General features: G+C 46.2%; 3 protein-coding genes and 2 long non-coding RNA genes across 8 annotated transcripts; 4 read left to right on the top strand and 1 right to left on the bottom strand.

Moving 5' to 3' along the window:
• Nucleotides 1-3,758: 3,758 nt before the first annotated feature.
• On the top strand, nucleotides 3,759-5,542 carry LOC135261904 (uncharacterized). The gene is made up of 3 exons (XR_010332061.1): nucleotides 3,759-3,868; nucleotides 4,573-4,759; nucleotides 5,203-5,542. It is a non-coding gene; the product is annotated as an uncharacterized LOC135261904 (long non-coding RNA).
• Nucleotides 5,543-16,302: 10,760 nt separating this feature from the next.
• Nucleotides 16,303-17,697, top strand: LOC135261903 (uncharacterized). The gene is made up of 3 exons (XR_010332060.1): nucleotides 16,303-16,405; nucleotides 17,110-17,278; nucleotides 17,414-17,697. It is a non-coding gene; the product is annotated as an uncharacterized LOC135261903 (long non-coding RNA).
• Nucleotides 17,698-20,465: 2,768 nt separating this feature from the next.
• On the top strand, nucleotides 20,466-40,738 carry LOC135261901 (tripartite motif-containing protein 46-like). 2 transcript variants are annotated; one of them, XM_064348586.1, is made up of 12 exons: nucleotides 20,469-20,945; nucleotides 25,176-25,431; nucleotides 27,195-27,345; nucleotides 28,814-29,012; nucleotides 30,071-30,217; nucleotides 30,700-30,795; nucleotides 31,545-31,798; nucleotides 33,303-33,424; nucleotides 34,146-34,496; nucleotides 36,760-36,989; nucleotides 37,381-37,448; nucleotides 37,944-40,738. In XM_064348586.1, the coding sequence occupies exons 1-12, from the start codon at nucleotides 20,886-20,888 to the stop codon at nucleotides 38,386-38,388; spliced, it is 2,379 nt and encodes a 792-aa protein (XP_064204656.1). In that variant the 5' UTR covers nucleotides 20,469-20,885; the 3' UTR covers nucleotides 38,389-40,738. The 2 variants fall into 2 exon arrangements, with proteins under 2 accessions (XP_064204655.1, XP_064204656.1); XM_064348585.1 differs by lacking the exons at nucleotides 36,760-36,989; nucleotides 37,381-37,448; nucleotides 37,944-40,738 and adding an exon at nucleotides 35,176-36,286 and having other exon boundaries at nucleotides 20,466-20,945.
• A 4,876-nt stretch (nucleotides 40,739-45,614) lies between these two features.
• LOC135261902 (dolichol-phosphate mannosyltransferase subunit 3-like) lies at nucleotides 45,615-47,992 on the top strand. Of its 3 annotated transcripts, none has more exons than XM_064348587.1 (2): nucleotides 45,615-45,734; nucleotides 46,224-47,992. In XM_064348587.1, exon 2 carries the CDS (start codon nucleotides 46,281-46,283, stop codon nucleotides 46,557-46,559), a length of 279 nt encoding a protein of 92 aa, XP_064204657.1. In that variant the 5' UTR covers nucleotides 45,615-45,734; nucleotides 46,224-46,280; the 3' UTR covers nucleotides 46,560-47,992. The 3 variants fall into 3 exon arrangements, with proteins under 3 accessions (XP_064204657.1, XP_064204660.1, XP_064204659.1); XM_064348590.1 differs by lacking the exon at nucleotides 45,615-45,734 and adding an exon at nucleotides 45,748-45,906; XM_064348589.1 differs by lacking the exon at nucleotides 45,615-45,734 and adding an exon at nucleotides 45,752-45,960.
• A 4,622-nt stretch (nucleotides 47,993-52,614) lies between these two features.
• On the bottom strand, nucleotides 52,615-68,085 carry LOC135261900 (ephrin-A1-like). Its single transcript, XM_064348584.1, has 5 exons — nucleotides 67,808-68,085; nucleotides 56,876-57,171; nucleotides 55,962-56,027; nucleotides 55,784-55,855; nucleotides 52,615-54,210 (listed from the first exon to the last, which is right to left on the bottom strand). The coding sequence occupies exons 1-5, from the start codon at nucleotides 67,903-67,905 to the stop codon at nucleotides 54,089-54,091; spliced, it is 654 nt and encodes a 217-aa protein (XP_064204654.1). The 5' UTR covers nucleotides 67,906-68,085; the 3' UTR covers nucleotides 52,615-54,088.
• Between the last annotated feature and the right edge of the window lie 2,614 nt (nucleotides 68,086-70,699).

Raw genomic sequence — 70,699 nt, 5'->3', positions numbered from 1 at the left:
CAGCATTTTCTGCAAATGTTTGGTGCAAAACATCAGCAGTAAAAAGACCTGTCCTAAATAAATAAATTAAACAGGCAACCATTAAATGTTGCAATTGCTGTTTCATACAGAAAAAAGAACAAAAGTGAGTGGCAAGAATATTAATGGTGGAAAGCTTTTCTTCTCTTCCCCAGCCTTTGACTGTTTTATAAAAATAAAAATAAAAACTATCATTTGCTGTAATTAAGTCATTTTAAACTAAAATTAATTGAGAGTATAGCAAACACACTGCTTACTTTATACTACATTAGCGGAGGCTCTTGCATCTTAACAATGCAAGAGAAGTACAGTAAATATGAGTACAAGTTCTGTTATGCTAATACAAACAAATGGTGAGTACACACAGATCACATTCAGGACAAGGTGGCCTATTTCTTATAAAGGTATTGTGGTGATTGCGGGAAAGAGCAGACAAACCTGAACACTCCTCCAAGGCATGTGATGTTGTCAGCGCACACCACATATTTTTAAACCGCTACTGCACAGGCATGACTCAGAAGCTGTTTCTTGAAGTGCAGCTTTATAAGTGGATTTAATCTCACTTAAGCTCAGGCCCTAGATATTTGCAGTCATCAGACCTGGGGTGAACTCGTCCGTTTTTCCTCAAACCCGGTGCATGGGCGTCACGTTTGGGGAGTGTGTGCCTTCAACAGCAGGTTCAACCAAGTCGATGACTTCTTCCCCTCAGACCTCCATGCCACCATCGACTGAGCTGCGGTTTCTTGTGCAACATCAGCAAGTATGGCTGTCTTCATCACTGAATCTCCATCTGGACATGCCTCAGCTCCCCCCTCTTTCAAAGTTACTGAGATCTCTTCTTCTGTGGTGGGAAAAATAATGAGTTGCTGGGCCTTTGCCCAGTATGCCTATACACAGCCTTTACCTGCTGGGATTTCATTAGCTGAATTTGCTTAATTAACTGAGGAAGCACCTACTGTCAATATACTTAGTGTCCCTCATTTGATTCAATAATGAATAAGTATACGTTAAATTCATTCAACACTTAACACACCTAACATATTTGCCAAACCTAAGGCGTTAGCACTGATAGTTTTACCATTGAAAAGCACATTATAATAAGCTGCACCTTTATGGTTGCATCTAATTTGCCACTACATAAATTCATACAGAATGAAACCAGAAGGATTGTGTATGCTGTAATTATTAATTTTAATAATTATATGGTGAGCTCCCACACAGAAATGCTCCACCTGTAGCAGTCTGTATTCAGCTGTGCTATGGGCAAAAGTATTAGTATACCCCCATAACCTATGGATTACAGCTCTGGGAACAAATAGAGAATCCACATCAAATTTTCAGTTTCACAGTTTAGGAATATGTCTGTGTAAAAGCTTTTGACATTATTTCATGAACTACTGGCCATATTTGCCTTTAATTCAAACAAACAAATATTATCATTCCAGAACATTTATTTGCAGAAAATCACAACTTGTCAAAATACTAAAAAAGAAAAAGAAAGGCGTTGAATAATGAAAACTAAACAAGCTTATGGGCATAAATAATTTAATAAAAATAAAAGTCTATAAAAATGAATTCTTCCTTCAGGAAGGGTTCAACGATCAATAGTTGGTGGTGTAACCCTGATTCTTCAGGGTCTGTTAGTTTTTCCCGAATCTGAATTTACTTTAGTTTACAGGTGTGTTTTTGCAGCCGAACCTTCGTGCAAATGGACTGTTGAGATGGATAATTAGCTGTAGGGAATGTTTTTGGCAGTTGAGGAATTCTGGGCAGAGTGAGGTGACATAGGGAGGAGAAGCACTGACAAACCCGAAATACTGGGTGAGATTTGGTTCAAGGCGGATTATGTTCGATATGAGAACACCCTTTTCTAAATTCTCTTCTGAAATAAACAACTCAACTGAGATCATGGGGAAGTAGATTGAAATGAACCCTTTGAAGAGTAGTTTTTTTGTTCAAAATTCAAAGTCAGTGTTCTAGAACTCCATTGCTTTCATATTTATTTTTTGCTAACAAGATATTTATTTTACGACAATTGTAGCATTTTTATTCAACCACGCCTGTAGTCACTGAAGTATATCCTGTTACTGACCACAGATTTGACTTTCTAGTTTGAACATAAGACACATATGTTTCTTCTGAAGGGATTGTGCCTAACTATATAACTTTTTTACTAATCTAGAGTGCAATTAACATTTGACAATGCCATGATTTGAACACTCCAAAATCCTCTGCCTCTACTACATTACCTGTAAATGTATTACATGCATTGACATTGATGTATAATGAATGAAATAAAAATGCTGATATCAGTGCACATCTTAGTTTGAATACATTTCTACTTATATCCCCTTCTTATACTGACAGAACTCAACATTAAAAAAATGGTGGTTCATTTTGTTAACTCTTTTAACCATTTAAGGTGTAAGATCATAGATATGTAATTCGAATTTTCTTAACTGAACATTCTATGCTGATGAGACAATCACTACTGGTAACTGAAAGCAATGTTACCATGCGTTCTAGAACCCTGACTTAGAAATTTGAAGAAAAAAAAAACATTCTAAAAAACCTACTCTTCAAAGGGTTAATGTATTTAAAAAACTTAAATGGAATCCCCTTTAGTCTCCTTGTGCTGAGACTCGATAGTCTAAGGCCCCTGAGTCCTTCCTTGTAATGTCAGAAGATACAACATAGAGGCTTTAATGCACATTGCAGTTCCATTGTACTATTGTCGCTATTGTTCCTGTATTTTAAATACCTGTACAGTGCTTCCATCATTCTCTGGATTCTGTGACACTAATATACTCCCTCTGTTCGCTGATTTCTTCAGGTAGCATTACTTGGTTTTTCTTCGTATTTATTGGTGCCGTCAATTACATAGCTTTTGCTTCCTCCATTCTTTTCCTTTAGTGTGTTGGACAGTGTTTTTCCTCAAAATTTTCTGTGTTGCTAACTACTTACAAAGCATTGCATGGCTTTGGACCTTCATATTTGAAGGATTTGATTGAACCTTATGTTCCCTGTCGCACCCTGTGTTCAGCTACTGCTGAACTTTTAGTGGTTCCTCGTTGCCGATTAAAAACAGTTGGGGGAAGAGCTTTTAGCTGCGCTGCACTGTGCCTCTGGAATTCAATCCCAAGCCATGTCAGAGGTGCAGCTACAATTGGTTCTTTTAAATCGTATCTTAAAACTTACTTGTTCTCATGTGCCTATTCCTCTTAGTTTTGACTTGTTAGGTTATTTATTTGTTTATTTATTTATATTTTTATTGTAAAGCGCCCTGGGATGTATGCATGAAGAGTGCTATATAAGAGCTTATTGTATTGCATTGTATTGTATTGAATTTATTGTTTTTTTTTTTTTGGTACATATTTTTACATGTGTTTAACAAATTTCATTAAGGACTGCATTTGATCTATGAAAAATAACATCTAAATGAAGGCTATAATTACATATAATTAGGTCATTGGTACAACTACAAAACACAGGTCCGATAAGGTACAATACTTATTATGTAATAGCTTTTCATAGCCATGTAGACATTAAGTGCAGTTCACACAGTAAGCATTGGCTAATGTTAAGTCAAACCAGGAGGCAAGACAGCGAACTACAACTTTCCAGGTAAAAAAAACAAAAACAAATCAAAGATTTCCAAAGCTCAGTGGAAAATTACAGAGTATCAACCACAGGATTGAAATTCACAGGTATAAATGTGTGAGTGGAAATGTAGGAGGATATGGGGAGGTACGACTTGCAGGGAGTGTCAGGCTGAACTGTATATAATCTCAGCTTCTCCTTCTCCTCCTTACCACACAGACTCACCTAAGGAACATTCTCCTCCAAACAGGTAGGAAAGCAAAGACCAGCAGCACCAATCCCTACGGCATCGTAGAAAGAGAGGACAGGAGATCATTTGCAGCATATTCATTCTTTTGTGTGTCCTATTGACACGTGTATTCACTTGATCAACTGCCGTTGTGTGTTAAGAGAGTTCACTGTTCTGGGACTACAGGACCATGTTCATTAAATGCATAATATGTTTAAAATATGGTACAAAAAACTTTTGCAATGCACTTTGCAATTTTAATGATGACTGAAATAAATTTTTCAATGTACAAAAGCAGTTGATTTGAATGAAGCGCTGTGATATTTGTTCTCTGTGAGAGACTGAACTGCTTGCTCTTGGTGAATGAAAACGAGAGTCTTTATGATATCTAGCTGTTTGCGGTCAGCGATATAAGTGTCTGTACTCTGTGAGTGATGTATGCATGCTTTATCTGTGAGTAAGGAAATATGCCTTCTGCAAGCACTTGATCTGCGTGCAGTCTGTGAGTGACATGATGGATTTCTGCCTGTGCGTGATAACTGCAGTCTGTGAGTGATCAGATTGTTTTGTTCTCCATGTATGATGAGTGCACCTGCTCTCTGTGAGTGATTGGGGTATTTCCTATCTGAGTTTACTCTCTGTGAGCGATTAACAGGTCTACCCCTGGTGAGTGATGGTCATGCTTGTTCTCGGTCAGTAACAGACATTTCTGCTCTCTGTGCCAGTGCTCTCTTTCCAGACTGCCCAGTATCTTTCAGTATGGAAGCTCCAGAGCTCACAGCCACTGAGACCAGCTTAATATTACTCGTTGGTGTTTTCAACCAGTATGCTTCAGGAGACAGTGATAGGAAAACTCTCAGCAAAGATGAGTTCGGGAAACTTGTCAAGGAAGAGTTCCCGCTCATTTTTCAGGTAATTGTTGCCTTACTTCTCAACATCAATGTGTCACTGCCCCAATTGGGATTTATTCATTTTTTTTGTCAAAATATAGTTAATCAAAGTTATTGCGGTGAAAAATCATCTGGAAAACGTTAATTTCCGACCTGAATAAGTGTACTGCATCGATTGGAGAGGGAGGCTTCATAAAGCCCAGTGGGTGGAGCTAGCATGTAGTTGAAGTCACTCATTGGATTGGACCAATCGTAGTGTTTTGCAAGGGGCTCAGACTGGTTAAAGCACACGGTAAGCTCTACCGATTTGTGGGTTTTTGGTGTCGGCGACCACTTCACTAAGGAATTGTATGACCCCTGCTCACCTTTAACATGAGTGTGTTCATTGAGTATCTCCTCCTCTGCCATATCATATCAGTTCCATAGTGCCAACTCATATCCTCTTTTGAATTTCTCCCTTTGCAGGGAAAAGATGCAGCTGATATTATGAAAAGGTTGGACAAAAACAAGGACAATTTAATCGACATCAATGAGTTTATGCACATGATATCGGACCTTGTTGGGAAATCCTACAAGGTGATGTGTGGCATGGAACCCAAAAAATGAGCCCCATCCAGCTCACAGTACCACAGCCTAACAAGCTTTGTACATCGATGGCAGATAAAATAAAGCTTATCTCTAATTGGCTGCCAATTCAGAGCATTGATGGTGTTAGGATAGAGGTGTCTGCATTGTAACCTCCATTATAAATTTGGCTGAAACACAAACCAATGTTGTTTCCTATTAAACATTTTACTGTTTAAAATCCCTGTCCTGTGCAGTTATTTCATCCAAGTGTAAGAGCAGCGTCCTGGTCCATATAGTTTATACAGCTTCTTAATTCACAAGAAAAATGTACAGAACTGCAATAGTGAAATGCAGTCTACTGGCCAGGGTACCCATGGGGGACACACATACCTCACAATGCACTCGCACTCACACTCACTCCTTGGTTTTTTTGGTGTGGGGGGGAGGGTATGCACATCAACAAGGTGCATTAGCATGAGGAACTGCTACTCAGCTGGGAAGGGGGAAACTCCAGAGCAGGCAGGGACAGACAAATGGGTGACAGTAGGGTGCAAGTGCAGAAAACAGCAGCCTCTCCAAAGGTTGTGGGGTCGATTCCAATGTGGTAGATCTGGTTTTCACACTAACACTTCACACAGTACTGCTGGCGCCAGGCAAAGTTTTGGTAACTTTTCCCATTTTCCAGGAATTTCAAGGGGCGGAGTCATCCACTTTCTGGCATTCTTGCAATGACAGTAAGTATTCTCGAGTCCGCCTGGTCTAGAACAGACTGGCGATATACTGGGCTTGTTTCCAACGTTGGTGCGCATACGGTCTGTCTTTCATAAAAACTGAACTACGGTGCAGATCTGCCTTTCCCATGCACCACCTCGGTGAGAAGCAGCAGGTGGGCTGAAAATCTGCGTCACGGTATCTTGTATTTCAGCCTGGTTCAGGTTCTTGATTCCTTCACCTAGTTCTCTTTCCGTTGAGACAACGTTCGTGCCGTTGTCAGAATGCGTGTGTGGGTGGGGATGGCAGATTTAACCTGTGCGCACTGATTACCTCACTACGCACAGGTGCAGCCACCAATTAGCCTGGCCAATTATCTCATTCCTAACCAATCATCTAACTAGCCAGGTCTAATTAGCTTGACCCAGGGCAGGTGTGGCTGCTTAAACCAGCCATCCCCACACCACAGCGTGACTGTGGCGTCATTATAAAAAAATCTATCCACATTGAAGACATTATTAGACATTTTATTAAACTCACCGTGAACTTAATGTTGATTGGTTATTATTTCTTCAAATGTCCCTATTTAAATGTAAAAACGTTACAGCTGCCATCGTCCTGAGGGACTTATAATTTTACAGCCATTTCAGAAGCGCAATGGCACCAAAAGAAAACCACCGCTCCCTATTTTATTCAAAATAACCCCAGAGGGGATTTTGTATTGGTAGAAATGAAATGTTATTCAAATTGTAGCCAATCCCTGTCTTGACATCATCCTGATTGTTCAATTCCAATTCGTCCAAGTCATGTCAGGAAAGAGGGCCTATAAAATATTTTATGACATGTCTGGACAGCTAAACATGGATTGAATAACGATATGTTTACATGTATTTCCTCACCAAGATCTTGTCTACAGTGTGTTATAAATCATCTGAGTTTTAGAAACAGGTGGTTTTTTGTAACTACGGTGAAAAGAAGATATGCGCCACCTTCTGGATTATTATGTCACAGCCAGCTAACCTGCTGCCAGTGTACACGATTTCTGGTGGCTCAGACACTCGGAAAACTAGTTTGAACAATAAGATGTTTACATGTATTTCTTCGCCATGATCTTGTCTACAGTGTGGTATAAAGTATTTTAGTTTAATGAATGGGTGTTTTTTTTTATTACAGTGAAAGGGGACGTGAACCTGGTCCATTCGAGTCCCCAACTGCAATGGAATTTATTTTGAAAGCCACGGGGCCTGTAAAAAGGCTTAAAAACAACTGAGTAAAACAAGACTTAAAAAGATGAATAATTTATTTTAAAAACACCAGCAGTACAAATGATCACCTTCTCTGTCCCTACTGACACACTTAAATAGATTGAGCCAATCAAATGCACCTGGGTTACAATCACCATCAAATTAACAAATTTAATTAATTAAACAATTAAATACGATCAATTAAAAGCAATCAATTAAACAATTAACTAGTGAAGGGCCACTCCTTCACAGGGCCGCTAGGTTTGAAACTCAGACGTTTTGGCACGTGTAGCATTTTGAGAGTACATATTTGTCACCTAACAACAAGAAGGTCGTGGGTTTGAATCCTGGCTTGGGGCCTTTCTGTTTGGAGTTTGCATGTTCTCCCCGTGTCCATGTGGGTTTTCTCCGGGTACTCCGGTTTCCTCCCTCAGTCCAAAGACATGCAGCTAGGCTGATTGGAGACTTCAAATTTCCCATAGTTATGAGTGTGTGTGAATGGTGTGTGTGCCCTGTGTTAGATTGGCGGCCTATCCAGGGCGTATTCCTGCCTCTGACCCAATGCACGCTGGGATAGGCTCCAGCACCCCCTGCGACCCTGCATAAGCGGGTATAGATAATGGATGGATGGATGTACGCATACCACTGGTTCATGCTGTTGCTGTTGAAGAAAACAAGATAACCACACCTTAAAAGTCATACAGGCGATGATGCATTTCACTCCAGTGACAGTATTAAAACAGTAGCATTTATGACATTATGCATGCAAAAATAAACTGTTAAACTACGTTTTCTAAAAGATCATCACAAGAGGTTTGACCTCCTTAGCGACGACACATGGCGACTCACAATCGATTACCAAAAACTGAATCGCCTGTTTCCCAAAGCCACCCCAGTCATGATCCTAATCCATCCACGTTGCTGAGTGAGCTAACAACCGATGCTAGCTGGTTTACTGTTCTAGACATAGTCAGTGGTTTCTGGTCTCTGTCTGTCGGATGGAAAGACCAGTGGAAACTTGCCTTTACAGTGAACCGGATGCAGTATACGTGGGAGAGAACGGCCCAAGGCCTGCAAAACAGCACATGAATCTTTCGCTGTGCCGTCGCTGTAATGAAACCACCAACAGGCACAGGCAAAGTGCTTCAGTACGTGGATGACATCCTAATAGTGACTGGTCGCTCTCAAGAAGAGCACCTGCAGCTAGTAGATACAGTTCTACAGGCGCTTTATAATGCAGGCTTCAAGATGAATAAGGCCCAAGCGTACATTACATGCCTCGAGGTGCAGTACCTGGGGTATAGGCTCACTAGGACTCCAAAAGCTCTGACACAGGACAGGGCGCAAGCGTGTAGCTGCGCTGCTGTGTCCGCACACACGTAACGCACAGCAGAAGGTACTAGGCGTGGCTAATTACCCGCGCGATTTCATACCTGACTGCGCTGGCGCTACGGCGCCGCTTCACGCGCTGCTTTAAGGCGAAGGCGAGCTAACAGCCGTCGAATGGGATGACGGCGATGAACGGCCGTACACCGAGCCCGCTCTAAGTCTGCCCAATCAAACGGAGCCTTTCCACATCCAGGTTAACGCGCACGACCGCACACTTAGTGGTGCACCGGCGCAGGGCAAAGTGCGGCCCACAGCATAGCACAGGCATAGGAAAGCACCAGTTGCGCAAGGCTCTGAGTCCACTGTGCTCAGCACCTACGGGCGGTACACTGGATGTTGACAACAACGGAACCCATTGTGGGGTTTAAACCAGTTGTTGTGCACACAATGCACGCTGCCAGCACGGATGCTTCTGCAGGATAAGATCAGAGGTGTGTCGTCAAAGTCTTGCCAGATGGCTGACAGCCATCCAAGCAATAGAACAGAACTACTATAGCAGAATCCTGCCACGCCCGCTTGGAAATGACAAGGGACAGGCGCGCACTTGTGAGCCACAGCCAGAGGCATCCAGCTCAGTGTCAGACACAGAGAGCTCACAGGGCAAACCCGAGGGCACGTCGATGGTTCGCGCTTCTGGGACGGCGGCCTGGCTGTGCCGTTTGGTTTGGTCCCCGGTGCAATACAGATGCCGCCAAGCAGCTGCTACTCAAACCTTCACCGCATCCGCTCGAGAAGCCGACCTTGTTGCACTAGGGGCGGACGCGGTGGCATGGTGGTCAGCACCGTCGCCTCACAGCAAGAAGAGCGTGGGTTCGAATCTCGGCTTGGGGCCTTTCTGTGCGGAGTTTGCATGTTCTCCCTGTGTTCGCGTGGGTCTACTCCGGGTACTCCGGTTTCCTTCCACACTCAAAGACGTGCATGTTAGGTGCGCTCCTGCAGGTGCCCTTGAACAAGGGCCTAAGAACTGGAGTTGGTCCCCGGGCGCAGCACAAGAGAGGCACCTGCCCACTGCTCCTAGGTAACTAAGGAAGGGTCAAATGCAGAGGAAAAATTACCCCATGGGGTTCAATAAAGTATATCTTCTTCTTCTTCTCACTGCTAGAGGCTATTAAAGCTAACCCTGAAGTGTTATGCATGTATACTGGCAGCCACTGTGTGTTCGGTGCGGTAAATGACTGTATAGCCCAGGGGTAACTTCGCAAGTTTCTCACTGCTGCAGGCAAACCAATTAAGCATCACAACGTAATCGCATTAATATGGGAACAGGTCCAATGCCGCGTTAATCCCCTTTCCCTGCTGAAAGCATGGGCGCACAATGCCAAAACCCCAGGCAAGCATGAAATAAACAATAACTGCAGATCTGTTTGCAGGGCGAACCCTGGCAGAAAGACAGTCTGTCTGTGCAATCCAGGCCACTCCCATTCACCTCCCACAGCATCAGAAAGACTTGCGGTGTGTTAGATGGTGTGTTAGTCACGTATCTAAAACAAGACCCCCCTTGTAACGGGCACAGAGGGACTGGTATTCAGAGAAGGGAAATATGTTGTTCCAGGTGCCTTTCAAAAGCCCATCATAAAGCAGTATCATGAATATTCCCATGTATCCACAGACAAAACAGAGAGAGCTTATCGAACGCTATTAATGGTGGCCAAACATGGCTTCCGACATCTACGACCGGTGCAAGGCATGTTTGGTGTGTGCAGCGGTTACTCGGGGCAAATCAAATCAGGGTGCACGAAGTTCGTGCAAAGCAGAGGCCCCAAAAGTCCCCCGGGAATCACTGCAGTTGCACTTCATTGGCCCCCTGCCAAGTGCCACAGGGGGGGTTACAGGTCCTGTCTTGAAATAACTGACAAGTTCTCTACATGGATAGAGGCAGTTCCCACTCGTAACCACACTGCACATACCCTTGCTCTAACTTTGGCAAATCAGGTCATTCCGCTCCGGGGGTGCGCCGCATGAGATCGAGTCTGATCAGGCGGACTCGCTTCACGGATAGTGAAAAACGTGCAAAATATTAAAGACCGGAGGCCGCATGCACCCTACAGAGCACGAAGCTCAGGAAAGGGCACTTAGATACACAGGTAGCACTGCACAAAAACCAATGGACCGGCGATCTTCCTACTATGCTGACTGTGCTGCGAGCCACTCCCTCCAAAGCCGCAGGCATCGGCCCTTATGAGTTCATGGCAGGGAGGGTCATGAAGCCCCCCCCGTTGTCCCAGAGGTCACACCAGCTGACCTGGGGCTGGTCATACTTGCAACGCAGCGAACAGTTCTGACCCAGCCTCAGGAGCAACTCAATGTACGCGTGAGTCTGAAGCAGCAACAGTCAGATAAAGAAAACCAAGCTCCCCACAATCCATCGACTGACGCTACGTTCACGGAGAAAGACGTAGTCACGGTCAAGGCGTTTGTGAGACAGAACGCAGTCACCCCCACACTGGCACGGTCCGTATGAGGTGAAAGCAGTGCGCAGCCGTTGTTTGGCTGTGAAAATGGCACGGAAGCTGAAGTGGCAGCATATGGCACAGTGTAAATCCCACAATGCATAGTGCTTTCGATGTTCGTGTTACTGGCTGACCACTGCCATTCCCTGGACCCCTGACATCAGAAAAGTGTCAGGGCCAACATGCACTGAATCAGGACAGCGAGTGAATTTAATGCACAACTTCTCATGTGGAAGACGGGTGTGGAAATACTTTAACTTGTTGGTGCATTCACCTAGCGGCCATGACACCAGCATGCTAAGATTGCTCACCTCAGACATTCTCTGCTTCTGCAACCAAATTATGAGATGAAAACATCAACTCGGAGTTCCAGGTATGCCAGCATAGCTGTGAAAAACGCTGCTCACTGAACACTGAAATAAACAATAGAAATCATAGTAGAATAATATAATATGGCATTCTACAATCAACATCTGTGACTAAATATGGAATAAATATAAAATCTTACCTTTGGTTTAACGCGTAAAGATATCTCATTCAAGGTTCAGTGGTCATTTATTGTCTTCAACAATCCGTTTGTGAAATATATGTTCATTTGTGATGTCTGGGTACCTTCCAAAATAGCTGTGTATAATGCCACACGTTGCTTACGGTGTTTTCGCCCTTTTTAGTACAACCTGGCTTGATTGACAATTAATTTACGTTTCTGGACCCCTAGATATTTTAGACCACTGCAGCAAGCTTGTAATTTCCACCTGAAAATGCAAAAGTAAGTTTCTTGAGTCAAAACACTTGATTTGTAGTGAAATACGTTGTGATTTACAGCAATGCATAATTTAGACATTTTGGATAGATTTGGAAATACTGGGTACACTGCTTACTTTTTGCTTCATAGATCTTGGGTAGTTCTGCATGTCCACCCTTTTAAGCACTTGTAGTCAGGGAGTTTTTGATCCAGGACATGTGTAGTTTAACCTGTTTTACATATGGGATCTCTCAGTATTTCATTGCAAACTAAAAAAGAGCAGATTCATTGTTGACTTCTTGTCTAAACAACTGCAGTTGTGTCACTTTACTTCTTCCAAAATTATGAACGCATACTAATCTACTGTAAATGGTACAAATGTCCCGCTTCATTTATACCGTTTTTCAAGTCTCTGTGACGATCACATCTGGAGTCACAAAGCCACAGCAGAAGCTGCGCTAAAACCACAAATACGTTGTAGATCAGGTTCCGCCCACTTCCCTATTCAAACTTAATCGCCATAAGATAGACAGGGTTACAGCAACACTCGACACACCCTATTCACACCCCAGCAATGGCCTAGATCCAGAAAAGTGTTGCAACACGAAAGATCTGGGCCCCAGAGCTGTACAGACGCAAACACATACGGGGCCACACGTTATCACACGTATTGACTGTACATCGGTGCTCTTCAATTTTTACTCCTCTCCTACAGCCGAATGCAAGCCCAGACTTTTTGTCTGGGCCAAAAGAAACGAGGGTATGTACAGTGTTGGTTTGTGTGCTACCAGTCCAGCTTGGACCAGTCTTGAAAAATTGTTCATTGACAACAACGGATTGTGTTAATCTAACCACATGTAGGCATCACTAGCCAACACAGTGCCCAGCAACACACCCCACTCCTAAAGGGGATCTCATCAAGGAAAGGAAATATTAACAAGACTATTACATGATGTTAACCTAATAATGGCAGACGTATTATACAACATCTCAAACATTCTCTCGGCACACACCACGCACTGCAACAAGCAACATTCACCTGGTTACAATCAGGAATTGATGGTTTAATTGCAGATTACAAGGGCAGGCTAGCTGTCCAAACAAAAACACAAACACAAACACAAACACGGACAATATGGGACCTGTTTGCTGATGTGACTGGCCTATTCGGTGCTGGTGAACTCACTTCAAAACACATACCAAATCACCAAACAGTCACCAATGCTCTGCATGGCTAACTAACCAAATTGCCACTGGCTTCCAACACTTCAGTGGTGCTGTTGATAACATCATCAAAGTAGACGGGAGTGTAGTATAATGCGTAAGGAGCTAGCCTTGTAACCTAAAAGTTACAGGTAGGACACTGCTGTTGTACCCTTGAGCAAGGTACTTAACCTGCATTGCTTCAGTATACAATATATCCTAAGTATCCTGTGTAAGTTGCTCTGGAGTTGTGTAAGTTGCTCTGGAGAAGAGCGTCTGCTAAATGCTTGTAATGTAATGTAATCTAATGTAAAAATCAGGAGCCCAGGCTTTGTTACAGTTCAGTCACACAATCTTCAACCAGACCAACGTGGCTGAACGTGAAGTAGCATGTAGGATGTATGCCCAAGACCTGTTCACAGCTGCAAGGCAGGAGATTCTTGATCTGAGGCTATGCAAAGCTCCCCGACATGCTATGCTAGATCCGAGTGATTTATTGGACCTACGTAGATGATCTGATTCCCGCAAAATGCAAGACATCCGCAATTTTGAATTACATACAACTGCTATGATGTATGATGGTAGTGAATGTCATGGTTGTGTTATGCCACTTTTCCCATTATACACCCTGCTCGGGTTTTTTAACAATTCAACCACTATGCCCTCGGAGTTGTATTAAAGGACAAGTCATCAGGTGGGACTATATCACTGGTTACGTGCAGAGACTGTAAAAAATTGTCAAAATGAAATGCTGTGCTCAAAAGCATTTACGCTCCTCCCAAAATGAAATTGTGCCTCCAAATCATAAACAGGATTCAATAATTGAATAGACCTCATGAATATAAATTAAACACTGGCGCGACACAACTGTAAATTGCTTTTGGCATTTTGGCATCAGTATTCTTTTGTGTTGACAGTGTTGTACCGTCAACGTACACTCAGTATCCTGTTGTTTGAGTTTACTGGCCAACACAAATGAAGATGGCATTGAGATGTACAGAGTAACCCCAAAGTACAGTAATGCATGGAGCATGAAATGTAAAATAAAAGAAAGATGAGAAAATGAAGAAAAAGACAAATCTACTGTACTGGGAGTAAACAAAATGGAATGGTAAAACAATGAAACATAAATATTCTGGCTCTGCTCTTGATTAGGCCACTTATTCTCTTCTGCATCACACATTGTTTTTTCCCTGCAGGGGAAATATCTTCTGGAACGATGTGGCCTCCATTTTCTTGCAGTAGGGGCACTCGGTCCTGTGGGTTACAGTCCTCCTCTTGCTCCCTCTCCTGCTCCTCCTCTCATTCTTGCTCCTACTCTCAGGCTTGGCTTCTTCTCTACCAAGATGGGGACGTGCTTTACGCCGGCTTTTACAGTGAGGCAGACTTCTCTTCACATCTGATTCCCACACAGTTTTCCCCATTACCATAAACACACAAGGATTGTGCATGCTGTAATTATTTTTTTTTTTACTTGAGAAACTTTATTACTGATGTGGTGAGCAAATTTTCAGTCTCACAGTTTGGGGATATCTGTGTGTGTAAAAGCTAACTTTTGATATTATTTTGTGAACTACTGACCACATCCGACTTTAAATCCAAACAAATATATTGTCATTCAGAACATTTATTTGGTAGAACGCGACAAAAGGTCAAAATGCAAAAAAAAAAAAAAATACACAGCGTTATTATACATAGAATAATGCAAGCTAAACAAGCTTATAGGTGTAAATAAATAATAAAAAATAAGAATGTCTCCCCTTTGGAAGGGTTCCACAATCAATATTTGGTGGTGGTGTAACTCTTTCTCCTTCAAAAACATGTGGGGTGGTGTCTTAATATTTTCCAGAGTCTGAATGTACTTTAGTTTACAGGTGTGTTTTTGCAGCTGTGCCTCTGGGCAGATGAGATGAGTTATTTGCTGTAAGCTCAGGGAATGTGTGTGGCAGCCAAGGCATTCTGGGCAGGGGGAGGAGACACAGGGAGGAGACACACTGACAAACCTGAAATACCGGTTGACGTTCGGTTGAAGCCTGATCACGGTGCACTGAATAGGAGAAGGACTCCACCCTTCGCTACAATCTTGGCTGAAGCAAGCAACCACATCGAGAGCATGGGGAAATAAACTGAAATGAACTTGTTGAAGAGAGATTTTTCAAACACTTTCTCAAACTTTTAAGTCAGTGTTCTAGAACTCCAATGCTTGAAAATGCCAGTAGTGATTGTTACATTAGCATGATGTTCAGCTAGGAACATTCCAATTGCATATTTTTGATTGTACACATTAAAGAAACTAGAACATGAAGTGCTCATTTTCAACAGGCAATTAAGCTCATCTCATAAATATTTATTGCTGATCTGTCATGTTTTTACAACTGCGCTGACAGGTTATTAATTTTGCTATTATTTTGCCTTCAGTAACTGAAGTACATGTATATCCTGTTACTGACTATAGATTCTACTTGCTGGTTTGAACATAAGATACATACAAAAAAAAAAAAAAAACATTCCAGAAAACATATTCTTTAAAGGGTTAATGAATTTAAAAAAAACTTAAAACTTAAAAACTTGAGCTGAGAGTGAATCGATTAAGGCTCCTGAGTCCTTCCTTGTAATGTTAGACGGTAAAAAGTAGAGGCTTTGATGCACAAATCCAGTTTCGTTGTATACTGCTGTCACCACTGTGTCTGTATTTAAAACGCCTGTCCGGTGCATTCGTTAGCCTCGAGATTCGGCGACGCTAAAACTTTGGAACGCTATTAAGCACCGCACGGCAGTCAGAGGAAGGAGCCATCCAAACTGAATCAGCACTGCAGCGCTGCCTCCACCTCTCTCACGTGCTGCACTCGTTTTCACTGCATTTTAATCCCGTATTTCCTTCTATTGCTTTCTGTTGAAGTGAAAATTATAAATGGTGACTTCTATTCTTTCTGTGAAGGTAAAAGAATATGTGTATATATATATATATATATATATATATATATATATATATATATATACTGTATATATATAACTTTTTACTAATTTAATTAAGAACTGCATTTGATATATGGTAAGTAATATCAAGAAAAAGCTATTATGAAATATTCAATATTTTTGACATTTAATTATTTAATTTACTTTCTGGGTAAAAAACGAAATCACAGATTTCTATAACTCGGTGGAAACTTACAGAACATAGACCATCAACTATAGAATTGAAATACACAGAAGGAATGAATGTGTGGATGGAAAAGTAGGAGGATATGGGGAGGTACGACTTGCAGGGAGTGTCAGGCTGGACTCCTGTATATAATCCCTGCCTCTCTTTCCCCTCCATACCCCACAGACCCACCTAAGGAACACTCTCCTCCAAACAGGTAGGAAAGCAAAGACCAGCAGCACCAATCCCTACGGCATCGTAGAAGGAGAGGACAGGAGATCATTTGCAGCATACTCATTCTTTCGTGTGTCTATTGACACATGTGTATTCGCTTGACCAGCTGCCATTGTGTGTTAAGAGAGTTCACTATTCTGAGACTACAGGACCATTTCCATGAAATGCTTTATATGTTTAAAATATGGTACAAAAAACTTTTACAACTTTTACGACTGACATTCATGTACAAAAGCAGCTGATTCGAATGAAGCGCTGTGATATTTGTTCTCTGTGAGAGACTGAACTGCTTGCTCTTGGTGAATGAAAACAAGGGTCTTTATGATATCTAGCTGTTTGCGGTCAGTGATATAAGTGTCTGTACTCTGTGAGTGATGTATGCATACTTTATCTGTGAGTAAAGAAATATTTATGTCTTCTGCAAAGTACTGTGTGCTGTCTGTGAGTGACATATGTGATGTCTGCCCTCGAGTGATAACTGCATTCTGTGAGTGATCAGATTGCATTGTTCTCTATGTGCGATTGATGCACCTGCTCTCTGCGAGCGATTGTCGTATGTCCCGTGTGTGACTGACAAATTTACTCTCGGTGAGCGATTAACAGGTCTACTCCCCGTGAGTTCCGGAAATGCGTGTTCTTGAGTCAGCAACTAACGTTTCTGCGCTCGGTGTCTGTGCTCTCGTCAAGTCTCCCAGTCTCTTTCAGGATGGCGTGTGACCTTAAACCCGGTGAGATAGCCTTGGGAGCAATCGTTGGCATATTCCACCAGTACGCTTCAGGAGACGGGGATTCAAAGACACTTAGCAAAGGAGAGTTCGATAAACTCGTCAAGGAGCAGTTCCCCAACTTAATTCCTGTAATTATTGCCTTGCTTCTCAACATCAGCCTGTGTGACTGCCTGAATAGGGATTTTTTTAAATTACGTTAACGTAGCCTAATAAAATCTCCTCCTCTGCCTGCCTACATAAACGCTTTATTCTTCCTTTTGCAGGATGAATGTGCGTCAAAGCTCAAAAAAGAAATCCACAAGATTGCCGGCGATACCATTGACTTCCAGGAGTTCATGCAACTAGTATCCGTGCTTTGCACGATGTCCCACTGCATGTTGCTGGAATCCTTAGGAGGCAAATAGCCTGTAAAACAAAGCTCTGATTGGCTGCCAATTTACAGCGCTGACGCTGTTACAACAGAGGTGCCTGAACTCAAACCTGCATTATAAATCTGGCTGAAACACAAACCAATGTTGTTTCCCAATAAACATTTTACTGTTTAAAATCTCTTTACGGTATTATTATTTTTTGTCATTGTTCATCCAAGTGTAAAGAGCGGTGTCATGGTCTGTGTAGTTTATACACCTTCTTAATTCACAATAAAAAGTTTATTAACTGCAATAGTGAAATGCCGTCTACTGGCCAGGGTATAGGGTGTGGGGGTGGGGGGCACATACCACATAATGCACTGCAATCACACCCACTCTTTAGTTTTTTCTTTTTTTCTTGGCGATGGGGGTTTGGGGGAGTGACATAAACAGGTGCGTTAGCCGTCCGGACGTCTCCTATAGCTAAAGGTAGGTCTATAATATGAGATCTCCAGTGTCATATACCTTGAGGGGTGGTGGCACATGTGATTGCTTCTTTCGTTTACAGTTAAGCCAAATAAGCGCTTAAAGTTAATTTAGAAGACATCTGAAACGCCCCCACGCTTTGCTATGGAGTCAGAATCACGTCATTGGCAGTTCTGGGCGGGGGGTTCGTGGGCAGCATTGTTCTTCTTTCAGAACTCCGAAACACCCAGTGCTCATTACGAATAATCAGCGGAGCACGGTTTCACTGTCACTGCCTTCCCACAGTGGTCCTGATCGTCTTTTCTGGGGGCGAATGTTTGGGGAAATAAAACTTAGGATGTGGTTTTTTGACTTTATGAACACACAAGGCACCGCATTCCAGATGTGGACTGACAGGAAAACTGAGGAGCTGGGCAACTCGTAAACGTGTAGCAATCATTTCATTAAACTGCAATCTTTTGGCAGACGCTGTTGTCCAGGCAGTCATATAGTAGTGCAAAACAGTGTTGTTCTCAGGAATACAAAAAAATGCAGTATCAACAAGAAGACACAGAGGCCCATTTCTCGGCCAGAAGTGTAAAGTTAACCTAACAAACAGCTATTTTCAATGTAACAAAACAATGTACGACTAGACATATAATCTATTTTGCACAGCTATACCCATAACACTGTCCAAAAAGACATCCAGAAAAAGAGAAAGAAAAGTCCCGGCTCTTCTCCGCTCTCGACCGTTGATGCTGGAATGACCCTCCCCACCCAGGAAGACAGGTTCGCCGGCAGCCTTCCGCAAACGTCTCAAAACGCACCGTTTCAAATTGCACCTTCATGATTCTATTCAGCTCAACGTTTCTATTTATAAAAAAACTAACTAATAGCCTAGGTGTAGAAGCATGCTCCTTGAAGGTGACGCATGTGATTGTAACTGCACCTGTCTCAAACTGTAGGCTAATTCATGTTGAAAGGTACAGGTAAGCATAACATAACTTTCCGACATGACATAGCCGGAATGACCAAGCCTTTCGGAGCACAAGCTTAAATACCTTGAGCGTCTTGCACTGAAAGAGTGGAAATCGACCGACTTGTGTTACAGATACTTTTCTGCCACCTCCTGGCAAAAACCGTGAACTGCATTTAGGTAAAATAGGAAACATAAACCTCACGTTACCCATTGGACTGACTAAGGGTCACAAACCCTATATCTGTAATGGTACATCGAAGTGTAAACTCTGAAATACAATGTCAAACGTAGTCAAACTAAATAAATAAATTAAAAAAAATAACCCCCCACATATTTCTTACTGAAATGCTCACAGAGTGCCAGCATGTCCTATGTCCGTGGTGCACTGAAGTACAGAAAAAAATAATGTGTGCTCAGTAGTGGTAAGCTCAAGGCCAAAATGGGACCTCCAGTAAAGCCCCTGTCAGTGTGCTTTGGTAAATGGACCTTTTTGGGAAGAGAATGTGATTGGTCTGAGCAGACCAATCAAAATACTTAAGTACTAAATACTAAACACCTAAATGACACTGTCTGTCTGCCTCCCTAATTCAAGGCGTAACTATTGCAGAAATTTTACAGACTGACTGGGTTAAGTCTGTAGCTTTTCAGCAATTGTATATAAGGGCCCAAAAAGCCAAAATGTGCATACATTTTAAAAAAATGTATCCCATAATTAAACAGGCAAGTATTAAGTGCGGATCTTTTACTGTTACTAATAACATTGGGGATTACATAAATACCATGCAGGCACCATCTTGTATTCAACAATATAACAATACCATCCTGTATTCATGTAACCCACAAGCAGTTAAAGGATGCTGTCAAGAAATTATAGTCAGATTCTGGTTCTCTTCAATATATTCTTGCAGACCTTACATAGGTCTAAAATTCTAAAATGACTAGGCAAAAAAATATTTTCTTCATATATGTAGATCTCATTCGTGCTCTAATAGTTTGTAGTGCATTGAATGCTCGGTTTAATGATGTTTATTAAATTAATGCTTTTCTTTCTTCCCTCTACTCTGTTCTGCTCTGTTGTGTCTGTCGCGTGCTATTGGGTCTGATTTACAAAATGGGATTCATTAGTAAAATGATTTAATAATATCAGGCAGTTGCAGCAGAGCTCGATCTGCCTCCGCGTGCAGCCTGCTGTATAGGAGACCGATGACCCGCTTTATTTATTTATTTATTTATTTATTTATTTATTTATTTATTTATTTATTTATTTATTGGACGTTTATGAGCTTCTTGGTTGATGGTTGTCCATGCTCACGAAGACGCTGATGTGAAAAAGATGGAAAGTTTTTATCTCGGACTAAAAAAATAATAAACTTTATAATTCGCGAAAAATAATACATGAAGAAAACGGACGTAATGTGCTGATACAAAAATGCAAACCTTCAAGGGATATATTATTGCGCACGCGCGCCACCAACCATTCCCCCATCCAAACACCTTTAGTGCTGTTTATTATCCGAGACTGTAACGAAAACGTCTGAACCAGTTATTATTATTATTATAGCAATTCAACTGTGGATAGAGGAGCTTAGGTAATTCCAAAGGGCATTAAATATTAAGGCAGACAGAAGACCGAACGTTTCCCACCGGATTTCGTTTGCAGTAGCCTACCCTAATAATACATTTTTATTTCTGTCCATTTAGTCACATATTCCTGGTACTGTCCATGTGTAGGCGAGTAGCCTAACCATTGGTAATTACTGAAAAATGAATTGCACACAGGACGAATCTAGCCGTGCGTTTTTTCTAACCCACGTGTTTATTCATGTATCATAGTTTCTTCTTCCGTGTTTTACATGAATGTGGCAGACACCCTGCGCCTTCGTGCGTCTGTTTTATACCGCACTGATGTCACGGTAACAACAACAGCGCGTGCACTAAGGAATGGAAGAAGGGGAGTTCAAAGCGTTTGCTTCTATAATGGATGCATTGGTTCGCATAAGTGTGAGTATTATCATTATTGTATAAGTGCTGTGAGTATTGTTTTGCTGTAAGCACTATCGATGGCTTTCATAAACAACAGGGATTCCATATCTAGCCTACTAAAACGAGCTGAATAGGACGCCACAGGCTAGCATTTGGAGCTGTGGGCTGAGTCAAATGTGGACTACCGCTTCGAATAATTTTAATGTTTGTCTGCACGTCGATATTGCGTTTTCAGTTTCAATCATTAAGTCTTAATTTTAGTTTTATCATCTGTGGTGTTTTTTCAGATGTATTTTCTCATATGTGTTCCACTTCGCTGTTTCTGTCTGTAATTCTCAATTTGGGGGTTTGGGCCTTCATGTATTTTCATAGAAACAGCTACAGATCTTTTTAGCTACGTTTGACTGCGGCGATATCAGACAGAGTCTGCTGATTATTGTTAAAATTTTGAAATAATAGGCTAATGCTTTTGTCTCGGTGTCGAGAAAGGGTAGCGCATTTTTTATTCAACCTGTCCGACTTTAAAAAAAAACATGTAGCCTATTCTTTGTTTTCAGAGATTGTTGAAAAATTATATTTTCGTTCCCTCATTCAGTCGAGACTAAGATAAGCTACGCATCGACAGACAAGTAGGATACTCCAAACAGTCTAAATTCAGGCAACTCGTAGCCTATTACTGGGGGGGAGGATGTTTGTTGCTATGGAAACGGGATGCTGGCGTACGGAGGTTAACCTGCATGCGCAGAGAGACGGACAAGCTTGCAAGCGGCAAGAGTAACCTACATTACATTAACTAATGAGGGCGTGGGACAAATAAAGAACGTGTGGTAGATGCAGAAAGAGGGGATGTCGAAGGGGATATTCGGTATTTGGCACATACATACACACAAGACACAGCTGGGCTAGTTTAAGGAATAAATAATAAATTCGTAACATTATAATCAACCAACGTTTAGAACCAACGTGGGCTATCTCTCACCTTAGCGTTCGTTGCGAAGGCTGTACATATTTTCTTCCTTCCCTCGATAGGAATAAAAATTATCTTTCCCTGTAACCCCCCTCCCCCCCGGGGGGATGCCGGCCCGACTGAGGCGGGTGGGTGGGGGGACATTCCTATCATGGCGCCCAGATACCAGGTGAAGGTAAGATCGCGTGTCTGGCTCTCGGGTACTGTTCTGTGACAGCAACGCTGCCCTAATAAAAAAATAAAACAAAAAATGCAGAATTTAGCGTTCGATGAGCACATTCGCTCGCATTTGCGAAGGAATTTTGCGGAATGAGCTGCATTTTGCCCTGTCTTCTTGGAAAAGGGCGGACGTGTATAGATTCGGCCCGTGCTGACATTGGTGAATGACAAGAGATATACAGAGGGTAGGATGGGCAGTTTTGATTGTCACCTTTGCCACCGGTTAGTCCTTGAAGACTTTTCCGGTCATTTTCCTTTTTCATACTGTAGCCTCGGTTTATTGTTGTACAATGCGAATGTTTATGCTTAACATAGATACCGTAAGCTATCACTGTTTTCAGCAACAAGAATATGAGGCTGATTTACGTATTCAGGTTTAATAATACGACAGTAAAATCTATAACAATTTACAAATTAGCGATGTATTTGGGAGAAACAAAATGTCCTCCCCACCCCCGTTGTCCGCCTTTGCGATCGATAGGAGTTATATGCCCGACTGGCTTTCCCTGTAATCCGTTTAATTAAATGTAGCGATTGTTCATAGAAATGCATTAACCTCGTGCCTTACGGGATACAGTCTGAGATCAGCTAATGTACTGCAGTTTTTTGCGTCTTTTTCGCTGGCGTATTTGCATTGCGCGTACAGGTGTCCTTTGCGTTTCGTGAGCACTGGCACCGTGGCACGTGCGTTCCCACCTACATGGGCTATATGGACTAGGAGCGTATTTAGAGCTTCGCGGGAGCACAGCAGTGAGGGGTCACTTGACCTTATTTTTAACCAAACCATTTTCAGTTGAGCTGGTTAGTGATTGGCAGCAATCATAAATGAATCATTGATGATAGTTCATCCGATTAGTTAATGCATATTCATTGTATGAGAGTGATCGGGGTGCTATTTGTTGGACACACGTTATGGCGATAAAGTAAGATATGGTCAAGTTGTGCATCCAGTGCACAGCACATACTTTTTTCTTTTTTTTCAAACTTCAAAATAATTGTTAATTAAAACGAACGCGGCATGTACTGTATATGCCGGTTGTACACAGGTCCATGCATGTGTGGAGTCCGTGTGACGTCCCTCGGTAAGACAGACTTGACAGAGGCTTGGATTAAATAATTAAGTTCTGGTTGATATACATATTTCATTAGTCTAGCCCCGACAATCTATCAACAGGAGCTATTTATATAAAGATTCATTTTTTCTTGCTCGCCCTGGCTGCTAATAATTCTCCTCCTTCCTCCCTTTCCCCCTCTCTCCATCCAGATATTTGTTTTTGTCCCTGGACAGAGGTATTCCTCTTTTTCTCTTTTTTCTCCTTTTCTCTTCTCTCTTCTCTGTTTCCTTTTCCTTCCCCTGACCTTCTTCCTCACACCAGTTCAGTCTTTCTTTCTCTTTTTCCTTCTCACCCTTTTCCCAAGTCTTTTGTTTTAACCCTGTCTCTCCCCCTCTCTTTTTTTTGCATATGTCTCTCCCTCTTTCTCTCTCTCTCTCCTCTGGTCTCTCTTTCTGTAGATGGGCAGTTACACAAATACATATAGTGGAAATACGCAAAAGCATGCGAGTGTTTCATATGTAATGTGGTTCTTTTTTGTGCGGTTTATAATTCCTGCACTGCCTACAGAGCACCCTACACATCCATTGATATGATTGTAAACATTAATATTCATTCGTTTAATTTTGGGGGCATTTTGTAGCAAGACTTACAGTATTTTAGTGTATAATTGTCCATACCTTGTGGCAACGCACTTCCTCACCCACCTAATCAGGCTCAGTCTTAGTTTCTTAAACTTGTGTTCAACAAGCTAGCTATTTTGTGAACTTTATGAGATTATAGGCCAGTGCTTACCTTTTTTTTCAGTCAGGTCCCCATTTTTAGGCACAACCCCCCTCTCCCCCAAACAACTGTGTTTCCACTTGGATGCCATTTTCTTTTTGGTTTCTAATGGACTCCCCCCCCCACCTCATTTTGGAAAGCACTGTCAGAGGCTATGTAAGGTAACCGTTGGTAACCCTCGTAAGCGTTACTCTTGTGGCAGTTTGTTCTTCGGGAGCCATTTTGTTCTGCCTGCGTTTCCTTTTCAGACTGTTAGCTGGCGCTAGCGATCGTTCGAGTCGAACAGATTAAAAGTTGGAATTGGTTTTCAGCCATTAGCAACCATTTTGCAAAAACAAAAAAAGGCGAACCCAACAAGTAGTTCAGTTTTATATTCAGACTTAAACTGTTATCTTATTTCTATTACTTTAGGCTATGAGTCAAATGTAGACAAAAATACTGACAGTAGGGTAAGACAGTTTGACTCATTTCATGATTTGTCAATGAGGTAAGAAAATTTCAGTTGTCAAGCAAACAGCAACTCTAGACAAGCTCATATTTTCGAGTTGAGGGGGAAGACAATAAAATTTTAAGTCTCATTAGAAGGCTAAAACACTTGTTAAGACAGTCTTTTTTTGCAGTGTAGTTGAATGTGCATGTGTTCCCCACCTCACTGCAAAACCTGTTAAAATCTTTACGAGTATTTTAGTCTTATATTTTGACACAAGATCTTATTTCTATCACTTTTTTTGCCACGTAAGACAAAAAGATTGACAATGAGGTGCGACACTTTGACTCATTTGGAAGTTTTGCCAAAGAGGTGGGACTGTGACACTTCTTCAGCAAAAAGTAACTTACAACAAGCTAATACTTTCTACTTGAGAGAAAAAAATAAGACTTAAAATCTCTGTAGATGACTTAAGACCCTGTGTGGGGGGAGGTGTGTGTGTGTGTGTGTGTGTGTGCGTGTGTGTATGTGTATGGTGTGTGTTCTTGTGAGTGCGTGTGTGAATGTGTATGGTGTGTGTTCGTGTGTGTGTGTGTGTGTGTGTGCGTGCCCGTGTGTGTGTGCGTGTGTGTGTGTGTGTGTGTCTGTGTGTGTGGTGTGTCTGTGTGTGTGAGTGTGTCTCTTGTGGATAATTGCTGTCGCGTGCCCTAGGACAAGATCACCAAGGCGATTAGAAGACCCTTGATGAGTCTCTTTTTTTGCGGTGCGTTTTAACAGGCGTCTGTTGTGTGTGTGTTCAGTCCAATATGAAGAGCATGGAGAGGGAGCTGCGGTGCCCGGTGTGTACGGAGCTGGTGAAGCAGCCCATCGTCCTGCCCTGCCAGCACAGCGTGTGCCTCCTGTGTGCCTCCGGGGTCCTGGTCCAGAACGGCTACCCGGCCCCGGACCTCCCGCCCGAGCCCAACTCGCCCGCCTCCACCCCCAACACCCGCTCGCCCCGCCAGGCCCGCCGGCCCGCGCCCAAGGCCGACCGCGTGGACCGCGTGCTCCGCGCCGGTGAGTGTGCCCGTCGCCGCGGGGCCGCCCGCCGCGGAGAGACGCGATTGGCCCGGCCCAGGGAACCGACGGCACTCTCATTGGCTGTCTCGGGGGTGATGTCACATTCCGTGCTCGCCCGTGTGGAGTGGAGGGGGGGGTCCGTTGGTCAAATCTCACGGCCACCGTAAGGGCGGAGCCAGGGGGGTGAATTAGCGTTAGCGTTAGCATTAGCTTATTAGCGTCAGCGCTACGGGACGTCCATCGCGCACGTGTGGGCTGCTTTGAAAGGCTGCCGTTGCGTTAACGCACAGGCCGCCTAACGGAAACGGCCTTTGTCCGACAGGACCCCCCCGCGAATCATTTCAGGCCGTCGCTGATGTTCACAGCGGCTGTTTCTTCTTTGGCTTTTTTTTCTTCTTTTTCTCAAGTGATGCATGAGGGCAAACATCTTCTGCATACCATTAGTGTTAGGCTGTCGAAAAAGATGCATTGCCTAAGTGCATAAACCGAGAAGGTTCCCTCTTAATCTCAATTAATGAAAAGCTGTTTCTTATTTTGCTCTCTCGTGGGAAGAACACTGGCATGGACACAAATAACGATGCTTTTTTTTTTTACATTATTCTAAATGAGAGGGTCAAGAGTAAGTCAGAGGGGAAGCCAACACTCATCAGCCCCCTCTACCCAGAAAAAGGAGGGCAAAAGGTCCAGGAAAGAGGCAGAACCATGAGCAGTAAAGGATTTCTTTACCCTGGCCACGCCTCTGGAGGCTGAAGCTAGCCAATTAACAGGCTGGAACACTGAAGAAGTAGCGCAGTGCATATGACTTAGTTTAACCCATTGAAGAGTAGGGTTCTTCAGAATGTTTTTTTTTTCTCTAAATTCTAAGTCAGTGTTCTAGAACTCCACTGCTTTCAGTTACCAGCAACGATTGTGACATCAGCATTAGAATGTTACATCAGCAATAGAATGTTCAGTTAAGAATGTTCCGATCTCGTGTTTGTGATCTCACACACTGCATGTTGGCCGCTCTGCTCTGTTAGTTGGCTAGTTTCCGCCTTGGGTAGGGAAATTCTTCACAGGTCAAGAGTTTGTTTGTGATTGGCTGCGTATGGCCCCAGAGCAACCAGTCGAAAGACGAGGATGTATGTAATTAGCGCGGTTATCAGCAATGTCACGCACAGTAAAATTTCCAGTGTCAGTTAATGCAACTCTAACAGTACATATGAGTCCAACTGGGACCGTATGTTACTTCGTAAGAGTCGATTTAACAGTGAACATTTTACTGTGCAGAAAGCAACATTGGTATAATCTCTGGAAATAGTCACTCATGGATGCAAACTATTTAAGTGAATGGCCTGCTCAGTTGCATAATGGTGGAAGCCTTATGTTGTAATGGTCCAGTTCTGCACACCGTTGCACATTGTTGCAAACCCCGTCAGCATCTGGCACAGCGGCAGCAGTAGTGCCCTGACTTTGGAACAGTGAAGATCTGTTGAACTGAGATGAACCTAATTCCTGGAATCCAAAAATGGGTGGAGCTACTGAAAGCAGCTAAAAGCATTGATTTGTACAAATAGCGCTGGCTTGCTGTGGGGAGTAAAGCCTTCTGATTGGTTTAAAACTGTCGGTGATTGACAGCTCTTGGTAGTCCCTCCCATTATGAGGCCCATCACTATTTTCAGACCTTAGGCAACTCTGAATTTGCAGACAGCTCACGGCACCCTCCATGTTTTGCTATGACCCTCCACTGGATTCCGCCACCCCCCCGCCCCCCTCTTCAGGATTTGGGACGTACCCAGGGAGGAGGCGCAAGGAGGGCCCTCCCCCCGTCGTGCTGTTCCCCTGCCCGCCCTGCCAGAGGGAGGTGGAGCTGGGGGAGAGGGGGCTGGCCGACTGCCTCCGGAACCTCACCCTGGAGCGCATAGTGGAGAGGTACCCCTCTACTCCTCTTTGTCTGTTACTCCTCCTCCTCTTTTACTCTTCATCCTCACCCCCTTTTACTCGTCCTCCTCTTTTACTCTCACCCTCATCCACCATTCTCCTCCTCCTTTACTCCTCCTCCTCTTTTACTCTCACCCTCATCCACTGTTCTCCTCCTCATTTACTCCTCATCCTCTTTTACTCTTCATCCACATCCCCTTTCTCCTCCTCTTTTACTCCTCATCCTCTTTTACTCTAGTTTGAGGTGCTGCTCACCTGCTCTGTTTCCCTGAGTACAGATCTACATCACACTGGCTCTTGTTATTCATGTGAATTATTATTATTATTATTATTATTCTTATTATTATTAGTAGTAGTAGTAGTAGTATTCATGAGTGCGCTTTATGAAAAGCACTGTATAAATAAAGTTATCATCATTATCTTTGGCCTTTCACATTTTAGGTCATCTTTGGATGCAATTGCACACTAAATTAAGGTGGTGTAATATATGCAGTGACTTCATCTGTTACCATACCGTACCATCTGCTGGGCCCAGCCAAATGGGGCCACAGGTGACTTTGATTTGGATTAGTACACAATTTTGAATATATTTTCAGTTTGGGGAGCATTGGAGCTTTCAGATGAGCTCTAAGTGCTGTCCTCTTCAGTTCTGATTCATCCTACTCCCTCTCTCTCTCTCTCTCTCTCTCTCTCATTCTCTCTCTCTCTCTCTCTTTCTCTAGCTGTCATTCTCCTGTCCCCCTTACTCTTTCTTTCCCTCTCAAACTGTCTTTTTTCTGACTCTCTTTCCTTACCTCTGTATCTTTCTCTTTCTCTTGTCCTCTGTTAATTTCTGCATGAATGCTTCCTTTCTCTCTCTTTCATTCTCATTCTCCCCGCTTAGTGTTTAGTTTAAACTTCGCTTCGTTGACATGACAAACATGCATTTCTTTATCCAACCTATTTATGTATGCCATTACAAAACAAGTAAAAGAAAAGGATTTAAAAAAAAACGAATAATATACAATTTATAATTTATGTTCATGCAGAATTAGAAATATCCACTGGCTGTTCTGCTAACATTAGTTCATTAATAATTTCAAAATGGACGTGACTGCTCATTGGCCAGTTAAAAGGCCAATCAGATGTCAGATAAAGGTATAAGATTGCAAAAGGTCTGGAGCACGCAGATGCAAAATAAGCCCCTTAATGGTGCAAAATAAACCAGACTCGCTTCGTTGGCTGCTGCATCATCATCAGAGTCATATTAGCTGTGTTATGTTCCAAGGTGTCACTCGTTTAATAGCACTATATCACTCGGGGGCAGCTATGTATTATTTTGTGCTTTTTAATGGTGCGTTACATTCCATTAATTTCTTATATACTCCATTTCCCACAACACCCCGCGCGCCAACTACGGCAAGCAGCGTATGACAAAATACACAACGAGCTGGTTAATGGTGGGTCGTCTGCCCCGCAGGTACCGGCACACGGTGAGCCTGGGCTCGGTGGCGGTCATGTGTCAGTTCTGCAAGCCGCCCCAGGCCCTGGAGGCCACCAAAGGCTGCGCCGACTGCAGGTCCAGCTTCTGCAACGAGTGCTTCAAGCTGTACCACCCGTGGGGGACGCCCCGCGCCCAGCACGAGCACGTCCTGCCCACCCTCAACTTCAGACCCAAGGTGAGGCGGGGGGGGCGGGTCTGGGCGTCGCGGAATGTTCCAGAGTCAAGGCGGCTGTTGACTTTGTGTGCTGGCTTGGCTAGACCGCTGTTGTGTGTGTGTTCATGTGTGCGTGTGTGTGTGTGTGTGCGAGTGTGTGGGCATGTATTACTATCTTTGTGAGAACCAAATGTCCCCACAAGGATAGAAAGATGAGGAAAATTACGCAAGGTGGGGACCTTTTGCTGGTCCCCACAAGTTCAAGAGGCTGTTTAGGGTTAGGACTTAGGTTAGGTTACAATTGGTTAGGGTTAGGTTAAGTTAGGCATGTAGTGTTGTGGTTAGGGTTAGGGTTAGGTTAGAGTTATGGAATGAATGTAAGTCAATGTGAAGTCCTCAAGTATGCATACGAACATGCATGTGTGTGTGTGTGTGTGTGTGTCACTGTCATTGTGTCTGCACCAGTACTAGCTGTCTTGCCCTATTACTTTCTCTTTTCATATCCACTATCCACTTGCAACTGTTTTCACCCTACGTCACTGCAAAAAAAGTCTGCTTAACAAACATTTCAGTCTTGTAATGAGAGCTAAAATCTTATATTCTAAAAAATGTTCACTTGTTTTATGTTACTTTTCGTTGTTAATTGAAATTGTCTACCGCATTTGCAAATCTTGAACTGAACATAAGATTTTAATTCTAAATCTAAAGTCATTGTTAAGATGGACTTTTTTGGTTTTTCCATCTTTCCCTACCTTTACTCTGGGTCTCCCCCTTGGTCTCCCTTCATCGAGGGTACCCCGTGAAGTTGTTTAACACTTTGGAAAAAGAAGTCAATACTTTCTTTTGTCTTTTAAAAATATGTAAATATAGGTTACTGCATGTTGAACATCCCAACAGCCCAACTGTAATAAAGCAGTAAGTGGTATATCGGCATTATCGTCACGGCTACAGGGTGCTGTTAGGTGAGAGGCAGACCAGATATGTGTGTGTGGGCGGGGTGTAGGGGGTCGTGTAAATGAGTGAGGAGGGATTGGGGAGCCCCTGTCCCACTCCCCGCCTCCCCCCGCGGCTCTCCCCAGGTTCTGAGCTGCCCGGAGCACGAGCAGGAGCGCCTGCAGTTCTACTGCAAGTCCTGCCAGCGGCTGCTGTGCTCCCTGTGCAAACTGCGCCGAGCCCACACCGGGCACAGGGTCACGCCCGTCGCCCACGCCTACCAGACGCTCAAGGTGGGGGTGTGTGTGTGTGTGTGTGGGAGGAGGTGTGTGTGCATGTGCGTGTGAGTGTGTGTGTGTGTGTGTGGGGGGGGGAGGTGTGAGTGTGTGTGTGTGTGTGGGGGAGGTGTGTGTGTGTGTGTGTGTGTGTGTGTGTGCGGGGGTGTGTGCGTGTGTGTGTGTGTGTGTGGGGGGGGTGTGTGTGTGTGTGTGTGTGGGGGGGGTGTGCTTGTGTGTGTGCATGAGGGAGGAGGTGTGTGTGTGTGAGTGTGCGTGCGTGTGTGTGTGAGTGCGTGTGTGTATGTGCATGGTGCATGTTCATGTGAGTGCGTGTGTGCGTGTGTGAATGTGTATGGTGTGTGTTCGTGTGTGTGTGTGTGCATGTGCGTGTGTGAGAGTGTGTGTGTGTGTGTATGTGTATATGTGCGTGCTTGACTGTGTGTACGAGAGTGTGTGTGAGTGTGTCACTTGTGGATAATCACTGTCGTGTACCCTAGGACAAGATCACCAAGGCGATTAACTACATCCTGGCCAATCAGGACACTGTCCAGGCCCAGATGACTCAGCTAGAAAATGCCATCACACAAACGGAGGTAATCTAGCACTAACCAAACACACCGCTACATAGCACATCATGCAGAGTGTGCTAACCTAGCACTAACCAAACACACCGCTACACAGCACGTCATGCAGAGTGTGCTAATCTAGCTCTAACCAAACACACCGCTACACAGCACATCATGCAGAGCGTGGTAATCTAGCACTAACGAAACACACCGCTACACAACACATCATGCAGAGTGTGGTAATCTAGCACTAACCAAACACACTGCTACACAGCACATCATGCAGAGTGTGGTAATCTAGCACTAACCAAACACACCGCTACACAGCACATCATGCAGAGTGTGGTAATCTAGCACTAACCAAACACACCGCTACACAGCACATCATGCAGGGTGTGCTAATCTAGCACTAACCGAACACTAACTTTAGGTTACAAGCCCAGCTCATTACCCATTACACTACACTGCTGCCCCATTAAAGCTGGTGTTGTGAGATGGCCTGCTGTGTAGTTGCTGTGCAGTTGCTGTGTAGTTGCTGTGCAGTTGCTGTGCAGTTGCTGTGTAGTTGCTGTGCAGTTGCTATACAGTTGCTATGCAGTTGCTGTGTAGTTGCTGTGCAGTTGCTGTGCAGTTGCTGTGCAGTTGCTATACAGTTGCTGTGTAGTTGCTGTGCAGTTGCTGTGTAGTTGCTATGCAGTTGCTGTGTAGTTGTCTGTGAGCGGTTGGGTGTTAGTGCTGGGTGAGTCTGAGGGTCTGAGGCCTGGCTCCCGGTCCAGGTGAACAGTGGCTCGACGCGGGACCAGCTGGCCCGGTGCGTGCGGGAGCTGGGCGCGGCGCTGGACGAGCGGCAGGGGGCGCTGGGCCAGGCGGTGGAGGGGGCGCGGCTGCGGCGGGTGGAGGCGCTGGCGGCCCAGGTGACAGAGAGGCGGAGCCTGCTGGAGCACGCCGGCCTGCTGGCCTTCTCCCAGGAGCTGCTCAAGGAGACCGACCCGCCTTGCTTCGTCCAGGCCGCACGCCTCACACACAGCAGGTCTGTGCCTTCTCACCTACTCACCTGCCCACGCATCTACTTACCTGCTCACACACCTACTCACCTGCCCACGCATCTACTTACCTGCTCACACACCTACTCACCTGCCCATACATCTACTTACCTACTCGCCTGCCCATACATCTACTTACCTACCCGCCTGCCCCACTCTACTTACCTTCACACATCTCCTCCTACCTTACACCGCCTACACCTACTCGCTTCCCATCATCTACTTACCTATGCTGCCATGCATCACTTACCTACTCGCCTGCCCATACATCTACTTACCTGAACACACACGTACTCGCATGCGCACACATCTACTTACCTGCTTAACCACATACTCACCTGCCCACACATCTACTTACCTGCACACACACCTACTCAGCTGCCCATACATTACATTACATTACATTACAGGCATTTAGCAGACGCTCTTATCCAGAGCAACTTACATTGTATCCAATTATACAGCTGGATATATACTGAAGCAATTTCAGTTATACCTGCTCAAGGCACACGATGTGTCCTGCCCAGAATCGAACCTGCGACCTTTCGGTTACCAGCCCAGTTCCTTACCCACTGTGCTACACTCCGTCCTACTTACCTACTCAGCTGCCCATCTACTTACCTACTCAGCTGCCCATACATCTACTTACCTACTCACCTTTCCATACATCTACTTACCTACTCGCCTGCTCATACATCTACTTACCTACTCGCCTTCCCATACATCTACTTACCTCTGCCTTCCCATCACTCTAACTACTCACCTTCCCATACATCTACTTACCTACTCGCCTGCCCATAAATCTACTTACCTACTCGCCTTCCCATACATCTACCTACCTACTCGTCTTCCCATAAATCTACTTACCTACTCGCCTTCCCATACATCTACTTACCTACTCGCCTGCCCATACATCTACTTACCGGCACACACACCTACTCGCCTGCCCATACATCTACTTACCTGCACACACATATATTGTTTTATATATGTTTTACATGTACGTGCAGGTCTCTCTTGAAAAAGAGATCTCGATCTCAATGAGACTACCTGCTTAAATAAAGGAAATACTTACCTGTTTACCCACCTACTCACCTGCCCACTCATCTACTTACCTTCTTACCCACCTACTCACCTGCCCATGCATCTACTTACCTGCACACACAGCTACTCACCTGCCTACCCACACACACCCAACTGCGTGCACATTTGCAGCCTTCCCTCCTCCCCCTTTTCCCTCTCTTTGCTCTTCCGCTCTTTTTTCTCTGCCGCAGTCTAACCCTCTTCCCCCCCTACCTCTCCTCTGCGTGCGGTTTCTTTGGGGCGTCGCCTGGGTCTATAGAACGAGGCAAAGGCAGCTGCGCGGGGAGTCGCTCTAGCCAATCGGCGACGGGGAAAACGAAGGGGGCGGGGAGGCGCCGCGCGGTTTGCAACCGGACGGCTCGTTTCGCGCGCTAACGAAGTCTTCCCGTTATCTCCGCCATCGCCCAGGCTGACAAGGGCCGTCGAGTCGCTCCAGTGCTTCTCCCTCGCCGCCGACCCCTCCTTCCGACACTTCCAGCTGGACGTCTCCAGGGAGCTGAAGCTGCTCGGCAACATGGACTTCATCCGCGGTGAGAGAGGGAGGCAGGGAGGGAGGGAGGGGGCCACGCGTTAAGGGGCGGGGCCAGGCATTGAGGAGAGTGGTGTGAGGCAGGGGACGGGGTGGAGCGGCGTTCTTTCTGTGTTCGGCTTCATTGCGATCAAACAGTCAGTTGTTTAGCTTGAGGCAACCTTCTCAGTAGAGCAGCATGGTTCAGAAGGTGCCCAGAACAGAAATTCTGTGGGTTTTTGCAGATAGAACATGAAGTGGGTGGAAAAAGTCGAGCAATTATGAAAACTTCCAAAAGGAACCCAGACCTCGGTCAAATACTTACTTGAAATATTTTTAAATCTTTCGATTTGCTGGTAAAAAAAAACATTGAAAAAACTCTGGAGATCCATGAAAATTTTCAGTAAAGTATGCTACTAATAAGGAAGTACAGCAGTGTTGAAAAAAGAATGTTCTAAATGTTGGATGGAGGTTAATGTGCGTAGTGTTATTATGTTTTATTGTGTCACTTTGAAATTTGGATTTCAAAGCAGGATTACTGAGTTATCTGGGTAACTGCACTCTGTTAAACATGGAACAGCTCTTTTTACTTCAGTCCATGTTCCAGATTTGGGAGGGTTCCGGGTTTTACTGAGCGCAGTTATCCAGGTGACCCAGTGATCCTGCTTCGTGACACAGGCCCCTGAATACGCATCATAAATACAAATAAAGTTTTCTTAACTGCTTTTGCCTTTGCCCACCAGCGCCATTGGCCCCTGTGATTGACACCCAGCGCACCCTGGCCTACGACCAGCTCTTCCTGTGCTGGCGGCTGCCTCAGGACTCCGCCCCCGCCTGGCACTTCTCCGTGGAGTTCCGCCGGCGCGGGGCGGGGCTCCGGGGCGGGAGCGGGATCGGGGGCGGGGTCAGGGGCCGGGCCGGCGCCGGAGGGGGCCGCGGGGGGTGGCACCGGCTGGAGGAGGTGGGCGGGACCAGCGCGGTGATTGACAGGCTGGAGATGAACAGCGTGTACGTCCTCCGGGTGAGGGGCTGCAACAAGGCCGGTTTCGGGGAGTACAGCGAGGAGGTGTACCTCCACACCCCGCCCGCCCCAGGTAAGAGCCCACACCCAGAACCGCACACGCTTAAAAATATATATATATTACCTGCTTAACCTGTTCTATTTGCTGTGATGGCTTCCTCGTAGCAGTTATGCTACATTTTACTTTACACCAGGCTGGCCAGTGGAGGATGGGCTCCCCCTCTATAGCCGGGTTCCTCTCGAGATTTCTGCCCATTGGGGCGTTTTTTTCTCCGTTTGAGGGTTTTCTCCTCACTGGGAGTTTTTTTTTACCTTTTGTACCTGCTATTTTGAAGTTCAGGCCTGGTGTTTGCTCTGTTTGCTCTTTTTGCTCTGTCTCTTGCCTTGCTACTCTGTAAAGCGTCTTTGTGACAGTTCTCAGTAAAAAGACTTGAATTGAATTGTATTGTCAGTAGGAACTGTAAAGCGGCAGAATTCATTTGTCTCAATGGCAGACAAGTCAAATAATTATTTGAAAAAAGGGTAAACCCTTTTGCCGCCAGTAAAATATCAAGAGATTGTTGACAGTTTTGAAATAGATCGAAATCTATTTGGTGATTGAACGTTTTGGTCCGTAAAGTTGTTTCATGCATTAAAAATTCTCAGCAAACTCATTGGTTGATGTGTCCATGAGCTCCAGTATATTAACTCATATTTTTTCTTTCTGTCCATCCCTCCTTTTGTCTCTTTATTTTCCCATTTACCCATTCTAGTCTTTTCCCTCAATGCATCCCAGCTCAGCCGTCCTTCACCTCACCCCCTCTTCTCCGTATCCCTTTTTCTTCTCCTTCTCTTCAGTTCTTCCATCCTCACCATTCGCCTTATCTCACAGGGACTCTGTAAGCCCCGCACTCCCTCCCTCCACCTGTCCATCTGTCCGTCTGTCCGTCTCTCACTCTCAGCCTGCACGTCTTCTGCTGAAGACACGTGCTCGCTCCATTAACACTTTGAAGAGTAGGTCTTTTTGAATGTTTTCTTTTGTTCTTTCAAAATTCTCCATCAGTGTTCTAGAACTCCATTTTGAACTCCTTTCAGTTACCAGCAGTGATTGTGACATCAGCATTAGAATGCTCAGCTAAGAACATTCTAATCGTGTATTCATGATCTCACACCTTGAAGTGCAGCGTGTTAATGATGGCTCTGTGCGTTTGTTAAGACTGGAACTTAACAAATGGGTTCAGCGGTTGGTCCCGCTGACCCCGGGGGAAGACTGATGATCCAGACCCGAATTCCTCTGAGACTCCCTGCCCTTTGCGCGGTCCCCCTCGTCTGTTTCTCTCCTTTTTCTCTTTTTAAATCTGTCCTCCCGTCTCCGTCGCTAAGATATACTGCCCTCCTGTCAGAGCCGTGGAACCTTCCCTCCTTCCCCGATTGCAGCTGGTGTTTGCCCAGAATGCTCTTGCCTTCTTCCTCTTCTTCTCTCGTTCTACCCTCCTCCCTTCTTTCCGTGTATTTTTCCCCCTGGGATCCTAATTTTCCTTTCTGTTGCTCTACCTTTCCTTCCCTCCTGCTCCCTCCTTTCTTGCCACCTTGCACCTGCTCTGTTTCCTTCCTCACTGCCTCAACATCTCTCCTGCTGTCTCTGTCCATCTCCCCCCGCCCACCCATCCGCCTCTCCCTGTCGTCCTTTCCTCCTCATTTCATCCGTTTGTTCCTCCTCTGTAACCCTCGGCCCTGACACTTATCCCTGTCCATACCCCCACCCTTAACCCTGCCCCTTAACCCCACCCCTGTCTCTCACCCCACCCTTAACCCTGCCCCTTAACCCCACCCCTGTCTCTCACCCCACCCTTAACCCTGCCCCTTAACCCCACCCCTGTCTCTCACCCCCACTTACCCTGCCTCTTTACCCCACCCCCGCTCTCACCCCACCCTTAACCCTGCCCCTTAACCCCACCCCTGTCTCTCACCCCACACTTAACCCTGCCCCTCAACCCCACCCCTGTCTCTCACCCCACACTTAACCCCACCCCTGTCTCTCACCCACCCTTAACCCTGGCCCTTAACCCCACCCCTGTCTCTCACCCCACCTATCCCCACCCCTGTCTCTTCCCTCACCCTTAACCCCACCCCTGTCTCTCTCCCCACCCTTAACCCCACCCCTGCTCTCTCTTCCCCACCAACCCCATTCCCTCTCCTCCCCGCCTACACCCTCACATCACCACCCCCCTGTCTCCTTTCCCCTTTCATCACCTCCCCTTCTCTCTCTCTCCCCCCCCTCCCTCTCTTTCCCCTTCCTCATCCCTTTCCTCCCCTTCTCCTCCCCCTCTCCCTCCTCCCTCTCCCCCTCCCCTCAGTGCTGAGCTTCTCTCTGGACCCGCGTTGGGGTCCGCACGCTGAGCGCTTGGTGCTCAGTAAGGAGCAGCGCTGCGCCCGCAGCGTGCCCGGCCTCTCCCTCCTGCAGGCGGCCGACCGCGCCCTCACCTCCTGCCACCTCACCGCCGACCTGCTGGTGGGCGACATGGCCGTCACCCAGGGGCGACACTACTGGGCGTGCTCAGTGGAGCCCGGGTCCTACCTGGTCAAGGCGAGTTTGCACATGTTAAGGGCGGGGGAAGGGGGGTTTACTGGGCCTAAATGGAACAGAATGCACTGCAGCATACTGTATTGTAAAATGTGGATTTTATAATGATAAATATCTGTTGGAGTTTTAGTCTCTGTAAAGCACCTCTGTCTCTCTCTCTCTTTCTGTTTCTCTATCTCTCTCTCTCTCTCTCTTTCTCTCCCCATCTCTTTCCCTCTCTCTGTCTCTCTCTCTCACTCTCTCATTCTGCCTCTCTTTCTCTTTCTGTTTCTCTATGTCTCTCTCTCTCTTTCTCTCCCCATCTCTCTCTCCCTCTCTCTCTCTGTGTCTCTCTCCCTCTCTCACTCTGTCTCTCTCTCCTTCTCTCACTCTGTGTCTCTCTCTCTCTCTGCAGGGGGGGGTGGGTCTGGAAGCTCGGCTGCAGGAGTGGTTTCATCTGCCTCAGGACATGCCCAGCCCCCGGTGAGAGAGAGAGAGAGAGAGAGAGAGGGGTGGGGATGAAGGGTGGGGATCAGTGAGATGTGTGGTGGGGGTGTAAAGAGGGGCAACTGGAAATAGAAGGACGAGTGAGGGAGTGGGTAATAGATGAAAAGAAAGGGAGGGAATATGAGTGGAAAAGGAGGGAGGAAAGATGAGCAGAAAAGGAGGGAGGAAAGGGAGGGAAAGATGAATGCGGGGGAGCTGTGAGAGGAGAACAAGGGAGAAAAGAAAAGGGGAAAATGGAAGAGAGCTGTGGGAGAACTGTGGCAGAGGAGGGTGGAAGGCAAAAGGAAGCAGGGAAAAGAAAGGAGAGAAAGTGAGAGAGGAATAAAATATGTGTGATATTCCTCTCTTCTTTTCCGTTTCCTCCTCTCCTCCCTTCCTTCTCATCCCACGTTCCTCCCTCCTTCTCCACTCCTCTCCTCCCTTCCTTCTCATCCCACGTTCCTCCCTCCTTCTCCGCTCCTCTCCTCCCAGCTACGACCCCGACAGCGGCCACGACAGCGTTGCCGAGGAGATGCTGGAGTCTCCGCCCCCCTTTGTGTTCCTGACCGTGGGCATGGGCAAGATCTACCTGCCGCAGATGGTGAACTCCAACCACTGTTGCCCCGGCGACCCCGCCGGCCTGCGTGACCCCTCCGCTAACCTCAACAGCGGCGCCCCCTCGCCCCTGGGCCTCACCGTCCCCCTGCCCCCCCGGCTCGGGCTCTGCCTGGACGTGGAGAAGGGTCGCGTCACCTTCTACGACGCCCACTCCCTCCGGCCCCTGTGGGAGGGGCCCGTGGATTGCTCCGCCCCCGTTTGCCCGGCGTTCTGTTTCATTGGCGGAGGGGTGCTCCAGCTGCAGGAGCTGGTGGCCAATCGGAATGCGGAGCTTCCCCAGGCCAGAAGGGTCACCATCCAATCGTGTGGGAGCAACTGAGAGAAGTTGTCTGCATAACTGAATTAAACGTGCATTAAGCTATTTTCATTAGCCGAACAACACGTAAATATGAATCACGAATATGAATATGAAAGTTTTTTTTTTTACTTTGTCAAGAAGAAATAGTTTGCTTTTTATATAATCAAATTAGAAAATTGAAATTTATTTTGTAATATTGTTGTTCATATTTTCCATTTACACTAAGCCTATAGCTTTGGTTGGCAGTTGCCAGTCACGTTTATGCGAATATATTTAAACTGTGAATGACTCAGTATAACTTAATACGTATATTCTGGCTAAGTATGGAGTTTATCTGTATAAGTGCAAGACTGCATAACCAAGGAAATTCAAATTTCTGAATGATTTTATTGTTTTACTTAGGCCTGTGCCTCTGCAGTAGAGCCATTTTGTACTCAGCTGCTCGTGAAGGAAGACAGATGATGGCTCGTTCTTAAACCAATCCGCTCGCCTCATTTGTGTTTTACACAAGAAGGACGAGGTCGGCATCTTTCAAAGACTGATAGTTTATTATGTTCACTCAAGTATTCTGACTGTTGACTATAATACAGGGATATACAGCCTTTACAAATCATATGCAAATGGAAAAACGTATGAGAACTCTTATTGGAACTGTGTTCATGTCTAATTTTATTATTATTATTATTATTATTATTATTCGAGGCATGGGAAGAGAGAACAATATTACTATTTAGTAGTGTTATTTTAATAGGTTGCCAATGAACCTGTACAACTGTCAGGAAAGATTCACCTTTTACTGTAGTGAACAGTGTGTGTGTGCATGTGTTTTTGCGTTTGTGTGTGTGTGTGTGTGTGTGTCTGTCTATGTCTGGGTGTGTGTGTGTATGTTCATATGTAAAAAAAAATCAGTGGGAGAAAGCAAGTGGCACAATTAAAATAGAGCCAATGTTTCAATTATATAACTGCATAGAGCAAAAAACGCATAAGTCAGCTTTATTCAGTCAATAGTCAGGAACTGTACTCAGCTTGAGCTTGGTACAGTGCATCTACATAAACACAGGAGATTACAGCGATTCAGGTGTGTGTGTATGTGTGTGTGTGCGTGTGTGTGTGTGTGTGTGGAACTTAAAACCTGAATGCCCCAGACAGTTTTATTCTTTGCAACTAAGTTTATTATTATTATTATTATTATTATTATTATTATTATTATTATTATTATTATTATTATTATTACTACTATTATTGTTGTTGTTACTACTACTATTACTACTACTGCTACTACTAACAATAATACTAATAATAATATAATAATAATAAGGAATGTTTTAAGGAATGGAATTGGTTTTATTATATAAACCTGCAGTGCTACACGGGAATGACTATCTTTTTGTTGCTATTTATTTAGACTCTGTAAAACCTAAAATGAAAAGAAAAATAAAGTCCAAATAAGTGAACTCCCTAACCTGTCCCCGCAGGGTTGGTCTCTGCAGCTAGGAACTGCACGCAGCACACACTGGTGCAATTTGTCTGTTTGGTACACGTCACATCTCGAGAGCATACCTCTGTGTTTCTAATGACTATGACACTGGGACCTTCTGTGGCATCAAAACACTAGACTTGATTCATTACTACCTCACTGTAGAAGAAGCACTGTAGGTTGATTTTTGCCTTTCTCGTTAAAACAAATTCTGTGCACTGTTTTTACAGTAAAGGACAGAGACTTGCTTTTACACACTAGTCCAACACGCTGTGCAGTGTAGGCATCCAGCCACGATGCAAGGTTCTAGAAGGCCTTCTCTGCTCATTTCAACAATGCCTCTGTATCACCAGCAGGTGGCAGCATTACATGTATTGACTGCAAGGAAAATCGCGGTCTGCAATGAAATATCCACTGGCAGGATAGGCTTTGGCTAACGTCCGAAGTTGCCTGAACTGCAGTTGAAATAGCAGTTGTCCTAAACAATTCTCAGTCTAAAGCAGCTTAACAGAATTTTCGGAAATTGTGATACTTTTTTTTAGTTGTGGTTATGCAGCAGATTGCAACATATTCCACCGATGGATTTTGTTGCAGCCTCATTGTCACTGAATGCCTTCTTTACTAATCGAAAAGCTCATCAACAGTTTGCAGAGACAAGTGTGTTTCAGAGATTTAATCACACACAGGGTTTATTCAAGAACAGTCCAGATGTGTTCAATGAATGATAACATTTGCATACTTTGTACTAAGGAAACACAGCAAGTGGTCATTTTCCACACAACAGACAAGTGTGCTTTTAAGTATCTGTTACCTACCTTCTTTTTCAAAGAAGGATGTACAGATACCATCAAAAAAGGTGTCCTTTGATTCCATTAATGTCATTTGGTTGGCCTAATAATTGTGCAAGTGAGGATTGATCGGTTTTCAATTCTGGTCGTGTGTGGAAGGAGAAAAACAGGACTGAAGGGAAAAGAAAAGGTGAGGGGGGGGGGAGATGCAGGAGGTCCACAGTGTTCTTCTCTGACTGTCGAGATAAATTGTTGTGCTCTTTTTTCTGGCAGCAGGGGACAATGTTACCATCTGTGTCACTCGATCACTTGCTCTAGCTCTCTCTTTTGTTAAAGGCATACTATGCAGGATTTTTTAGTCTGGCTGTGGTCCTGTGTTTACAATCAAAGAAGTCTCCTCCTCCTCTGTCTTCAACCCCGCCCACTCACCTTGAGTGCCCCGCCTAATGGAGCTAGCTGGACAGCTAGAGTATCATTAGTACCATGAATTGAGAAACCATGAGTGACAGTAAGAAGACAGGTTTGATTATAGCTTAATTAATTCCCTTACGTTCAATGTAATGGTGGTTTTAGATCCTTGTGAAAGTTCTTATTGCAGGTCCAACATAAAAAAGGGGCCACACCAATAAACGTCCCAAACCCATTTTACAATAACAAATACAGGTAAAGATGCACTAATTCGGTCAAAGTGCATAAAGACAGAGATTTCCAGTGCATCATAGACTTCTTTTATAATAGGTTACTTTATAATATTTTCAGGGTAAAAATCCTGCATAGTATGCCTTCCGCTTCAGTTCATAAGCTTCAGTTCATAAAATGGCCACATGGTGGCGCCCTTTCTTCCCTCCGCTGCGGCTGCACTTTGGCCGCACGTCTTTACGCCCCGTACTCATCTTTCCAAACGCAGTTGTTGCAGGTGTTAAAACGCCTCGCACTTAAGTGGCAGAACCGGCGAATTCAGCCTAATTCTTTACGGTGCAGCCAAAGTACTTGTGCAATTCAATACGTAACCCAGTACTTTTGGCAATAAGTCAAAAACGGGCAGGTTCGGTTTGTTTCCACAGCACCGCGTGATTTAAGGGCTACGGTATTGTGGGCAGTGTATGTTTCATGTACGCTAGCAAAGTATATGCTAGCAATTGTCATGGAGATGATGTGCACGCCGTGTAATATGAAAATATGTCATCGGGTGATTTCTTTCCAGCAATAAATCGAGAAGGCTGTTCATATTTCCTAACGCAGCCTTTGTCCTGTTGAGCTTGTTGAAGCGGACGACAGAGTTTTAAACGCGGCGAGGCCTGGAGCTCGGAGGTAAGGCAAGATCAGGTATCAGCGTGAGGTGTACAAAAACAGGACCGATAAATGGTCGAGAGAAGTGGAAAGAGCGACAGAGAGGGAGGGAATAGGGGGAGGGGAGAGGATCAAAACAGTTGGACTACAAAAAGAGAAAACACCCGGCTGACCATCTATAGTCCGTGACCTTTAATCCCGCGCGTAACTGAGTCAACACTTGACCCCTCACTCTCCCTCGGGTCAAGGGTCAGAGGTCGGCAGGTGCCGGAGGGAGTCGGGAGTTCCGCGGGTCAGATATCTCCGAGGTGAGGGGCAGCTGGATCCGAAGGAGCCGCAGCCCCGCCAACGCCAACTACAAAGAGCGGGCTATTTATACGGTGGTGACGCAGCCTTGTCCTGTTTGACGCCGCATCGATCTGCCACCCCGACGACGGGATGCTCCCCAGTCAGTGTTCCAAAGCGCCGATGCCAATATCAATGAAGCGCGGCCCAGTTTGGCTCAGTTCATTAAGCTGGCCCAGTTCACCACATTGAAATCAATGAACGACACGGCATAAAATACAAAAACAGAGAGGGCAGAGGAAGCCGTCTGGTCTGACCCGGCTCAATACCGCCTGGGGTCAGTACACCGGAGTCCAATTAGTTAAAACATCAGGACCAGGGGTAATGAGCAATTAACATATGATTTAGCTTTGTGCATTGACAGTCAGAGGGACATTTCTGTTATTTGGGTTTATTCACTGGTCATTTTCTCTCATGGAAAAAAGAGGGGGGAAAGAGAGAGAGAGAGAGAGAAAGCACAAAAACAGAGAGCAGTTATATGCAGAATACAGGATGAGGCAGCCTATAAAGAAAAGAGAGGGATGAGGAAAAAAAGGAATGTCCAGATAGGCGGAGTGACCTGTCAGGAAAGAAGAGCAAAGCACATTCCTCTCTCTCTCTCTTCCTCTCGCTCAGCGCTCTCACTCTCACTCTCTCCCTCCTGCAAACAGCAGCTGGGACAGGTGTGTTTTTACTTATAGCAAAGAGCACAGGCTGCAGCCCAAATCAGCAGCCACAGCTGTTTCACAACCCCACTCTCAGCACTATACACTCTCACACTCACTCACACACACGCACACACACACACCACTCTCAGCACTATACACTCACACACACACACGTACATACACACACACACACACCGCTCTCAGCACTATACACTCACACACACACTCACACACTCACTCACACACACACACACACACCGCTCTCAGCACTATACACTCACACACACACGCACATACACACACCGCTCTCAGCACTATACACTCTCACACTCACTCACTCACACACACACACACACACACTGCTCTCAGCACTATACTCTCACACACACACACACACACACACCGCTCTCAGCACTATACACTCACACACTCACTCACACACACACACACACACACACCGCTCCACACTCTCACACTCATCACACACACACACGACAACACCTACACTATACACCACACACCACACACACCGCTCTCAGCACTATACTCTCACACACACACACACACACACACACCGCTGTCAGCACTATACACTCACACACACATACACACAAACACGCACACCACTCTCAGCACTATACACTCACACACACGCTCACACACACACACAAACACGCACACACACACATACACACACATTACTCTCAGCACTATACACTCTCTCACACACACACACACACTCACATACACGCACATACACACACCACTCTCAGCATTGTACTCCACATACACACACACCCTGCTCTCAGCACTATACTCCACAGACTCCACATGCGCGTGCACACACACGCACGCACAAATCAACAAATCTCAGTTCGCAACATCGGAACAATTGGCTTTGTCCTGCGAGCCGATAGATAAATAGTTTATATCAGGAATCAGGGAGCGGCTTTGTTTGTAGCTGCGTTCTTTTTACTTTCCGTGAGATGTGATTGGGTAGCGTGAGAGCGTCAGACAGGGCCTGGAAGCGTGTGTCTCGCACCAAAATCGTGAGAGCTGCCAACCCTGCAGTACACGCACGGCACACAACCCCACTGTATCACACTGCACACATTGCCCTTCCTTCATAGGAGTGGAACTAGTACTGTTTGCTATTAGTAGCTATGTTTGTGTGTGTAGTATTAATAGTGCATGTGTGTGTGGGGGTGTAGAGTCAGTGTTAAATGTGTTTGGGTATGCACAAATATGAACTCTGTAAGAGAAGCAGCAGTAGTAGTAGTAGTAGTAGTGTGTGTGTGTGTGTGTACGCAGTGTGTTAAGACCAAGGCTTCTGACTCAGGAAACAGAGGGATCCTGTTTATGATCAGACATCTATTGTTACCGTGACGATAGTACACACACTACCCCCCAGCTACCCCCCGGTGCACACACACACACACACACACACACACATACTGGTCTACCCAGCTCTAGCACGAACCCGTGTCTACATCTCCCCCAGTCTGTTTACATTGTTTAACCCCCTTCTCTTTCTTTTACTGGAATGTTAATACACTCTAAGCACTGTTATTGTGTCGGATCAGCGTTAGAAAGTACATACATTTATCCACTTCACACACTCTCTCTCTCTCTGTCTGTCACTGTCTCTCTCTCTCCCTGTGCACACATCCACATTCTTTCTGTTAGCATCTGGAATTGATATATGATTGAGTCCATCCCAAAAGCTGAACTCGCACCTGCAGTGTCCCTGTTTCCACCCCCCCCCCCATCCCCCCCCAACCCCTCCACCTCCCCCTCCCTCCATGTCTCCTGCTCCGTCTGAGGGCTCCCCCCCAGCAGTCTCTCCCTCTCCTCCTGATGTAGCTGCGCCTGCTGCTGCTCTGTGCTAGGCGCAGGTTTCCAGCGAGGTTTCTCTCGCTCCCTGGCAGAGAGCATGCTGGGATTTCAGTTCTCACTGAGCTTTTACCCACACACGGTGTTACACAGAAAGCAGCACACACACGTGCACACACACACACACAATGACTCACAAATGTCACAAATAGTCTATGTGTGCACACATAGAATTGTACAGTACACAGAAACATAAAGGTATTGTACAAACAAAAAACATACAGGCAAAAAATGGTACATACAGTCACAAACTGTCTATCCATCTACCACCCCCCCACCCCCCTCTCTCACACACACGTACAGGCACACACACATAAACAATTGATGTGAAAAAGAAATGGTCTGTTCCAAACACCATTTATATAATATGCATTTACAGAATATGACACTCACACCCCACAGACGTTTATTCTGTTTGGCATCAAATGTAAACAGTAAGGTACTAAGAATAACTTCACTTTTCTGGGTGAATGGTGTTTATATATCTCTGCTTTCTACCGCTACACGGCTGAAGTAGGCCCACTTAATACACTGGCAAATACTCAAGGTTGACCGCTTGTGGATGTTATCATTTCACATTGTCCTCTAATGGCGGTACTCCCTAATCAGAACATACAGTACGCCTACATCAGCCAGTTCTTTTATGGTTTAATCAATACTTTCTTTCCCCCTTCATTTAGGTAATGACACAATTGCGACACTATTTCTAAATATTGAGCTATTTAGATTTAAATTATTAAGCATATGACTTTGAAATAATTTATACGACTCAGGAAGTTGCTTTCATGGAACCGAATTGCAACATTCTTCAAATTCCCCATCGCGACGTTTTCCTGTGGAAATACATCATGTCCCACAATTCTTCGTAATCCCATGACGTCATATTGTTGCGCTTGATTTCATAGGCGGTGAGCTGGCTATTAAGAGGTAACGGCAGCTAAATTTATGAATACGATATGTAACTGGAAAGTTATGCATTTTTGACTCTGATATGGCAGACTGTTGAATTCAACTTCCGTCGTTTGCAGTGTACATTTGATTTCGCATTTCTTGCTCGCTATAGCCTATTTACTTTTCAAACTCACTCGTTTGACAGCAGGTGAATAGCCAGCCTACACACCGAGGTCGATAGATAATTCACGGTTTACACTGGGTACGTTAGCAAATCTCTAGTGTTGAGACATTGATAGCGGCTTCTGGTTTATAAATAGTTTCCGTCATCATTTGTGTGATCTGAATTACTATGAGAATTATTTTTGAATCAGATCGCCTGCAAAGAGTTGTTAGCTGACGTTAACTACTTAGAACACAGTATTTGTTCTCCGAATTTCTGTACTTCTCCATCTCAGTTGAATTAGGGTAACTACAGTAAATTATTCTTTCTGTATTCTCATTACTTTCATTCCAAATCGGCAGGTACGTCAAAGCACAGTTCTGTAGCTTTCCACTGCCTCCGTGTTCAAATCCATTGTCATGACTAAGCTTCTCCAGTGGCTGTTGGGCGCCTCTGTGTTTGGGGTTGCCTGGGGGCTTGTGGTCCTTGACTTGATGAACCTGAGGTTGCCCCGGGCGTACAGGGAGGTGGCCTGGCCCATGCCCATGTATCTCCTGGTGGTGTTCGGGTGCTACTCCCTGGCCACCATCGGGTACAGAGTGGCCACCTTCAATGACTGCCGAGAGGCAGCCAAGGAGCTACAGGCTCAGATCCAGGAGGCCAATCTCGACCTTCAGAAGAAAGGACTGAAATTCTGACTCAGAGTGCTCCTGGGGGAACACTGAGGTCTCTTTCCCCTCTCAGATACCCTGGTTTCAGCAGGGTGTTGGACATTGTGACCCTGACTAATACACACTGACAAATACTCGCGCTGTAAGACTGATTAAGGTGCAATACTGTGAATGTGTCTGGTTTAATTGTTGAACTCAACACATGAATCATGTTGAATGTTGTTTTTACCTGTTGCGGGCCTGTTTTGTTTCAAATGGGAATTTTTGTGGGGGAGACTGGGTGGGGTAGGGTGTGGCGGGGCAGGATGTGCATGTGATTTAACTCCTTAAGGTTTAGGTATATTTCAGTGGTGTACGCTCCTGATCAATGAGATCCACAGTCCTGAGCGCTTTCCAGCTTCCTTTTAGCCAGCTGCTGATTGACACCTGGAACAACCAGTCAACTGAGTTCTAGTCCAGTCGGTCAAATCAATTTAGCTGTAAAGACCTCTGTTGGCAGGAAGGCCAGAAACTCATTAGTTCCAAGAGTGGTGGCCAGTAGGCTGTAAATTTGCTATGGGAGGATGAGCAATATAATTGGTGGAACTGCCACGTGCTGTCAGTTCCAATGAAAAGACTTTCCTCTCCGAAGCAAATTGCTGACTGGTTCATCACCTCACTCATTAAAAATCTGATGGTTCCACTCGGCTTGTGGTTTGTGAAGCTTTACCCTCCCAGCACTGCCGCAGATAGTCTATGCAGAACTCACCTTTAAACTGAAAATGGCCCTGGACTTATATTCCTCTTATTAGCAAAGTCACCAATTTAACAGGTCAGCTCTCTGCACCTTTTCACTCAGTTATCTGTTGTTTATCCTGACTACCTGTATTCACCAGACAACAATCGGTAATTATAATAGATTTTGGGCTATTTGTCAGTTAGATTCTGTCAATTATGTTTATTATAAGTGTTGTATGACCCTTGCTAAAATGAATCCAACGATGTTTCGTGTAGGCTGCTGGTCCAGATCGGATGCAGTGAAGTCTAAATAAATCAGCTTCTAAAAAGGTCATCCTTGCTGGATTGTGTGTCAGTAGTGCAGAACCATGAAAGACTTAAGGTTCGGGATACAGATGCAGTAAATGTAAATATTCTGCCTCCCTCCTCTTGCGCATTGGCCATCTCTGCATTCCTCTACATGCCATAGCATGCTAGGGGCAACTGTTACAGCTTAGGGCAGTGGTACTCAAACTAGGGGGTGGGGTTGACTGGTGGGTCGCGTGGTACCAGTGACAAAAATAACGTACTAGGCCTATATATAATACCCTTTCCTATGACATTCACCCAGTCAAGCATGATACATGTACTGCCCGTTATACACTACGTTATACATGCAGTTGTGTTGCCATAGCTTTAAAATGTATTAATTACATAGCTGGTCATGTTTTTTAAAATTATTTTAATAAATGTTGACTCAAAGACTTTTGTTTTCTCGCTTATTGTATTGTGGGCAATAAAAGTGTGGAAACCAGTGGCTTGGAGGTCTACTTCCTCTTCAACAGGGTTTGACAGTAGAGTCACACATGAGGTCTGCTGGTTATGCTTGAGACAGGCTGCTGTAGGTCCACAGATCTGCATGGCATGTGGATGGATGTGTGTGTATGGCCATTTGTGTCCATCCTCGGTCGATCCGTATGACGTGAGAACGCGTGGATCTACGGAGCGCGCAATACAGTTTAAATGGGAATGTCACTACACTGGAATACTATATAAGCAGAGGAGTGGTGTGTGTTTATGCTGTAGTTTTTGGATTATAAGATAACATTCCATCGTATGTAATGCAAGGGATAATACTTGAGACTGCAGTAGAATTTTTGTTTGAATTGATAAAGTCTTGCTTTTGTCAGAACTTTTGCGTGCTGGGTAAACTTCTGTTCTCACACATCCAGGAATTCCTGACAGAAACTCTTGACTCGGTCTTAAACTTCACCAGCGGGTAGGATGGAAACGTGGTGTGTACAGATCGTCCTGCCAATGGCATTCAAGGAGGATGCTAAGCCCCACCCACCTCTGGCTCGCCACAGTTCATTCGAGGACGCTTCCTAGTTGATCGACGCAAATCTCAGGAACAGGAACAACGATAAGACTTGTGTTGATACGAGAGGAGTTATGTGCACTTGGGGTGGTGGGGGTTTGGGCATCGAATGGAAAACATCCTCCCTTTGACACAAATCTGAAGGGCAACAGAACGTTGGCGGAAACACCCCAAGTGCGCCACAGAACACGATGCACAGGGGGAAGATGTACAACCGCACACACCTCGTCCAGACGTCCCCACAAGGGAATTTAGCGCTCCCACAAGTCACTTAGACGGAAGGCGAACCCTTTTCGCTCTGCAGTTTGTTTTATTTGTCTGCGATTTGTACATATTTTATCCTGCTGCTCGTCCTCCTCCACCTTGGGCGAAGCCTCCCCTTTATCAGCACGCATTCCTCGCCGAGGCTGAGACAGGGCTGGTTTGGAGACGGGGTCAGGGCGGGGCCCTGGGAGCGCACGGCTGGGATACTGACCGCGGGAGGAGGAGCGGGGGGGGGGGGTACCGCACGCCAACCTGAGATGAGGAACGGTTAGCCGCGGCGTAGGCTCACTCTCCTAAACGAGGCCGTCGGCGTTTCGTCTGCTTGTTTTATTTGTTCGCACAAGGAAAACATACAGACAGACAGACACACCGACACAACAGCAACTACAAACTGGTGAGAAACGTAGTTCTCTCACCTGATACTAGCGAATCATTTGAAACAATCAACGATGATAACGAGAAGACATTCAGTCAGTGAGGTTCTCTCTCTCTCTCTTTCTGCACCGTAGCAACAGAACCTGAAGCTAACTCAGCGTTAACGCTGGGAGGCGGGGGTGCTAACGCACCGCGCGTATGTGGACGCTCCGTGCTCCGACTGAGATGAGCGGGCTAACGCGTGCGGAACGCAGGCTGCGTACAGATCACAGGGCACATTAACCGAGCCGCGCGTCGAGGGAAACGCGCGGACAGGACGCGCATTGGAAATGAACCCGGCAGGACGTTAGCAGGGCCTGGTGAGCCCGCTAATGGATGCAATATATACACAGTGTTAAGTGGACACTGCGCTGTACATTAAGGGAGAGAGAAGCGATGGAGCTGCTGAGATATTCACAGGAGGGTAGACGAGTGGGAAGATTCATACACACGGTGACAGTATATGGACGCTGGAAACCAACCCTGTTCCTGGAGATATACCGTCCTGTAGGTTTACATTTCAACCCTAATTTGGGACACCTGGCTTTGTTAGGGTTGGAGTGAAGACCTACAGGACGGTGGATCTCTAGGAACAGGGTTAGGCAGCCCTTTTCTAGCTGTTGAATGAGGTGCGCTTTGTTAGGGTTGGAGTAAAGACATACAGGACAGTAGATCTCCAGGAACAGGGTTGGGCAGCCCTGCTCTAGCTGTTGAATGAGGTGCGCTTTGTTAGGGTTAGAGTAAAGACCTACAGGACAGTGGATCTCCAGGGACAGGGTTGGGCAGCCCTGCTCTAGCTGTTGAATGAGTAGTGCTTTGTTAGGGTTGGAGTGAAGATCTACAGAACAATGGATCTCCAGGAGCAGGGCTGGGGACCACTGCACTGAGAAGACACCCTGGTGTATGGAAAGAGGGAGAGGCGACAGGGTTGGGGTTTTTAGTAGGCTACAGGCCAGAGGCACAATAACAGGAAGAAAGGACAGGAGGGGGAGAGAGGGGAAGAGGGCAAGGGGTTCGCGCACGGGCCGGGACCCGCGAGGAGGGAGAAGACGGCCAGGAAGCGAGAGAAAGACAGGAAGAGAGGGATGAGCACCGCACAGAGAGAGAGAAAGAGAGAGACAGCGAGGCGAAGGTTGGGGGAGGGAGGAGAGGGGCCAGTCCAGAGGCCGAGTCTGTCGCGCCCTGTCTCGGGCGCGTTGGCGGTAAGCCAGGCGACGTACGGGAGGCGATGACAGCGGCCGGCGAGCTGTCCTTCCCGGACGGCGGCTGCGGCGCTCCAGGGAGCGGGCGGAGATACGGAGCGCTAACAAAGCAGCTCTTTTCCCCCCCTCCTCCTCCTCCTCCTCCTCCTCCTCCTCCTTCCTCCCTCCGTTCTCCCGAGGCGCCGCAGTTTGCGGCTGCTCCCTTCTGGGAGGGACGCCGATTACTCATTTACCTCAAAACAAAAAACCTCCTGCATCACGCAGGCCGCTCCCACTCCGCCATCCCAGATGTCTTTGGGGAGTGCACTTAGCCCAGAAACCAGACATTCCTCTGACCTGTTTGCCTGCTCTACTCTTTTCTTTTATTTTTTGGTTAGTTCCTGCTTTACTAACGTAGCGAGGCCGTGCTCTTCTGTTTAAGCGTGTCTCGGGACAGCCCATAGTGTTTCCAGGGCGACGCCCCTGCGCGGGAAGCACAGCTGTACGCCATAGCGACGGACCTGACTGCTGCCTGCTTAACTGGGCCACGCAAATGAAAGGAACCTTACTGTGTGTGTGTGTGCGTACCTGTGTGTGTGTGAGTGTCTGTGTGTGTGTAGGAGTGGGTGTGTGTGTCTGTAGGTGTGTGTGCGTGCGTGTGTGTCTGTGTGTGTGTGTGTTTGCATGTGTGTGAGTGTGCGTGTGTGTTTCTGTGTGTGTGTCTGTGTGTGTGTGTGTGTGTTTCTGAGTGTGTGTGTGAGTGTCTGTGTGTGTGTGTGTGTGTTTCTGAGTGTGTGTGTGAGTGTCTGTGCGTGTGTGTGTGTGTGTTTCTGAGTGTGTGTGTGTGTGTGAGTGTCTGTGTGTCTGTGTGTGTGCGTGTGCGTGTGTGTTTCTGAGTGTGTGTGCGTGTGTGTTTCTGTGTGTGTGTGCGGGTGTGTGTGCGTGTGTGTGTGTCTGTGTGTGTGTGTGAGTGTCTGTGTGTGTGTGTGCGTGTCTGTGTGTGTGTGAGTGTCTGTGTGTGTGTGTGTGTGTGTGTATGTAACAAACAGACAAATGTAAAGGAGAGAGGAAAAGCACTTGAAAGCTGACCCATTTTCTGCCTTAAAGACTGTAATGAATGCGGGATTGTAGGGAGGGGTGGGTGGGGGCTGGAGGTTTCCCAAGAATTATTATTTTTTTAATTCAGTCATTCACGCTGTGCGGGTGTACCTGGATGTGTGAGTGTGTGTCCGTGTGTGTCTGTCCAGTTTGGGCCAAAAATTATCTCTGCAGAGGGAGAGAAGATAAACAGGTCTGCGGGGCGGGGGGTGTTGACATGGTAGCATGCCATTCACTATGCCCCGCCCACAAAGACACCCGCAGGTTCTAACAGTCACACACTCCGTTGCCCTGGCATCCCAACCGCGTCCACGTCTTATACAGAGCTGACGCATTCATATTTCTGAGATGATCCACTGTACAGCCTTTCCTTCTCTTGCACAACGCAGCTGCATGTGTTTGTTGGTCTACACGTCTGCAACAGGAAGCTTTTTTTAATTAAAAAAATGTAAGCTTTGCTCGGAAGCGATAATTTGTTTTTTTATAAGCATTAATTAGGATGGATGTGGCGCATGATTGCAATTTTCCGGTAATCGGCCGTTCTCTGTTTTCGCCGGCGACGCTCGTTCTCTCGTTATTGTTGTGCAAATCCTCCGTGTGTTTTTGCCGAGCTTGAACAAAGCTAATTTCATGCTCCAGAACCGTACTAATTATACAAAGTTTATTTGTGACTATTGTTAGGTTTCGCTAATACGATTTATTCATCATCTCTTTTCATGGTGTTATTTAATTAGCGTCAGGTACTGCAATGACCCACGTTTGAGTCGGTCAACTGAATTATATGTGTTAGCAAGACTATTTTCCACACCAGCCTGTTTAGTGTATATTTGATAATTAAATTAATTGGCACAGGGAGATAGAGAGAGAGAGAGAGAGAGAGAGAGAGAGAGAACAGGAACAGGTGTGAGAGAACTTGAAATAAGCAGAGAATGCAGGACTAGACGAAGAGGTGGAAACATTGTCAGAGATTCAAACAAACAACAGAACAAAGATTTTTTAAAAACATTTGTGCAACAAGCCGTGACATTGGAGGTGATCAGCCAAAGACATCTAATTTTCGAAAAAATATTTATTTTCAGAGCTTCACATTACTGTATTTATGAAAGTTTTTTTAATATATATATATAATCTCCTATATACATATAATACATTTTACATACACATGTACAAAGTAGGCGACACAAAATCTGAGAAAGCAACACGTGGCGACTCAAAATGACTCGGACCCTCCTGTGTGTGTCAATCAAGCGACAGCCCCTCCCCCCCGGCCCCCGCCCCCCACCCCCCCTCGGCCTTTAAACCGCAGACGCGTGTTTGCGCAGTTGTCTGCGCAGCTGTCTGCGTTATTTAGGGCAGATCGGCGGCATCGGGGTTCAGACTGCGCCGCGCATCAACACCGCCCGTGCAGCCGCGCGTTTCCGTTCCGGTAAGCGCGTCGGAGGTCGCGTTTACCTTCCGGAGAGTTCCGTCTGCTAGCGTCGTGGAGGTCGCTCAAATTTCTCAAGAATTGTTTTTCATTTCTTTTTTTTTTTTGGCAGAGGTCATTTTGTTTTTTGATCACAAACACTCACGCACCTTTCCTCAAAAAAAAAAAAAAACCTGTCACCTTTCACAGGGTAAACATTTCTTTTTGCTCGTTTCTTTTTGCTTGTATAAAATAAAAAAAACAAAGGGGAAACAAAAACATTTTTAAAAAAAGAAACTGCTCTTGTGCGAACTTCATAAATTAGCTTAAGAAAAACGGTCCGTACTGCACTGTGCCTGTTGCAATACAGTCGGTTCTGTGCTGTGTAAGATGCGTGTCTGTGTAAAGTGCACTGCCGCACTGTCTGTCGGTCTCTGAGATTCATGCACTGTTGCTACTGGACTGCACTGACTCTAGTACTGTTAGCGTTCTCTTTTCTGTTAGTACAAGGAGCACTTTTGGAAAAACACCCCTCGACTGAATGCTACATTTAAACAGGAAAAATGCAGAGTGAATGTCAGTTTGTACATACACACATAATATACAGTATATCGCATTACAAAACTATATTACAAAACACACGGGTGAGATGATTACTGTTTTCTTTGGCTCAGCGGGTTAGAGAGGACCATGAACTTTACAGGTCTTTTACACAAAATTGTCATTACTTATGCAAGCAGCCCTTCTCTCACTGCCTCCGACTTGATTGTTCTCAGTCTGTACTCTTGCGATTGTCCAGTTTTTTTTTAGGTTTTCTTCTTCATTATCGCTTGCATTTTTCTGTCTTTCACAAAACAAAATGGCCGGGAAGAATCCCCCCAGAAAATACTGACGTCCTCGTAAAACACTTTTTTCTCATTCCCTCGCACACAAACACTCCACAGCACTCATCACTCGCTACGGCGACAGCGTCCGTCCGCATCAGCACAATAAAGTTTTTTTTTCCCTCTTCCAACGACCAGCATTGGGCTTTGAGAACTGTCTTTGTGTCCCTGGGTCCCCACGTAGAGTAGTCCATTTTGATTCCCCTTCGTGGGGGGCTTATGGGTATTGTAGTTCTTCAGTGCAATAGCCAGGATATTAAGACTGGGATCAGTGTCAGGCAGAGAGAGACGGACGTGGCCTTCACTCCGGAACTCCCTACGCTCCTCTGGACATCCGGCAAGATCACAACAGGATCGTCTGTGGAAGGAGGAGAAGAGGGAAGCGGAGAGAAAAGAGAGAAATGAGTCAGAGGGCAGGTTGCATTAAAAGCTTACTTTCAGGAAGGAACACCTACACGTCGTTGAGAGATTAACCCTTAATGCACGGGATGAGGCAGAAAGCGAGGGAAAGAATTAAGTCGGACAAAGAAGAGATAAAGGGAAGGAAATATGGAGCTTGTGGGTTTGAGGCGAACGCAGGCAGGCCCGCCACACAGCACAGCACAGCAAACACAGCTAGGCAGGAGGACCCGGCCTGTGCACGGCAACAGCACAGAGGCCCTGTGCAGCCACAGTGCAGTGCACAGTAAAACACTACGGGTTTCCTCAGCTGAAACTGAATAATAATAATAATAATAATAATAATAATAATAATATTATTATTAATAATAATACCTATATAGCGCTTTTCTCACACTCAAAGAGTTTCACTGTGATGAGGGGGAGACTCGCCTCAACCACCACCAATGTGTAGCGCCCACCTGGGTGACGCACGGTGGCCATTTTGTGCCAGAAACCAGGGGCCGATGAAGTGGCAGGCTGAGAGAGAGAGAGAGCCGGGGCTGGGAATGTTTTTTAAAAATGCACTCCAGTGGAACGGCTGGGTGGTAGCACTATTAGCCGCTGGGTGGCAGCACGATTAGCCGCTGGACGGCAGCACGATTAGCCGCTGGACGGCAGCACGATTAGCCGCTGGGCGGCAGCACGATCGGCCGCTGGGCGGCAGCGCGATCAGCCGCTGGGCGGCAGCACGCTTAGCCGCTGGACGGCAGCACGATTAGCCACTGGGCGGTAGCACGATTAGCCGCTGGACGGCAGCACGATTAGCCACTGGACGGCAGCACGATTAGCCGCTAGATGGCAGCACGCCTAGCTGCGTGGGAGGCAGCGCTCCAGTGTGGGGCGTAAGGATGACTCAGCCCCCGTGTGGCGACGGCACGGCCAGAAAGGTCGCTCCGCCCCCGGAAGGCTCGCCGCCACGCGGGCCAGGCCAGCGGAGAATCATTAACGCGGAGCGGATGTGTGCCGCGGACGCTGGCCAGGGTTCAGTTCAAACCGGCTCAGAATGTGTGCCTGGAGCAAGGTCGATTCGGCACAACAACGGGGAGCTTATTCCACAGAAGAGTACATTCAGAGGGCAATACTGAATAGGGCATTAAAAAAGGAATGAGTGATTTATTATTATTATTATTATTATTATTATATTGGTCCAAGTAGCAAAGTGAGATTTCTCCCCACATGACCATTTTTCCCCCACATGACAGTTTGACTGTTTCTCTTTCCCACTGGGAATGTTTTTTTTTTTGGGGGGGGGAAGGGGGGTTGGTAGTCTCAGGCTTTGGTGGTCTCAATCTTTCCTACACTTCATGTTCCTGTTTTCACATATAGTGCATTTCTGACAGGGTCTCTGTAAAAACTGCTATACAAACAAATGTAACTTCATTATTATTATTATTATTATTATTGATAACAGACAAAATTATCATTTTGCAGCGCCAGCATCTCGTCCATTCAGCAAAGTCAGACACAGTAGGAGGCGGTGGGAGGCATACCTGCAGGAGGTCTGTTGGATGGATTATGCACACCTCCTCCTGCCCCTCCTCCTGTTTTGGTCTCCTGGGAACCTGGGACACAGAGAGGAGGACACAATGAATCCACCGCAAAGAGGAGAAACAGGGGCTGCTCCTCCTTAAAGATTAAAAATTAAAAAAATAAATCTTTAAATCTTACCGCTCGAGTCCACGACGTCCACACGCAGTCTCAGACACTCTTTCCCAAGATGGTGGACAGGCTTGGCTGTTGGAGAAAGGAGCGGGAAAGGGGATTAATTACAAACCCGATTTATCGAGAATAAACGAGGCTCATTTAACACGTTCAACGCAGCCACCCCCGCAATCTTTAGAAGTGCACCCTGGGCATTTCCTGGGGAAACTTTCATTAGTTTACCGCTAATGTTATTTAATATCTTCGTGGTGTGAAAGCTTGAAAAATGCTTCCCTGGAAAAACAGAAATGAGTCCCAGGGAAACGGTTTGCTTGGACGTTTGGGTGCATTAAGCGTGCGGTGTTGCACAGTTTCCACATTCGGGAAAGCCTGACCCAACGGTTTCCCAGCCTATCAGAGTTTTTTTGTTTTTTGTTTCTCAGTCTCTAGGCGGCCTTTATCTTTGACATTGACCGCCGGCGATTCTCTGCGCTTTAATCACCGCCCGAGTCCGACGGGCAGAGGGAGCCGGAGAGGAAGAGCGTTTCCCGTCCGCTCGCCCGAGCCCAAATGAATCACCAGGGCGCCGCAGCGCGGTCTCCGCTCTCTAGAGCAGGCGAGGCGGGCACCGTGAACTAAAGCTAACGCTAAAGCTAACACTAATGCTAAGCCTCTCTAGAGCAGGCAGGGCGGGCCCCGTGACAAAGCTAATGCTAAGCCTCTCTAGAGCAGGCGGGGTGAACACTTTGCACTAAAGCTAATGCTAACACTGAAGCAAATGCCCTTTAGAGCTGGCAGGGCAGACACCATGAGATAAAGATAATGCTAACACTAAAGCTAAGCCTCTCTAGACCAGGCAGGGTGGGCACCGTATGCTGAAGCTAACGCTAAAGCAAAAACAACGCCTCGGGTGGCCAGTAGGGGGCGGCGAGGACACTCACAGATGTAGTAGTAGCTCTCGCCCCGGCGGAACTCCTTGCCCAGCGTGAAGGGGGTGAAGCGCTGGAACTTCTCGGAGAACTTCTCGGGGGCGTGGGCGGCGAAGGGGTGCGAGCACTCCCAGCGCAGCTGCTCGTAGGACTGCGGCCGGCACGCCTCGTAGTCCTCCCGCTCCACCATGTACAGCACGTAGCGCTCGGCCTCCTGGGAAGGCACCTCCCCAAGCGGGTAGTGCGGGCACACGATGTCCAGGTAGTCGTTCAGCTGCACCTCCACCGCGTACTCGTCCAAGAGAAACCTGGAGAGAGAGGGGGGGTGGGGAGGTTAGATGTAATACAAATAATACAAATAATTCCTACAAAAAACCATAACAGGAACAAAACTAGTAATAAACACAGCTACACTGTTATTATTGCTCTAAAGCAGGAATTTCATGTATATTGCATTGAGGATACCATATGCATGCACTGTATATATGGAATTGTTGTCATCAGTTTTTTCCTCATTACATTTAACCCCGATCGCAGATTTTTCACTGTGGCTGTGAAAGCAAGGTCAGATTAGTATGGACCAAAGCGAGGAGGTTTCAGTGGTCACTGCGGACTGCCCTCACGTTAAAATCAATACTGGTTTCTGCAAACCCGGCGGCTCTGTTGACAAATACAATGAGTACGCAAGCACGAGGGTCGCAATCCAAACGGCTGCTTCCAGACTCTGTGTGTGTATGTGTGAGTGTGCGTGTGTGTGTGTGTGTGTGTTGGGCGTGTGTGTATGTGTGTGTGTGTGTGTGTGTGTGTGTGTGTGTGTGTGTATTGTGTGTGTGTGTGTGTGTGTGCGTGCGTGTGTGTATGTGTGTGTGTGTGTGTGTGTGTGTGTATGTGTGTGTGTGAGTCTGTGTGTGCATGTGTGTATCTGTGTGTGTATTGTGTGTGTGTGTGTGTTGGGCGTGTGTGTATGTGTGTTGGGCGTGTGTGTGTCTGTTAGGGGAGGGGGTAGTGAACTTATCTGCCCCGAGAAAGCATTAAAATATGTGTAGAGGTAAGAGCAACACACCCCTCCAAACGTATTTACTGGAACGGGACGAAAACCACACAATTTGCGCCTTCTACCACCACCCCCCCCCCCCACCCCCGCCCGTCTCCATCTGTCCTCCGGACACGCCGCCCTCCCGGTTACAGACAAAGCGAAGGAGCAGAGCCGGTCAGACCGTCTCCCTCTCTCCTTCTCTCCTCCCTCTCTCTTTATCTCCACTTTTTTTTTTTTTACAATGTTATTCCAGTCTTCCTTCCCTCAGAATTTTGCGTTTTTTTTTGTGTTCATTTCCAGTCGGCCGCGTTATCAACCTCCCCTCCGCCGTTTGCCGCTCGAATTTAGACGTGGGGGGCAGTCAGACACGAGGAGCAGTCACACACAGAGCAGTCACACACAAGGAGCAGTAAGATGTGGGGACCAGTCACACACAGGGAGCAGTCAGACACATGGAGCAGTCAAACACAGGGAGCAGTCAGACACAGGGAGCAGTCACACACAGAGAGCAGTCAAACACAGAGAGCAGTCAGACACAGGGAGCAGTCAGACACAGAGAACAGTCAGACACAGGGAGCAGTCAGACACAGGGAGCAGAAAGACACGAGGAGCAGTCACACACAGAGAGCAGTGACACACAGGGATCAGTCACACAAAGAGAGCAGTCACACACAGGGAGCAGTCACACACAGGGATCAGTCACACACACAGAGCAGTCACACACAGGGATCAGTCACACACAGAGAGCAGTCACACACAGAGAGCAGTCACACACAGGGAGCAGTCAGACGTGGGGATCCCCGGCGCGTCAGACCGATCCCGCTGGTCGCGGGGCCACAGACGGGCCTCCCCGCGAGCACACCCCACACCCAGGAGCAGAACGGTAGCGCCGGGTTTGACCCCACAAGGGTATCGTGTTTCACACGCCCGTCTGCTTCTCCTTCAGCCCCACTTTTAAAGCACTTGAAAAAAACCATGCAAATCTGTCAAACACACACACCCCACATACACACAGACACACACACTCTCACACCATGCACACACACTTCCTCTCTCTCTCTCTCACACACACACACACACACACACACACACTCAGACGCATTCTCTCTCTCGCACATGCACACAGACTCTCTCTATACTTTTCAGCGCTTTTTTGTAGTGGCTTTTGCTCAGTGGTTAGTGCTTCTCAAAGCGCAAGCATCACATTTCTTCCCTCTTCTGACCTATTGGATTTCCCTTCCCTTTCCCGGGGAACTAAATGACAAATTTCTCCAATATGATTTCCTCCGTAATTCTTTTTGGTTTTTTTTTTTTCTTCCCGGGAGCCAGACGGCGCATTTGAAGCGTTCCTGCTTCCCTCCCTCTCCACGCTAATAAATGCCGCATGGGACACATGCAGGGGTGTGCGGGTGAGGGGTGTGCGGGTGAGGAGATCCACATGTGTGTGACCAACCATCAAAGAGAGGGGACCGGGGGTCTCCCTCGTTAGCTTGTGTTTTTTGTTGATGGGACCCCTGGTTAAGGACAGACAATCTGGCTCCAAAAACCTACCCCCTACCCTCACCACCCTCCGTCCCCCCCATTTTATTATCAGCCCCCCGTCAAAACAGCAGCGACTGGAGCTCAAAAGATCGCCATGGCCCCGCCCCCCCCCCTCTGCTCCAATCGAAAAGCTTGATCGAATAACCTGCCAGGCCTACAGGCTAATAACGACGACAATGAGGCTTCTACAGAAATAGCGATTCGTGAAAGGAGGAGCTGTGCAAGTAGTTTTAAATGAGGTGTGCCTCTCCCATAATTCCCTTGTTCCTGCGATTTTCGATACGGTGAGACGGCACCGCTTTGGCCCCCGGTGCCGTTCCCCTCGTTTGATGGAGCGGCCAAACAAACACAAAGAAATGGCTCTCTCTCTCTCTCCCCCAAACACACAGAAATGGCTCTCTCTCTCTCTCTCCCCCAAACACACAGAAATGGCTCTCTCTCTCTCGGTCAAACACACAGGAACAGCTCTCTCGCTCTCCCCCAAACACACAGAAATGGCTCTCTCTCTCTCTCTCCCTCAAACACACAGGAACAGCTCTCTCGCTCTCCCCCAAACACACAGAAATGGCTCTCTCCCTCTCGGTCAAACACACAGAAACAACTCTCTCTCTCTCTCTCTCTCAAACACACAAAACAGTTCTCTCTCGCTGTCTCTCTCCCTCCCTCCCTCTCTCTCTCTCTCTCTCAAACACACAGAAACATCTCTCTCACCCAAATACACAGAAACAGCTCTCTCTCTCAAACACACAGAAACAGTTCTCGCTCTCTCTCTCTAACACACAGAAACAGCTCTCTCTCTCTGACACACAGGAACAGCTCTCTCTCTCCCTCCCTCTCCCTCCCTCTCTCTCTGATCTCTGAACCCTGATTAAAAGCTGTTTGTTGCATGTTTCCAATGTGCTCCTCAGTAGGGGATTGGGTTGGAGGCTAGGGCAAGGGTATAATTAAACACAAAGACGTATTAAACCTACCCCAGAGGGGGGTAATTAAAGCAACCCCACCCCGGCCCCCCCAAGGCTGGGCGTTGGGAAGGAGGGAGAGGGAGGGGGGCGGCGGGTTGGGGTGGGGCGGGGGGGGGGGGGTTCTGTGAATCGGCAGAGTAGCGGGATTCGTCACTGACAGCGCGAACAGAAGCGTGCGCCGCCGCGGTTCGCCATCAATGGCGTGATTTAGCGCGGCTGTCCCGCTCGCCCCCCCCCCCGCCGCGGACGGCCTCGTTCTCCAATTAGCCGGGATGAGTTCACACGCATCGGGGTGATTAATCAGGCCCCCGCCGCCTTTGTCCGCCGCTGCCCCCCCGGCCCGCAAAAAAAGGGGCCTCTGGGTATCCAGCCGACTGGAACGCGTTTGAACCGGGCTCGATTGAAGCCGGGACAAAAAAAAGAGGGGGCGACGTCGGCCCCCCCCCCCCTTTCTGAACAACCCCCTAGCTCGCTACGTCCCTCTCCTTTCAGTTCGGCCAACTCTGCCTTCCTTTCTGACCGGCCTTTCTCCATCTCCCTCTGAACCTCTCTTTCTCTCCCCCTCCCCTCTCTCTCTCTCTCTCTTTCTCTTTTCTCTCTCTCCCCCCGCCTCCCTCTTTCCTTTCACACCCCCCTCCGCTCTCCTTCGCTCCCTCCATCTCCAGCGCCGTTCTCCGTAGGGCCTTCTCATCGGCGTCGACGCGGCGTTTAGCTAGCGAGCGCTAGAGGCCGCGGCGGCGGGCGAAGTTAGCATGGCGCTAGCCGAGCTAGCGCCGAACCCAGACGCTCGCACTGCCGGGGGGGGTCGAGCCAGCCCTTCTCGCACCAGACCTGTTGAGTTCAGCACCGTGTCGTCTCTACCCCCCCCCCAGACTCCCCCACCCCAAATCTCTCCTCTCTGCTCCCTGTCTGTGGAATGCTACGCCTGTCAGGGAGGGTTCTTTGGTGGGGAGGGGGGAGGGGGGGGGATTTGATTCAGGACAGGAGGATCTTAAAACACACCTGCACACACACACACACACACACACATGTGCACACACACACACACACAACCTCAACATGGCCGCAGCAAACACAATCTCCTACTGCATCTAAAATACACAGCTGTCCTACCTAAGGGGTCTCACACTCTTGCTCTCTCTCTCTCTCACACACACACCCTCACTCTCACACACACACACACACTTAGACTCACACAAAAAGCCTTTTCACAAGGTGAGCTAATGGGACCTGCCTATCCGCATACAAAAAAGCTAATCACGTTTGGGAGCGCTAACTCAATTATGCGCTGTCGCACCAATCAGGCCAATTAAACGCCGGGTTCCTCGCTAATGCTTTTCACCGCCGTTTCAATTACCCCCGCGTCTTCAAATGTTCATTTCTGTTTTTAATGTGCCGGCTCTTTGTCACTTTCTCCCAAGAGGTGCGCTGCCAGAGAGCGGTGCCTCTATGGATGAGTGCATCGGAATGTTAAGGGGAACCAGGATGGGGGGGGGCAGGGGTGTATAAGGGGGGTCGGGGGGGGGGAGGGGGGTTTTCTAATCGAATGCTGCTAACTGGGATTATCACTCAGAGCTGTGGGCTCTCTCAGCGCTATTCATCGGCACCAGACCCTGGCTAATGTGCAGGTTTAAAGGCATCATAGGGGGCACACAAGGGAGGGAGGAGAGAGAGAGAGAGAGAGAGAGAGAGAGAGAGAAAGAAACAGCCCAATAGAGAGAGTGAGAGCATGAGAGAGAGGGGGAGAGAGAAAGAGAAAGAAGGTGGGAAAGGGCTGGAGGGAAGGGGGTGTTCAACAAAAGGGTGCATTACACTGTATTAGTGTTAAACAATAACAAATACAAATAGACTCGGTGTGTGGGAGAGAGGAAGAAAGGACTTGGCTATTAGAGTAAGAGAGGAGACACAGGGCCTGCATTATGAACAAGCAAGAATATAACAAAACAAGGAACAGCATTTTTAAAATACGCATGTATAAACACACACACACAAGCTTGCTTTGAGCACCTCTTAATTCTCACGATTTGAGGTAGGGTTCATTGCCCTCCCCTCTCTGTCCATTGATCTCTCTCTGTCAGTCTGTCCCCTCCCTCTGTCTGTACATCTTTCAACACTCTTTCAGTCTGTTCTCTCCTCCTCTCTGCTCTCCCCTCCCCCACCGTCACCACGCCAGAGGCATTGCAAAAATGCGACTCCCCCCCTCCCCCCAACGGCACCCGCGCGCGCGCTCAGTCACGCCGTTCGTCATAATAGCCACTCGGCTAAATGAGACGAATCACCTCTGCGGGGCCGAAAAGGGCGGCGTGTTCTCTCGGGTCGTTATTTATTTATTTATTTATTTATTTTCCAAAACGTAACATTTTAAAATCTTTCTTCCATAGCTCCGTTTTATAAACACTTTCACCCTGGCGACCGAAATCGCAGTATCTGCACGTACTCCTAAATGCAGCCGCGCCTCTAAACTCCGATACATCCCCAAAGGCCAGCTGAAAAAGTCCGCGTTTCTCTCTGCGTTACCAGCTGCAGCAAACGAACTCGCAATCACAGAGACTAACAAAAAAAAGAAGAAAGAAAAAAAAACATTTGCGGGCAGCCCAAGAAAACAATGCAATCAAAGTTAATCCAATTTCCTCTGCTGGTTTCTTTCTCATCTGTATTGCGTAGCAAGGAGAGACTACAAAGCAACGTGCTGACGGAATACATTACCAGCCATTTCACTGGAGACCAAACTGTGCTGCACAGTAATCAGAGGACCAGCGCATTTCCAGGGAATTAAAGTACTAGGTCACCAGGAACACAATGTATTGTGTTGTATTTCGCCTGTTCTCACAGCCCGCCCCCATCCGAAAAGCAAGTAAATAAGTAAATCAATCTGGTGCACGCTCCATTATAAACAGTATATGTCACTAGGTTGTTTGTTCTCTTTTTCTTGTCCAAGGATAATATGTTTTATAGTGACTTGGCATGCAGTGGATAAATGCTAAGTGCCGTTTATCCATTTAACAAGAATCCAATGTCAGCTCCTTGAACAGTTGCTCATAAATGGCACAGTAGCGCAGTGAATTCAGACCGGACTGGAACTGTCCTCTAGGGGGCGCTGACAAACTTTACAAACACAGCAAGATAATAATGTTCGAGTTGAGACTGGGAAACAGAAGTTAACTGAAGACCATCAATTCAGAACCAAGAGATCAAAAAAATTATATATATTTACACTACTGAAACACTCAGACGGGACACACCGTCGCCTGGATAATTTCACATTGCCATTACAGAAAGGCTAAAGAAACACACAAAAAGATGAAAAAACAAAGAACAATGTCATCACAAAAAAAAGGACAATAACAAGCGACCGGAATAATACTCATGGTTTTGAACACCACATGACTTTTGCCTTCCCCCAGGGGGCGATTTGCGAGAAAGTGTGATGTTAAGCAGTGAGGAAGAGGAGGAGGAGGAAGAGGAGGAAGTCTGGGGTTCAGATAAGGAGTCGGAGAGAAACAGGTGAGGGGTTGTTCAGGGTAAACTAGGAGAGAGAATTATGAGTTATTTTTATTTGGGGGGGGGGGGGTTGATGGGGGAGGACAGCTATGCTGAGCTCTTGACTGTAGTCTCAATTGGGTTTGGGCCATGTTGATTTTTATTAATCCACTGAAGGCCATTTTAACCAAAGTTCTGGGAACTGCCCACATTAGAAGGAGCACTTAGCTAAAGACACAACAGTGTGTGCTTGTGTGTGTGTGCGTGTGTGCGAGTGTGTGAAAGGCATTGTTTATCGCCCCGACAGGATGTGAAGCTTTCCCGGGAAACGAGATGGCCAGGAAGCTTACGCTCCAACCAGAACACAAACACACGCGCCCACACACACGCACCCACACACACACACACACACACACACACCTAGGTGGAGACCTCTGCCCTAATTCTCCGCTTTCCGTACTGTTTACAGTTTTGAATGCTCCACATTGGCCCTGTGAGAACTCCAGGGATTACCTACAGAAAGCCTGCTCAGAAAACAACTGCAAAGCTCCAGCGAGATTACGATCTCCGTTAAATAAAACGCTGCTTAACGCCACAGCTGGGACGCGCAAACGGGCATACGACAAGACCGCCATCGCCGGGACTCCTGGAGCAGATTACATTCAGTCATAATCTGTGTGCATTTGCTTCAACTCAATTTCACATACTGAGATTATAGGCCAAGATTAGAGCATCTGGGAAAGGGGCGGTGGTCTACTACAAGAAAATGGCTGAAGACAGACAGAAGGAAAACGGGGTCTAAGCAGAGAAGAGTAAAAGCTGAGAGAGATGTGGAGAGGGAGAGGGAGAAGGACGTGGCTGCGGTAGAAATGTTTTTAAATCCCCGTTTCTCTATTAACCTCATCCACAGACCTCCTGAAGTTTCACGTCTGATCGTGCACTAACTTCTCCAGAAGAAACGTATCTGTTCAAGCAGGATCTACCGCTTTTCCTTCGACAGTCTGAAAAAAACAACTTTTAGAGAGAGAGAGAGAGAAAGAGAGAGAGGGAGACAGAGGGAGAGAGAGAGAGCCAAACCCTCTGACTGCAACTGATTAATAGCTACCTGTGCCAAAAATGATAAATGTCAGATTAAAAAAAAAATCTAATTCCACACACGTTTTTTTCCTCTCCTTCCTGTTCTTTGCCAAGAAAAGGGAAGAACAGATAAGCCAAAAAGAAACGTGGTAGCAGTGCAGAGGGAAATACCCAAGGTAGGAGGAGGTGGTGATGTGGCAAAAGGTAAGAGAGAAGTACATTGGCACAAGACAGAAGTTTTCATGGCACCCTGCAGTGGGGAAAACACCATAATAAAATGACTATAAAGAGAGAAAGAAAAGGAGGGACAGGTGAAAAACAAGAGGACTGCTGACTGGGGGGGGCTTAGAGAAGGTGAAGGTGGGGAGTGTTATAAAAACTCTGAAGAAATGGATGTTTGTGCCACAAATCCAGTCTGGACAGGAGACCAGAACGGGGGGGGGGGCAAAGGAAGAGAGATAGAGAGGCCGACTCATGTTCAGTCCGGGAAAGAGAAGGGATAAAGGAAGCAAGAGAGACCTACCAAAGGTCTGAGTCAGTCATTGCAAAATCCTGAGCCGCGGACGCACGGTTCATGCAGGTCTATGAGCCGCACTCAGACCAATCACTCCTGTACGTGCGCTACATGCAGACGCGGAAGCTTGCGTCAAAGTGCGCCTGAGTCAGAGACGTGCTGTGATTGAGTAACACGACCTACTACGCGGCAACTCCCCTCACATACGCACACGCACACACACAAGAGGCAGAAAACACACCTGTCAATCACTGCGCTATTCCACGCATCGACACATGGAGCGCCTGCAGCACGCATGAATGAATCTTAAAGCCAACATGCCCTTGGGCGAGTTTAACCAGCTGACGAGTTCGTTCTGAAACACACCGGAAAAAAACAAAAGGGGGCACGCGCGATACCGAAACATGTCGACGGCACACGTCAAAGCGCGCTGTCCCAGATTGTTAACAAGAGTCTTTTCACGGCAGACAAAATAATTAGTTTATGCCTAATCCGATGGGATCAATGCCCTGAAATCAATTAGTGGTGGCTACATCTCAAATTAACTGACCCACAGTGTATGCAAACTGGGGTGAGAGAGAGAGTTTGGGGGAGGGGGGGGGGATCAAACTCAATTAGAAGCTGGAGATAACGGGAGAAAGTAATCAAGCGTGAAACTGCGGGGCAAAAGACAGATGGAAGTAGGGAAGTAAAGTAAAGGAGGAGAATTAAGGCAAACTGGTCCTTATCATTCATTTTTGTGGAATGGAGGATTAGAGAGAGATTTGGAGCAGAAAGACGATTTAAAAAAATAGCAAGACCAATGATTACGACTTTATTTGCAAACAGAACGCTTATCTGTATCTTCTGAAATGTTTTTTTGCCACTGGATACATAGTGTTGCTTTTCCTGAAATTCCAGGTATAAGCGGAAAATATTTTTTTTTTGGGGGGGGGTGGGTCGGTGCCCACGGGTATGTAACCAGGGCATGAGGGGCGTAGTAAATTTGTCGCCTTGCTGTTTCAGTTTTTGCGAAGGGGGGGCGGGGGGTGTTAAAAAAAACTTCCATTTGGTATAATTTATCTCATGCGTGGTGTGAAAGTTTTGAAGCAGAGATCGTGTCTGTTGTTTACAAATCCAAGTCCCACTCTTTTTTTCCCCAGTCAAAACATCATCTGTACCTTTTTAATACCGAATCCCTTGGTAAAACTGAGTGACTTATCTCTCGCAGTTGGCTATTCCACTCACGCCATCCATGACTTTAAACAGTCAGGGTCGCTTTCATTTTCTCCACTCGCTATCTCCTTCCTACATTTCCCTCATTCTGTTGCCCGAAACACGGGGGATCGTATTACTGTCTTATCTTGCTACGGCAACATTGTTAATAGCGCCCGGCGCATAGCAGGTACAGACACCCGCTGCCTCAACATCTCAAGGCCGTAGCCTGCACAGCACCGCAACGCTTCCCCCCCCTGCTTCTTCTCCTTCCAGCCAAGAAACCTACTCCTTAAAATCAGCCCACGTCTCCGCGGCGCATTTTGTTATCTTAACTATTCAATTTGTGTGCGCTACCGTTCGTGCGCCGAATTTAATTAGACTGCTGCTACCTCAGAAAGAATTGTTCTCATCGAGACTTCACAATAATGTAATTCCAGGTTCTAGCTGCAGTTCATTGAGGAAGCCCCAGGGCATAAAATACAACACAGATTTATCCACTCAGACATGCGAATGGAATTTGTTTCCGTCAATCAGTTACATACAGTAAGTTTGCCCCTAAACCGTATTTATAGAATTAGTTATGTTCAGGCAGTGTACCGCTCTCACAAACGACAAATGATGCATCAGCCATATTTAACTCAGCCTAATATCTGCACACAACGCGAGCATAGTGTTATTACAGTATTTTCCCACGGCGATAAATGTAACACCAAGTTTGTTGTCGGCTATAACTAGGCAATACATAAGAGACAAGGAAACAGATGAGGAGGCCAAGTGAGCAAATTGCGTAACGATTCACAGGTACAGAGGTAAACTTTGCCCGTAGGCAGCACATTGGCCAATGAAAGAGAAGTTAAAATAGAAGTGCGTTTTACCAGCTAGCAACAGCGCTCAGCGCAGAACGCCGATCTTTTTATATTGACTGTCACAACGAAAACTTTGACAAAAAACCCAACCTAAATCATCCCCGTATTAATATTCATGTATCGCTGATGCCATTGCGCAAAAACAAAGTAACGATAACGTAGTTTTTAAATGTAAGCCAACGCTGCAATGTTGTGCAATTGCGATGCATGCTTCAAAAACCATGGTAACATCAGATCAATGCACACGGTACAAAAAAAGAGGATACTTACTTGGGGTTCGAGCTATTCCAAAACACGCTGTGCCTCTCCGCGGATACGAAACAAGCACCGACACTCACAGCAAAGCACACCAACCAGACCAAATCCATTGTCGATTTGAGAAACGAAAACTTGTACAGTAAAACCAAACCAAAAAAATGTACGTTGTTGACACTACGACGAATTCATTCAAGCAAACCGCTTGGATTCTCGGAGAAATATTCAATCGAACTGAAAATTAAGCAATGAATGCACGGTCTTACGTCCGAACCACCACTTCTATTGCCCAATTCTGAATGAATCGTATGAAGTAGCTTTCCTCAGTTTTGTTGCACGCCTACTCCATGTAACCACACCCTTTCGTGTCTGCAAGCCAATGGTTTAAGAGGATGTCAGAACATCTCGCCCCCTTCCCACCCCACAATAATTTGAATACGCGCAGCAGGCGCACGCCCCTATATTGCTTTCCAAACGGGACGAGAGCGCAGACCGCGCCTCTCTTTGAATATATGAATGATAAGTGTATAATTTTGAGCAGGATAATTCATATCATTATGTGTTCCGAAACAATTTTCTTTTCACGATAATCCTAGAGGGAACATTAGGAAGTCATGACACTACTCTATGCATCAAACCCACTTTTGGTTTCCTCTGTTGGGTCATTTAGAAGACAACCATACACACAATAAACTTACAATGCACTCTCTTCAAAATCAGTGGAAATCAGCATAATCCTACCAAACACAAAAAAATAACAAAATATACAGAACGAGCATTTGCAGATAATCTGTATTTTAACAGTTGTGTGGTACATTGTTCTCCAAGTCATGTTTGGGAAAGTTTTCTGAGAAACTTTATCCTACCCAGAGATTGAATAATGACTGAAAAATGAGCTAATGTGTGGATTCTGGTATAATGCGTCAACATGTTGCTGCGGTCTTCTTGGAAATTTGACAGTCTCCTCCTCCAAAACAAATGAATCAATTAATGGATCGATGCCAACCGTTTTTAAAAGGGCACAAAATACCACTGAGGGCTTTAGTGTTTACCCAAATATTGGATTCGAATTTGACCGTTAAAGTTTACCGGCTTGCGCTATCTCATTCTTTTCTGGGTACCTAGAACAGTCTGTCCTTACCTCCCCTTTTCCGTCCCTCACAGTCTGTCTATCTTTCATTTCTATGCCCGCTGCCTCCCTCTCCCTTCATCCCAGCTGCTTTTACAACTTTCACCGTCTCTCCATCTGTATTCCTGTTTTTAAGAGCATCAATCTGTTATTTCCAGACAAATGTTCCTTTCTTTTTTTCGGTGATGGTGGTGGGGGGTTAGACCACGAGGAAAGTGTGTTATCTCAGCTTGGAAGCCCCCATAATCAGTTATGTCAAGTAACAGATGCACGTGCACACAATGTAGCATACTTTATTTTAATCCAGACTTCCTGAAACCTTGATGCGCGGCACAGCATCCTCCGATGAATACAGGTGCCACTGTTCCACTTCCTGCTTTTCGAGTGAACATTGCGGTTCCCTGTTTATCTTCATGGCATTTCAAATATTGACTTTAATCTCGCTCTCCGTTACACCTTTTTTGGCGTCAAATGGTACGATTTAAATTTACGTCCACAGATGCAATAACAGTCAATAAAGTTAGATTCATTTTTCGCACTTGGGCACCCCCTCCCTTACCTGACACGCCACAATACAGTTCCTACTCCCTGTTTTCAACAGACGCACTCTTATGGGGTCTTATGGACCATCACCTCGTGCGCATAATTACCATGCTAATGCTAACACCAGGCTACTGGAGATAAAACAAGCCCAAAATATGTTTGGCTGCAGGTGCCAGATTCCGAAGCGTCATAAGAGGATTTGGAGTTTAGGGACTTGACATCCACAGACAAGATCGGTTTAGATGAGACCCCCACCCCAGAAGACTAACCAAAAGTAAATATGGGAGATTTTACTGCTTCGTTAATTTTATGGGCCCAGGGTCATCTCCGGTGTGTCCTGTTCAATCGATTACAGTCACTGCAGTAAACCATATTTAACTGTCTCAAAACTGCCACGGTTTATCATGTTGTGCTGTGGAGGCTGGCCAAAAGGAAGGGGTTGTCAATATTTTAGGCCTGTCCTCTGTTGCCATGGCCTGTTTTCCAGGTACTGACCTGGCTGGGGTAGGGTGGGGTTGTAAGGGGGGGGGGGGGGTATTTGGGCATGGACATCTGTTCCCATCTGCGCTCACATTTTGGTGATTCAATTTTGGTGACGTACAGTCTCCTCGCCCTCTGGGACACTTCCATTAGCTGAGTGCTCTGGTGAACATCACTGCCATAAACACACAAACCCAACCTGTACAGGAGCCCCTGAAATGCTCCTCTAATTATCTCCCATCACTGTACAGTGCCTCGTTTTTAACGAAACACTGTGTGAGTGTGTGTATGTGTGTGTGGTCACTATGACAACTGTGGGCTGTAAAACATAAAATAATGAACAAGCACGCATGTGCAAGTGTGTAGGACCCTTTTGCGGGTTATTCGCATGTAACTTGATATCATCTGTAACACTGTTCTAACCTAAGGCACTTGGTGGCGACGTGGACACTGGAAACTGTTCAGTGGCGTTGCGTTGTTGTGTTGTGGTGTTGTTATGGGGTTGTGTTACAGTGTTGTGTTGCGATGTTGTGTTACGGTGTTGTGTTGCAGCATTGAACTGCAATGTTGTGTTGTGGTGTTGTGTTACAGTGTTGTGTTGCGATGCTGTGTTATGGTGTTGTGTTGCGGTGTCGTGTTGTGATGCTGTGTTACAGTGTTGTGTTTCGGTGTTGTGTTGCGATGTTGTGTTAAAGTGTTGTGTTACGGTGTTGTGTTGCCATGTTGTGTTACAGTGTTTTGTTACGGTGTTCTGT

Source organism: Anguilla rostrata, chromosome 8 (assembly GCF_018555375.3).
Source record: "Anguilla rostrata isolate EN2019 chromosome 8, ASM1855537v3, whole genome shotgun sequence".
NCBI lineage: Eukaryota > Metazoa > Chordata > Actinopteri > Anguilliformes > Anguillidae > Anguilla > Anguilla rostrata.
This window is presented reverse-complemented; position numbering and strand designations above follow the sequence as displayed.

Bases quoted from the DNA above. Each gene is read 5' to 3' on its own strand.
- LOC135261901 (XM_064348586.1), top strand. From the start codon at position 20,886: ATGGAAGAAGGGGAGTTCAAAGCGTTTGCTTCTATAATGGATGCATTG. The intron at 29,013-30,070 runs GTGAGGCGGGGG...GGCTCTCCCCAG, and splicing joins CCCTCAACTTCAGACCCAAG to GTTCTGAGCTGCCCGGAGCA. The intron at 37,449-37,943 runs GTGAGAGAGAGA...CTCTCCTCCCAG, and splicing joins CAGGACATGCCCAGCCCCCG to CTACGACCCCGACAGCGGCC.
- LOC135261902 (XM_064348587.1), top strand. From the start codon at position 46,281: ATGACTAAGCTTCTCCAGTGGCTGTTGGGCGCCTCTGTGTTTGGGGTT.
- LOC135261900 (XM_064348584.1), bottom strand. From the start codon at position 67,905: ATGGATTTGGTCTGGTTGGTGTGCTTTGCTGTGAGTGTCGGTGCTTGT. The intron at 56,028-56,875 runs GTGAGTGTCCTC...TTTCTCCAACAG, and splicing joins CGAGAGCTACTACTACATCT to CCAAGCCTGTCCACCATCTT. The intron at 55,856-55,961 runs GTAAGATTTAAA...TCTGTGTCCCAG, and splicing joins GGACGTCGTGGACTCGAGCG to GTTCCCAGGAGACCAAAACA.